The sequence below is a fragment of the Mesoplodon mirus genome, assembly GCF_964341445.2.
Source record: "Mesoplodon mirus genome assembly, chromosome: 6".
Lineage (NCBI taxonomy): Eukaryota > Metazoa > Chordata > Mammalia > Artiodactyla > Ziphiidae > Mesoplodon > Mesoplodon mirus.
In genome coordinates, this window is record NC_138982.1 from 110969173 (window position 1) to 111041261 (window position 72089).

Consider the following 72089-nt stretch of genomic DNA (forward strand, 5'->3'; position numbering starts at 1 on the left):
AGATCAGTTATTCAAAAACATAACAATAAAAAGGATATTTGCCTAACAATAGAATATTAAGTAAAGGAGATGGGAACTAACAGAACTGCAAAGATAAATAGATCCACTATCATAGTTGGAGGCTTTAACTCTCCTCTACCAGAAGTGGACAAATATACAACAGGAGAAATTCAGCAAGGACATATTTGACTTCAACACCACCATCAATCAACTGGAGATAATTGACATTTATAGACTACTTCATCCAATACAGCAGCATACAAATTTTTCTGAAGCTCACATGAAACATTCACAAGGATGGATCACAATTATGGGCTATAAAACTCACCTTAACAAGCTGAAAATAACAGAAATCACCTGATGTTTGCTCTCAGACCACAGTGAAATTAAACTAAATCAAAGATGGAAAGTTAAATGGAAAATTCCAACATACATGCAGAGTAAATGACATACATCTAAACAATATATAGATCAAAGAAGATATCTCAAGAGAAATAAAAAATATTTTGAACTAAGTTAAAATAAAAATACAATTTATCAAAATATGTGAAATTAATGAAAAGCACTGATTACAGGGACATTTATAGCATTAAATGCATAAGTTAGAAAGGAAGACAGATCTAAAATCATTGTTTCCATATTAGGAAATAGGAAGAACAAGAGCAAATTAAATCCAAGTAAGTAGAAGAAAATAAATAAGAATTAGAACAGAAATCAATCAAATTGAAACTAGCAAATCAATATAGAAAGTAAAACAAAAAGTTTGTCCTTTAAGAGATTATGTCATTTAAAAGAGTGACAGAGGAATGGATAAAAAAGGTGTGGTACATATATGCAATAGAATATTACTCAGCCATCAAAAGGAATGAAATAATGCCATTTGCAGTAACATGGATGTACCTAGAGATTATCATACTAAGTAAAATAAGTCAGGCAGAGGAAGACAAATATCATATGATATCACTTATATGTGGAATCTAAAAAGGTGATGCAAATGAACTGATTTACAAAACATACTCACAGACTTCAAAAACAACTTCATGGTTACCAAAGGGGAAAGTTGGGGGGGGAGGGATAAATTAGGAGTTTGGGATTAACATATACACACTACTATATATAAAACAGATAATCAGCAAGGGCCTACTGTATAGCACAGGGAACTCTACTCAATATTCTGTAATAAGCTACAGGAGAAAATAATCTGAAAAAGAATGGATATATGTATATGTATAACTGAATCATTTTACTGTACACCTGAAACTAACACAACATTATAAATCATCCACACCTCAATATAAAATAAAAATAAAGATCAATAAAATTATGTCTCTAGACAGGCTAACTAAGAAGAAGAGAGAGAGCACCCATGATAATAATATCAGAAAGGAAAGAGGGGAAACCACTGCGGATCCTATGGACATAAAAACAATAATCACGGAACATTATGAACTAATCTAAGCCCACAAATTTAATAACCTAGATGAAATGGCTCAATTCCTTGAAAGACACAATTTGCCAAAGTCCACACAGCAACAATTAGACAACTAAATAGGACTGTATCTATTTAAAATTTAATCAATAATTAATTACCTTCCAAAAGCAAACAACAGCCTCAGGTGGGTAAACTAGGGAATTCTACCAAACATTTAAGGAGGAAATTATACAAATTGTCTACAATCTCTTTCAGAAGATAGAAACAGAGGGTTACTTCCTAATTGATTCTATGAGGACATCACTACACTAATGGAACCAGACAAAGATATTAAAAGGAAACAAAACAAACTACAGACCAGCATCTCTCATGAACACAGATACAAAAAAACTCTCAACAAAATAATAACAAATCAAATCCAACAATATACAAAACAATTATATACCATAAACACCTGGGATTTAGTCCAGGTATGCAAGGCTTGTTCAGTATTCAAAAATCAATGTAATTCATCACAACAGGCTAAAGGGGAAAAAATCATGTTCATATTAATTGATACAAAAAAGCATTTGACATTTGACAAAATTCAACACTCATTCATGATAAAAATTATCAGCAATGTAGGAATAAAGGGGAACTTTCTCAATTTAATGTAGAATATCTACAAAAATCCTAGTGTTAACATCATAATTAATGATGAAAAACTTGAAGTTTTCCCACTAAAATCAGTTACAAAATGAAGATGTTCCTTCACACCATTCTTTCTCAACATCATACTGGAAGTTCTGGGTAATGCAATTAGACAAGGAAAGGAAATAATAGATAAACAGATGAGAAGAAATAAATAAAATTGTCTTATTTAAAAATGACATGATCATCTATGTAGAAAGTCCAATAGAATAGACCAAAAATCTCCTTGAGCTACAAGCAATTATAGTAAGGTTGCAGGATATGAAATTAATATGTAAAAGTCAATTGCTTTACTGTAAAGCAATCAGCAAGTGGAATTTGATATTAAAGAATAAACAATACCATTTACATTAGCATGCCCTCCAAATGAAAAACTTATATATAAATCTAATAAAATATGTGTAGGATAAATATGAAAAAAGCTACAAAAGTCTGATGAACAAGGACAAAAATCTAAATAATGTCCCGTGTTTATGGACAGGAAATCTCAATACTGTAAAGATGTCATTTCTTCCAAAATTGATGTATAGTTTCAATGTAATCTCAATCAAAATTCCAGCAAGTTATTTTGGTATATCCACAAACTCAATTCTAAAGTTTATACAGAGAGACAAAAGACCCAGTATAACTGGAAAAATATTGAAGGGAAGAACAAAGTAGGAGGAGTGATACTACCTGACTTCAAGACTTACTATAAAGCTACAGTAATCAAAATAGTGTGATACTGAAAGAATAGACAAAAGTAATGGGACAGAATAGAAAACCTGGAAAAACCCATATAAATGAAATTCACTAATCTTTGACGAAGCAAAGGCAATGCAGTGGAGCAAGGATAGTCTCTTCAACAAATGGTGCTAGAACAATTAAGCATCCACAAGCTAAAATATAAATCTAGACACAAATCTTATAAGTAAAATGGATCACAGATCTAAATGTAAAATGCAAAACTAGTAAACTCCTAAAAGACAATAAGAGAGAAAAACTAGACAACTTTGGGAATGGTGATGACTTTTTTAGATATAATACCAAAAGAATGGTCCATGAAATAAATGACAATGTGGACTTCACTAAAATTAGAAATTTATGCTCTGCAAAATACAATGTCAAGAGAACAAGACAAATCAGACTAAGAGAAAATGTTGAAAAAGACACGTGATAAAGGACTGTTAATTCAAAATACACAAAAATATTTTTATCTCAACAATAAAGACATACAATTGAGTAAAACTGGGCCTAAGACCTTAACAGATACCTCACTGAAGAGGATATACAAATGTCACATAAGCATATGAAAAGATGCTCCACATCATATGTCATCAGAGAAAGGCAAATGAAAACAACAATGCGATACCACTATACACCTCTTAGAATAACCCAAATCTAGAACACTGACAATACTAAATGCTGGTAAGATGTAGAGCAACAGAAACCCCTACACATTACTGTCATGAAAGCAAAATGGTGTAGCAACTTTAGAAGACAGTCTGCTGGTTACTTAGAAAATTAAACATAATATTATCATAGAATCCAGCAGTGACATTTTTGGTTATTACCCAAAGGAATTGAAAAACTTATGTTTACACAGAAACATGTACCTGGACATGTATATCAGCTTTATTCATAATGTTAAAAGTTGGAAGCAACAAAGATGTCCTTCAGTAGGTAAATAGATAAATAAACTATAGTACATTCAAACAATATAATATTATTCACTAAAAATAAATGAGCAATCAAACCATGAGTAGACATGTAGGAACCTTAAATCCATAATGCTTAGTGAAAGAAGCTAGTCTGAAAAGAATACATGCTTTATAATTCCAACTATAGAACATTCTGGAAAAGGCAAAACTGTGGAGACAGTTACAAAATCAGTAGTTGCCAGGGCTTAGGGGGTAAGGAATGAATAGACAGAAGCAGAGGATGTTTAGAGCAGTAAAGATACAATATATGACACCATAATGATAGATACACATCATAGATTTATTCAAACCCATAGAACCATAAAATGTACAACACAAACAGTGAACCATAAATGTAAACTATGGACTTCAGGTAATTTTGTTGTGTCAATGTAGGTTCATCAGTGGTAAAAAATGTACCACCTCATGGTAGTTTGTTTATAATAGGGGAGGCTATCAATGTGTGGGACAGGGAATATATGGGAAATCACTATATGTAATTTTCTCTCAATTTTGCTTAAAAAAATACATAAGATATTTTTTAGAAAACAGTGTTAATTAAACAAACAACATTAAATCAATAATTACCACTGATCTAAGGATGGCCACAATTTTAAAAATTGGCTCCTAAATCACTGTTCTTTTAGAAAAGCTAAGTTATGAAAATGCTTCATATGTTACAGTTTTTATCAATTAGTTTGAATACTTGTATTCCATTAGAAATATACAAGGAACTTAAAATGGTAAAGTGAGATTTCTCTAGTTCCCCTTTCACAATGTAGCATTTCTATTCCACACATTTCTTTATCATGCATTTCTGGGGAGGTAGGAGGATGTGGTTCTTGAAAGGAAGATAAAGATAAGAAGGTCTGTTATTTAAACTTAACTCAAAATATAACGCCAGCTTTTGAAGGCCTTAGAATCCTACTGTATCATGGAAATGACATTTTTAACAATTTATTGCTTTTCTGAGACTAAGTCTCTTTCTTTCCATTCTGGGAGAAATGGGTCTCAAGTTCTTTTCAGAAAGCAAGGTTGAAATGTTACTCTTAGATGCTTTCTTGTCAACTCCCACAATGTTCACTTGCAGTTCTTAGAAATGCAAGGTCGTCTAAGATGTATAAGGGCAAAAGAGAAGAAATTTTACTCCCACATCTTCCAACTCCCTAGCTCTTTTGTACATTTAAAGGCCTTGCAACATTTACTGACAGCTTTGTTGCCTGATCTCCACAAGAGCATATTCACTTTGGGGATATTTGGGAGGTCTAAAACCCGTCTCTGATTTTCACAGGTGCTGTAATGGAAACATGAATTCATTACCATTGTAGAAACTTGCTTCTTCCTTATTCCTTCCAGAAAGGCTTGCAAGGGTTAAACGTACATGCAACTGATTAGTCAATAGAGAAAGATATGATTTATCCATAAGAAAACAGGCCTGTATTTCTTCTGCTAGACTGGTCATGGCTGTATACTTCAATCTATTGCTTTTATTCTCATACTGTCCCTTTATCTCTGAGCCCCACTCCAACGGCATTTGAAAATATGTATAGGCATTTTTGTTAGTCATGAAAATTAAAGAGAATTATTGTTTTAATAAGTAAACAGTTGGTTCACCAGAATGTCAGTAGTCTTCCTAGTGAGAAACATTACTGAGATGGGTTTTTAGGGGTTTGTGTTTTTCAGAGGACACATAAGTACAATTGATGACCACACGATAGAAAATAAATTTCATAAAATCTCCATTTCCTTCTCATCTTCCATAAAATTTCTATGTATAAATGTCAATCGATATTCATTAATCTTCATATAATTTACTCTGGGATACTGTAAAGTTTATAGAAAAAAATGAAATAAAGTAAGTTTTTTTTTAGTTTTCTTGAGATATAATAGACATACAGCACTTTATAAAGATAAAGTGTACAGCATAATGACTTGAAACGTATATGTTATAAAATGATTATAACAATGTTTAGTTAACAGCTATCCACTCATATAGTTAAGAAAAATGTTTTCCTTATGATGAGAATTTTAGGATTTATTCTTTCAGCAAATTTCAAATATACAGAAGAATTAACTATAGTCATGATGTTGTACATTATATCCCCAGTATTTATTTATCTTATAACTGGTATTTTGTACCTTTTTATTCCTTCCTTCAGTTCCACCAACCTCCACTCTCACACCTCTGGTAATCACAAATATAATTTCTTTTTCTATGAGTTTGGGTTTTTCTTTTTTTTTTTTTTTTTTTAGATTACACATATAAGTGAGATTATGTAGTATATGTCTTTATCTGTATGACTTACTTCACTTAGGACAATGCCTTTTCTTTTCTTTGAATGTTTTTCCAGAAATGGAATTGCTGGATCACATGATAGTTCTACTTTTAAAGTTTTGAGAATCTTCTATATTATTTTCCATAGTGATTGTACCAATTATAATCCTACCAACAGTGCACAAGTGTTCCCTTTTCTCCATATCACTGTCAGCATGTCTTATCTCTTGACTTTTTGATGATGGCCGTTCAAAGAGGCATGAAGTGATGTCTCGTGGGTTTGATTTGCATTTCCCTCATGATTAGTGATTAACTTCTTTGCATGTACCTGCTGGCCATTTGTGTACCTTTCTTTAAAAAACTGTCAATTTAGCTCCTTTGCCTATTTTTTAATTGGATTGTTTTTGTTGCTATATTTTCTTTATATTTTGTATATTAACCCCTTATCAGATATATGGTTTGAAAATATTTTTCCATTCTATAGGTTGCATTTTTACTTTATTTATTTTTTTCTGTGCAGACGTTTTTTAGTTTGATATAGTACCACTTGTTTATTTTTTATTTTGTTGCTTGTGCTTTAAGTGTCATATCCAAAAAATCATTGCCAAGGCCCATGTCAAGGAGTAATTTTTCTGTTTTCTTCTAACAGTTTTATGGTTTCCGGTTTTACATTTAAGTCCTTAATTTATTTCAAGTTAATTTTTGTGAGTGGTGTACGATAGTGGTCTTGTTTTATTCTTTTACATGTGAATATCCAATTTTCCCAGCACCATGAATTAAAGATACTGTCTTTCCTATATTGATTATTCTTGGCTCCTTTGTCAACAATTAGTTCACCATATATGCTTGGGTTTATTTCTCAGCTCTCAGTTCTGTCCAGTTGGTTTATCTGTCTGCTTTTATGCCAATATTGCACAGTTTTTATTACTGTAGCTTGATATAACTATCATATAGATTTAAATGAGGAAGTGCGATGTCTAATGAGTTATTTTCTCTCGGGATTTCTTCAGCGATTCAAGGTCTTTTGTGATCGCATATAAATTTTAGAATGTTTTGTACTTCTATACAAAATGCCATTTCTATCTTGATAGGGAGTGCACTGAATCTATAGATGGCTTTTGGTAGCATTGACATTTTAACCATATTAATTCTTCCAATCTATGAACACTGGATACTTTTCCATTTTTACTTGTGTTTACTTTGTTTTTTTCATCAACTTCTGATAGTTTTCACAGTAAAGATTTTTAGCCTCCTTGGTTAAATTTATTCCTAAATATTTTTGATTTTGATATTGATATTTATTTTTAATATATTCTTAATATTGCAAGTGGCATAATTTTTATTTACAAGTAACTCATTGTTGGTGTATAGAAACACTACTGGTTTTTGTATGTTAATTTTGTGTCATTCAACTTTACTGAATTTGTTGATTGGATCTAACAGTTTTTTGGTGGAGTCTTTAGTATTTTCTATGTATAAATTAATGTCATATGCAAATAGAGACAATTTTACTTCTTCCTTTCGAATTCTGATGCCTTTTTAAAAGTTATTTTATTCTTAATTTTTTGGCCTCGCTGCTCTAGCTAGAACTTCCAGTAAGTGGTAAGAGTGGACACCATTTTCTTGTTCCTGATCTTAGAGGATAAGCTTCCAACATTTCACCATTGAGTATGATGTTAGCTGTGGGCTTGTCATATATGACCTTTATTTTATTGAAGTGCATTCCTTCTATGCCTTAATTTGTTCAGAGCTTTTATCATAAACAGATGTTGAGTTTTGTCAGATGCTTTTTCAGCATCTATTGATCTCATCATATGATTTTTTCTTTCATATTATTAATGTGATGTATCACTTTGATTGATTTGTGTATGTTGAAGGATCCTTGTGGCCCAGGGATAAATTCCACTTGATAATGGTGAATGATCTTTCTAATGTTTTGCTAAATTTGGTTTGCTAGTACTTTATTAAGAATTTTTGCATCTATATTCATTGCGGACAGCAACCTGGAGTTTTCTTTTCTGGTATTGTTCTTTTCTGACTTTGGCATCAGGGTAATGCTAGCTTTGTAAAATGAGTTTGGGAATGTTCCCTCCTCTTCAATTTTTTTGAAGAATTTGGGAAGTATTGGCCTTAATTATCCTTTAAAAGTTTCACTGGTAAAATTCACCAGTGAAGTCATCTGGTCTGGGGCTTTTCTTCATTGGGAGATTTTTGATTACTGATTCAATCTACTTATTAGTAATTAGTGTTTTCAAATTTTCTGTTTCTTTCTGAGTCGATCTTGGTAGGTTATATGTTTCTAAGACTTTTTCCTTTACTTCTAAGTTGTCAAGTTTTTTGGCATTTAGTTGTTCTTAGCAGTCAGTTATGAATCTTAGTATTTATGTGGTATGAATAGAAATGTCTTCTTTTACTTTTATAATCTGAATTAGATCCTCTCTCTTTTTTTCTTGGTTAGTCTAGGTAACAGTTTGTCAATTTTGTTTACTTTTTCAAAGAACCAATTCAGTTTGGTTACCATTTCTATTGTTTTCTTATTCTCTATTTTATTTATCTCTGCTTAAATCTTTATTTCCTTCCTTCTGATATATTTGGGCTAAGTTTATTGGTTTTCTAGGTTTTTAAGGCATAGGATTAGGGTGTTTATTTGGAATTATTGTCATTTCTTAATATATGATTTCCTGCTTAGAACTGCTTTTGTTGAATTTCATAAGTTTTGGTATGTTGTGTTTCCATTTTTGTTCATCCCAAGATACTTTTTTATTCCCCCTTTAATTTCTTCTTTGATCTATTGGCTTTTCAGGAGACTGTTGTTTAATTTCTATATATTCATGAATTTTCCAATTTTCCTCCTGTTATTGATTTCTAGTTTCATACAGTTGTGGTCAGAAGAGATACTTGGTATGTTTCAATCTTCTTGAATTTGCTAAGTCTTGTTTTGTGGCCTAATATATTGTCTATCCTAGAAAATGGTCCCAGTGTGATTGAGAAGAATATGTATTCTGCTACTGACAGATAGAATGTTCTATATATGTCTGTAGTTCAATTTGGTCTATAGCATTTTTCAAACAGATGTTCCTTTATTGATTCTCTGTCTGGGATTCTCTATCTCAACATTTATTGTTGAGAATGGGTTATTGAAGTCCCCAACTATTATTTAATTACTGTTATTTTCTCCTTTAGCTCTATCAATTTTTTTTCTTTATGTATTTAGGTGCTCTGATGTGAGGCACATAAATATATGCAAAATTAGGGTTTTATAATCTTAAGATGTTTTATATAAGCCTCATGGTAATCACAAGAGAAAACCCTATTATTATAACATCCTATTTTAAGCTGATAATAACTTAACAAATAAAATTCCTAAATTTTACACTTTTCATGTCTCCTTCCCTTCACATTGTAGGTTATTATATTACAGTTTTCATATTTTTTATATTATGTAACTAATAACAGATGATCATAGTTATTGTTATTTTTACAATGTTTGTTTTTTATCTTATAAACTAGAGTTGTAAGTGAATTATTCCTCACCATTACCATATTATGGAATCTAACTTTGACTATATATTTACTTTTACCAGCAAGTTTTACACTATTTTCTTATGTTTTTATGATTGTTAATTATAGTCCTTTCTTACTTCTACTCAAAGAACTCTATCATTTCTTGTAAGGCAAGTCTAGTGGTGATGAACTTCCTCAGCTTTTGTTTGTTCAAAAAAGTCTTTATCCCTCCTTCATTTCTGAAAGGCAGCTTTGCTGGGTATAGAATTTTTGCTTGGCAATTCTTTCTTTTAATATTTAATATAGCATGACTTTCTACACTGGCCTGAACAGTTTCTATTGAGAAATCCACCAATAGTTTTATGGGGGTTCTCACATATAATTTCTCTCTTTTGTTGTTTTAAAAATTATTTTTTTTGTCTTTGCCTTTTGACAATTTAATTATAATGTATCTCAGTGTAGCCCTATTTAGGATCAAATTATTTGGTGGTCTTTGGGCCTCATGAATCTGGATGTCTATTTTTTTCCCCACATTTTGTAATTTTTCAGCCAGTATTAACTTAAATATACTTTCTGTCCCTTTCTCTTTCATTTTTCCATTTTGGAATTTCTATAACATGAATACTATTTCTTTTAATTGCATACCATAAGTCCTGTAGGCTTTCTTCACTCTTTTTCATTCTTTTTGCTTTTTTCTCCTCTGACTGGGTAATTTCAAATGTCCTATCTTTCAGATCACTGATTCTTCTTCATGGTCAAGAATGCTTTTGAAGCTCTCTATTGAATTCTTCAATTCATTGTATTTTTTAACTCTAGGATTTCTGTTCATTTGTTTGGGATTTTTTTCTTTGGATGGTTTCTCTTTCTTTGTTGAACTTATTTTGTTCATGCATTGCTTTCCTAATTTTGTTGAATATTTGTCTGTATGTTCATGTATTTCACTAAATTTCTTTAAGAGGATTGTTCTGAATTCTTTGTCAGACATTTCATAGATGTTGTTTTCTTTAGTATCAGTTCATGGTGTCATATTTACATGATTTTTCATGATCCTTGATTCCTTCCATTCGTATCTTGGCATTTGGGTATGCAGTTTCCTCTTCTCCAGACTTCACAGGTTTGCTTTCACAGAGAGAGTTCTCCACCAGTCAGCTCAGTTTGGGTTTCTGTTATGTGTCTGCTGGTAATGTCCTTGGGCAGGTGGAGCCTGTTATCAGGGTATATTTTAGGGTGAGGCAACTGCCCAAGCCCTCAGGTTGGGCGGGTGCCACTGGAGACTCTTGGATGGGACTTCTGGCTTGGTTCCCTGTCTAAATAAGACTGTAAAATGGTCTCCACAATTGCCTGGATGCTCTGGTCAGGCTTTTTACTAGCCAATCAGGACTGGATACTCTACTCAGCAGTAGGCGAGACTAAGAAGTATCTTCCCTTCCATGGCAGGGCAGCAAGATATGGCTCAGAGCTTGTTTGGGGACTTGAAACAGCTCATTGTTTGGGGACTTGAATCAGGCAAGAGTATGTACCAAATTCCCTGGCAAGGTGAGGCCACCAGTTTTGCTCTGCACATAGGGAAAACTGTGGACTGTGCTCTCTGTTTAATTGCCATGGTAAGGTCTGCTGTTGGATGGGCTATGCAGCTTCTTGTGTACTCTGGTTAGGTTCCCAAATTAGGTGGGCTAAAGGCTGTATTCAGTAATAAAGAGGGCTATGAATTAGTTTGCCTGCCCACCAGGCCCAGCATTAGAAGCAGCTCCAGGGCCAGTAAGGCTCTTTGTTTGTGGTCTTGGCTCAAGCTGACCCATACCCCATGTTCCCTGGCTGACAGAGTTACTGACTTTCAGAGAGGAGTGTTTCTCTTCTCTGGAAAGGATTTTGTGACTTAATAGCTCTTCCTCCTCACCTCTCTGCTGGAGCTTGCTGGGATATGCAGTCTCCAGGCATTCCTACCATCCTCTCTGGCCAGACAGGCCAGAAGTTACATGCACAAGTGGATAGGGCTATGAGTCAGCTCCCCTATCTGTAACATGGGAATGCCCCATCCAGGCACCTCCAAAATTTCCTCCCAAATGCTTTCTGGTCAGTAGGGGCTGAGAGCTACATTCAGCAACATATGGAGCTTTGAATTAACTTCCCTTCCCAGTCATTGCAAGGGAAACTTCCATGCCAAGTATTGGCTTTGCTCTGGAAATGATCAACTCTGCTTACCGTTCTGTCAGCTTGAACATTGCTGAGTTATGTAGTTTCCAGGTATTCTTGCCAACCCTTCTGGTCAGGCGGGACCCAGAACCATGTTTAGTATTGGATGGGGTTATGGCTCAGCTCCCCTGCCTGGGCAGTGGGAACAGACAGGGCTCCAGCATCAGTGTATCTTCTTGTTTGAGGACCCAAATCAGGCAAACCTGTACTCTGCCAATTTCCCTGGTTAGACTGTGCCATTTAACTTGGTTCTGCAGATGATCAAAGCCTCTGGTTTGGACTACTGCTTTTTCTCTGAAGGCAGTAACTTGGTCTGCTAGGGTCTGAATGAGGGATATTATAAGCCCTTCTCCTTCTCTCCATCACAACCAGATTCTCAGTGGTCAAGGATCATAGATTCCCTGTAATACTCATGGGGTGAAACCAGAGTTGGGAACCAGACAAAGTGACCCACAATGCTGAGGGTCTGGATGGCCCCTATAGACTCTGTTTCCCCAGTGAAGGAACCAAAGGTTCAGGGAAGACCTCTCTGCATGATGGTGTGTCAACCAAGGAGAGGGGTAATGTGGTCATCAGGTAGCTGCTCTTCTTACCCCTCTAATGCAATCTGTCTTGTTCTCTGTGATGTAGGGGTGCTTCAGCCTCATCCCCATGTTATAACATTCTTTCAGTGGTGTTTTGTCCATGAATAGTTTTCAGTTATTCTTCTCATGATGGGGATCAAATCAGTAATGACCTATGTTGCCATGTTGGTGACATCCTTTTTGTAGGAGTTAAATAAATCTCAACACTTAGGACATACCTAAAGAGACAGTATTAACCAAATATGTTAACCTATTAAAAAAAAGTATGTGTGTATATATATATGTGTGTGTGTGTGTGTGTGTGTGTATGTATATATTTGTATGTATACCTATTTGTATATATATATATGATTACCTTTATAGGAATATTGAAGTATACTAATCTCAATGTTATGGACTATCTTAAATATAAAAATGTTTTCTCAATGACACTACTACTGTGAACATTTCTAATACAATAATTTGCTAAAAATAAATTGCTTTGGTTAAATATTATAAAATAGTAAAATATGAATAGTAGTATAGAGTTGTTAGAAAAGTATAAACTGGAAAAACATGTTTTTTGGCTTATTTCCAGTAACTCGGTCATTATTTGTTTGTTATAAATAATAGTGAAGGAATTACTATCACTATAAATGGTGGTGTAAGAATTTTTAGCAGATTTTTAAATGCATCTCAAGATTACTTATTATCTTTACTTGTTTTTAAAAGTACTTATGGCTTTTTTTTTTTTGGTATCTGTTCCATTTCTACTCCAAGTAATGTACTGCATACAATTCTGATAATAATGCTATTAGCTGCTATAATAATATACCCCAAACTGCGTAGCTTAAACAATACTTTATTTTCTCATAGATTTGGAAACTAGGAGTCCAAGATCAAGTTTTGGAAACTGGTGGCAGAGTGGGGTTTCTCTAAGGCCTCTTTCCTTGGCTTTCAGACTGTTATCCTCTTCTTCCTCTTCAGATGCTATTTCCTCTGTACATACATACCTCTGGTGTATCTTCCTCTTCTAGGAACATTAGTCATATTGAATCAGTGCATCACTATAATGATTTCATTTTAACTTAATAACCTCTTTAAAGATCTTATCTTTAAGAATGGTTACATTCTGAGGTAGTTGGGTTGTGGTTTCAACGTATGAATTTTGTAGGGACACACTTCAGCCCATAACATTCCACCCTTTGGAACTCAATGTCCTTCTCACATGCAAAGTCTATTTCCCCCAACCCAACAGGTCTTAACACATTTCAACAGTAACTCTAAGTCCAAATTAACATCTAAATATTATCTAAATCAATTGTGGGTAGAACTCAGGTGTGATTCGTCCTGAAGCAAAATTCCTCTGTAGCTGCGAACCTGTAAAACTAGACAAGTTATAGGCTTCCAAAATATTGCTGTGGAACAGGAACAGGACAGACATTCCCATCCAAAAAAGGAGAAATTAGAAAGAAGAAAGGGGCTGTGGACAGGACAAATTTCATTAGATTGTAAAGCTTGAGGATAATCCTCTTTGGCTGGATGCTCTGTGAGCTCTACATGGTTCTTGCTCCCACTTCCCTCCCACTTGAGTGGTAGCATTATCCAAGCATCCCTGGATGGCAATCTCACTCTTAAGGCCCCCAACAATGGCAACCTGGTCTCCTGAAAAACAAGAAGTCCTCATGCTCTGAAACTAAAGAGGCAGTCTTGAGCCCAGAACTGTGATGGGAGTGGCAGCCCCTGAACAGCTTTTTAGGGCCTTTTTTCTTTTTCTTGAAGGATGATGTGTTTACAGAAGGATAGCTCTATTGACTTGTAAAATTTCAGAAATCACGTCCTTCATTTTGTCCCATCTCTATCCCCTTTATTCCAAGCTGGCAATATTTCTGCTGGTATAATCCTATCTTTATTCCTGGCTTCAGCTGAGATAGCTGATTAAATCTGTGGATGATCTCTCTATGGAGTAATAATTCAGCCATACCCTCTGTTCTCTCTAGAGCATACTTTTTCCTTTTTTGCTGTAAAAATAAGCTGAGACTTTTCCAAATGTTCATTTATGGTTTATTTGCTTAATAATTCCCTCAAGTTATGTCTCTCATCTTGTATTTTACTATAAGTGGTAAGGGGAAATCTGGCCATGCCTTCAACATGTTGCTTAAAAGTCTCCTCTCCTAAATATTCAAGGTAGTCATTCACAAGCCTTCCACAAGCAAAACACTAGAACACAATTCTGCCCAGCTCTTTGGCACTTTATAACAGGGATTATCTTTTCTCCTGTTTATAATAATGTGTTCCTCATTTCTGTCTGAGACCAGAAACACGTTTAACATTCCTATTTCTATCAATATTCAGTTCATTATGACATATGTATTCTCTAAGATGATAGATACTTTCTCTACAATTCTCATCTTTTCTTTCTAAACCCTCACCAGACTTATCTTTACCATCCATATTTCTACAAACACTCCCTTCAAGACAATCTAAAATTTTCTAGTATGTGTCTCAAAGCTCTTCCAGCCTCTACTCATCACCCAGTTCCAAAGTCACTTCTACATTTGGGGGTATTTGTTGTAGCAGCACCTCAGGTCATGGTACCAAAATGTGTATTTGTTAGCTTAAGCTTTTATAACAAAATACCAGAGACTGGTTTGTTTAAGCCAACAAATTTGTTAAAATTCTCGCAGTTCTGAAAGTTAAAAGTGCAAGGTCAAGGCCCAGCAGGGTTGGTTTATATAGAATTCTCCTCAGTCTGCAGACATTGCTTTCTAGCTCTGTCCTCCCATAGGTGCATAAGGGTGGAGGGGATGAGGGGGGGAGAGAGAGAGGGTGGGGTGGGAGAGAGAGGGGGTGGGGTGAGAGAAAGTGTGTGCATAAACACTCCTCTGGTATCTCTTCTAAGATATACTAACCCTATCTAATTAGAGACCCACCATTACAGCCTCATTTAACCTTAATTAACTCATTAAAGACCAATTTTTAAATAGAATCACTTTGGGGTTAGAGCCTTCAATATATGAATTTTGGAAGGAAAACAATTTGGTCCATAACAATCAGATAAACAGCACTTGGCATATAGTTATTGCAGATGCTGAATAGGTCTTATGAATAAACACAGTGGCATTCTGTTATTAAAAGAGAATCATGAGTCAGAAATAATTATTGCTAGAAAATTACCAGTTGCTTTTCCCATAAATTACTTTGAAATTTGACTATTATGGAGAAAAGATAATTGTATTAGTTTGCTATGGCTGCCACCACAAAATGCTACAGACTGGGTGGCTTAAACAGCAGAAATTTATTTTTTCTCAATTCTGGTAGCTAGACGTCCAAAATCAAGATACTGGCAGGTTTGGTTTCTTCTGAGGCCACTCTACTTGGTTTGGTGATGATTGCCTTTTTACTGTGTCCTCACATGGATTTTCCTCTGTGCCTGAAAATCCCTGGTGTCTCTCTATGAGTCCAAATTTCCTTTTCTTATAAAGATACCACTCACATTTTATTAGAATCCACCCATATGAACTCAGTTAACATTAATTATTCATTTAAAGGCCTTATCTCAAAATATAGTCACATTATTATGAGCCAAACGTTAGGGCTTCAACATATGAATTTTGGGGAAACAATTCAGCCCATAACTATCATTATATTTTACTGTACTGTGTTGAAAAGAAATGTTACAAATTTTAAGAAAACTATGCTATCTGCCTACTTTAAACTATATAGATTTTTAGGCAAAATATCTAGTCTTGAAAAATTTGCTGTCAGAGATTTATATGTACTTAAAAATCTCTTAGCAAGGGGAGATAAATTTATAAATAAGTTCTCATTTTTGAGGTAAATTAGCCAATGATAAAAATGCTAATCATTGAAGAAAGTGGTGTTGGCATGAACAGCAAGGACAAAAACTAGGTAAGAACAATGTATTTTCCATTCTGTATGGGGAAGTTGAAGAGATGCCATTATTATTGCTCTTAATTTCAGAGATGAAAAACAGAAAGGACAGCTGAAGAAGATTTAGTGATCAGTACATCTCTCCAGATACCAACTTAGGTGGTAGTCATGTGTTTAACAATTCACTGAATGTTAGTCTTTAGTTATTGGCTAAATTAGTAGAAACTAACTTATCAGGAGCAAGACTTTGTTTTAAATTTCAACATCTTTAATGGTAAAAGGCAATGATTTTTTTAAATTAATTAATGGATTCCAATGGTCTACAGCAGTGCCTGGCAAAAGGCACTTGATAAATATCATTTGCATAAATATTGCCATTGCTTCATTCATTCAGAGAAATGTTCTTACAGTCAAAGCCTCCCCAAGCATAAACTTTATTCTAAGTTTAAGGTCCCACTTTGGTGTAGTTGGGAACACATGAAAAATAAGTAATATAAGAAATACATTAAAAGGCGAGAAGTGCAGGTTAAGAGAGATAAGGAATGATCAATGTGGAAGGGAGAAGGAAACGGATTATAGTATAAAATTTTGTAGTCAGTAGAGGTCATTCTAAGAAGATGTCTGAGCAAGGACTTGAATCAGGATAAGGAGATAACAAGAAGAAAGTTTAGAGAAAAAATCCCTAAAATGAGAATGTATCCAGCTTCCTGAATATCCTCAAGTCCATCAACCAGGAATAAGATGGTACATATACACATGGAGTAAGATCTTGACCTCAGGATGTATCAACATTATACTGGACCAAAGATTGAGACCATGACTCCCTGAAGACCTCCAAACTACTAGCGTTTAATGAGCAAAGATTTAAGCAGCAAACTCAGCCATCATAACTTGTGTTTTAACAGAGTTGCAAAGGTAGGCAGAAAAGTAGAAAAGCTTTAGAGTGTAGAAAAGTGAAGATTTCACATAAGCCCTGATTAGAGGTTGTTGGTATGGGAAAGCTGTAGTCAGTCAGACTAGAAGCAGGGCATCCTATGTGATTGGTTATGGGTGCATGTTTGGTTTTCTCTGGTAGACATAAAATTAAAATTGCAGAAGTTGTTGCTTGTTAATCAAATGCTAACCATTTGGAGCCAATTATTACAGGGCTTATTGTTTGGCTTCCTAAATTGTTACTTGAGATAGTAGTCTGAATTCTTATAAGTCTAACATATAGCAGGTGGCTTCCTGGGCTATTTACCATAGATAAGAGGGTTGGTTTCCTGAAGAAGTTGTTACAGGTTGTGAATAAGAATTCTACTTTTATATAGAATCTGTCAATTGTCTGTCTGTCTCAGTAAAAACTAAAACCTATGCCTTCCAATACCCTCATATTTAAACCTTTGTCACACTATCTGCCTTGAATCTACTGGAATTAGGATCAATTTACCTTTTATGAATGATTATGGTAGCCATACCAAGAACAAAAAAGGCCCAAGTCAACTCTCATCTTATAGACTATAAAGACTTGTATTATACTTTCCTCATTCTTTCCCCTTCTCTCACTTTCCCCCCCTGCTCTATAATACTCTGGAATCTGTGATCCATTATCAGCAAAATCCCACATATATTTAATTTTATCCATATATTTCTTCCATCTTTACTTTCTTGTTCTAATGAGAACACTAATTCCCCTCAAGCCTTCTCCAGTGGCAACTCCAAGTAGCTCTTTTCAGGCCACTTTTTTCTCCCTCTTGAGATAACACAGACAGACACAGAGAAAGACACACACACACACATAATTAGTTTGAATCTAATATAAGATTATATTACTAACTCTTGTTGTTACATTCATCCATCCACCCTTGCATATTTCCCCATTGTTTTCATCATTTTTAACTCCTCGATCAATCTACTCTCCCGAATACTACTACTGTCTTGGGTGCCTTGATAGTATAATATTCATGTGTATAATCCTTCCAAAGTCCAGCCTCTCAGTACTTTGAATTTGTTTCTTCTAAAGTTCTTATACTTCAGCCTTTCTCAGTCATTTACTTCCAGATACGTAACTCAGAAATTGTCAGTACTAATCACAGCAACTCCTTGATAATTGCAACTTTATACATCCAACTCCCTGACCACCACCATCTATCATTCCAGCTCATTCTTTCTCATATTAACTCCCTGAAAATCTTTTTACTTTCCTGACCATCAATCCATTTATCTTTCCACAATTTCAATGTCTCTCACCTCCTAAATGTCTGCAGTCATCTAGTTTAAATTTCATGGTCAGTAATTATAAACACTCCCTTGCTTTTACACTTAACTTCCTTGCCTTTCTCTCATGTCATTATACTGGGTTGGCAAAGCAGAATTTTGGCTGAATCTAAGTTTTCATCTAATCTGTACCTGCTCTTAACACTATAGACTGAAAAGCTGTCAGATTACTTTATTTTCCAATTAGAACATATATGTTGCATATGTCTCTTATGTGTCCTTTTATTTGATTTAGATTTTATCCCCCCAAACTTGCAAATTTTCTACCAGTTTCTCTTCTTTCCAATCTGTTATCTGTTATTAATGAGTTATCTGTATGCTGCTCAAGCCATATTTGGAAAAATATGAGATTTCAGGAAATCAATTTATCAATGACAGTCACTGCTTTTCCACTACTTTTTGTGATGGTGGGGAAGATATTTAATCTGTGTCCATAAAATGAGTATAACAGTAGTTTATGTTATTTATATATATATATATATGTATATATATACATATATATGTATAGTATATGTAAAATATATATTTATATATACTATAATATGTTAACAACTGTTAGATTTTACTACTAATTCTACAACTCTGACCATTCTTGTAATTATTATTTTTTGTCATTGCCATCCTTATTAACAGAAGGATAGAAGGATCTAGACTATTCAAAAAAAATTTGAGATGGTTTGTGTTTTAGTTTGATAGAGCTGATGTAACAGAATACCACAGACTGAGTGACTTAAACAACAGAAATTTATTTTCTCACAATTCTAAAGGTCAGAAGTCCAAGATCAAGGTATTGGCAGGTTTGGTTTCTTCTGAGGCATCTCTCTTTGATTTGTAGATTGCAGTCTTCTCGCTGTGTCCTCACATGGTCCTTCCTTTCTGCACTTGCATCACTGAAGTGCCTTTGTGTGTCCAAAATTCCTTTACTTATAAAGATGCCATCATATTGGGCCCACCTTAACAGCCTCATAGTAACTTAATCACCTTTTTAAAGTCTATCTCCAAACACAGTAGTATTCTGCAGTTCTGGGGGTTAGGGCCTCAACATATGAATTTCCAACTCAGCCATAACAGTTTGTATCATGCATCTCCTCAGAGCATTGTCTTCTTTAAAAATCAAAGTAAAGTGCATACTTACTACCTTAAGCCTGATTCTTCGTAAGCAGGACTGTCCTTTGTAAAAAATAGCCTCGTTCAAGAACACCTGAGACAGATCCTTGTCCTCTGCCCAATCAAATTCTGAAAACCTATTTGCCTACCTTACTTCTGTACACTCTAAAATGCATCATTCCTATTCTTTGTTTTTAAAGATGTCCCCTACCTTATTCTCTGGATCAGAATGTCTCTGGATCTAGGGTAATTATGCAAGGTCCCCACTGGGTCCTTTTCTGATTATCACCACACCCTTCTTGTGTTAATATATTTATTCAAATTTTCCCATCACTGTGGTAATTCTCAATATACTTTGTGCTCTGCAGTAACATGAAATTTGGTATCAACTTGCTCTCCTCTAACATCATGAAATCGAGGATGATAACCTCCCAGTGAGACTTTTTAGAATAATATATAAAATTAGAGAATGCTAATCTTTGTTTCCCCAAAAAGCAATGACTGCTTTCATTAAAATTGTGACAACTAATTTTTAGAGCCTGTAAAGTATTCAAAGGAAATATGATTCATATATACAACCCAAAATAAAATGACTGGACATATCCCAAACTTAATATTTCAGATATTTCTTGATAACAAATTATTTTTGAAGCAATCTGTCAAATATATACATGCTCCTGACCTCCAAATTTTCCTCTTCTTTAGAATTACATAGCCTGATATTCCCCCTATTCAGAGGAGACACTGACCTACTTTCTAAGGCTTTGTCACATTGTTATTGATTTTATTTGGTCTCCAATGCTGTTCTTATTACCTGTTCAGTTTCTCCCACCTCAGTGTCTTCCCCTTAAACAACCCACACATTGCTCTTTCCTATGCTAAATAAATAAATAAAAAGAAAGAAAACAGGAAAAGAAAATCCTTCCTTTGAAACTATCTTATCCACAATGTCATGTCCTAGTTTTTTCCTTTCATGATGAAACTTATTGACTGAAAGAGTTAATGTCAATGTCTCTATTTCTACCTCATTCTCCAATGCATTAAAAACTGGTCCCTATCCCTATGACTACATAGAAAGAGCTTTTGCTACAATGACTAATGAATTCCTCGTCAATAAATTCAGTCCCTGGGTTTTGTTCTCATCCTACTTAATCCTACTACAGTATTTGGAACTGTTAAAAACACTCTTCTTTAAATCTTTTCTTTCTCTTTAGAGAATTTAATATCTATGATTCTTTTTTTTCCCTTGACTGTACTTTTTTTAACTTTTAATATGGATTATGTGTTTCTACCTCCTGAAAACATTATATTTCCCATGGGTATGTTCTGATATTTAGGTATTTTTTACTATGCATCCTTCCAACTAGGTAATCTCATTTATTGCATAGAATTTATCATCAGTAGAAAGTCTCAATGTAAGTTCAAGCAGGGCATAGTCTTGCTACTTTTACTCAGTTGTATACTCCCAGTAACTATTTTGAGCCTACTAAATGGAATATTTTATTTAATGAATAATATGTTGCTGCAAAAGGCATTATTTTGTTATTTTTTATGGTTGAGTAATATTGCACTGTATATATGTACCACATCTTCTTCATACATTCCTCTGTTGATGGGGATTTAGGTAGCTTCCATGTCCTGGTTATTGTAAATTGTGCTGCAATAAATATAGTGCTGCATGTAGCTTTTCAAATTATGGTTTTCTCCAGGTATATGCCCAGGAATGGTATTGCTGTGTTATATGGTAGTTCTATTTTTAGTTTTCTAAGGAACCTCCATACTGTTCTCCATAGTAGCTGTACCAGTTTACACTCCCACCAACACCGTAGGAGGATTCCCTTTTCTCCACACCCTCTCCAGAATTTATTGTTTGTAGATTTTTTTGATGATGGCTATTCTGACCAGTGTGAGGTGATACCTCATTGTAGTTTTGATTTGCATTTCTCTAATAAATTAGTAATGTTGAGGATCTTTTCATGTGTTTTTGTCCATCTGTATGACTTGTTTGGAGAACTACCTATTTAGATCTTCTGCCCATTTTTTGATTGGGTTATTTATTTTTTGGTTTTTTTTTTTTTGATATTGAACTGTATGAGTTGTTTGTATATTTTGGAGATTAACCCCTCGGTTGCTTCATTTGCAAATATTTTCTCCCATTCTTCAGCTTATCTTTTTGTTTTGTTTATGGTTTCCTTTGTTGTGCAAAAGGCTTTAAGTTTAATTAGGTCCCATTTGTTTATTTTTGTTTTTATTTTCATTACTTTAGGAGGTGGATCAAAAAAGATATTGCTGTGATTTATGTCAAAGAATGTTCTGACTGTGTTTTCCTCTAAGAGTTTTATAGTGTCCAGCCTTACATGTAGGTCTTTAATCTAAACATTTTGAGTTTATTTTTGTGTATGTTGTTAGGGAGTGTTCTAATTTCATTCTTTTACAAAACTGTTGCAATGTAAGATACTGATGAAAGAAATCAAAGATGACACTAACAGATGGAGAGATATACCATGTTCCTGCATTGGAAGAATCAGTATTGTGAAAATGACTCTACTACCCAAAGCAATCTACAGATTCAATGCAATCTCTATCAAACTACCAATGGGATTTTTCAAAGAACTAGAACAAAAAATTTTACAATTTGTATGGAGATAGAAAAGACCCTGAATAGTCAAAATAATCTTGAGAAAGAAAAATGGAGATGGAGGAATCAGGATCCCTGTCTTCAGACTACACTACAAAGCTACAGTAATCAAAACAGTATGGTACTGGCACAAAAACAGAAATATAGATCAGTGGAACACGATAGAAAACCCAGAGATAAACCCACGCACCAGTGGTCACCTAATCTATGACAAAAGATGCAAGAATATACAATGAAGAAAAGACAGTCTCTTCAGTAAGTGGTGCTGGGAAAACTGGACAGTTATTATCATTATTGAAACATAGTTTTTCCCATCATTGTCTAGTGGTAGTTTCTTCAAATTGGCTTCAAAGACCTTTCAACATGAACTGTATAGTCTTTCTGGATATCTTTCATGAAAAGAAGTATTTTGTCTAGGCTCATCTTTAACATTACTTACCCCAATTCTGGAATCAGCCATTTCTCCAAAAGCCCTTTGTTGTAAATGGTATTACACGACCACAACCAGATACTTGGGTCTTATGGTTCCATTGTTTTGTCATGTTCAATGGATACTGTTGGGAGGATAAAAGTGTGTGTGTGTGTTTGTGTTTGAATTGGAATTATCATATATGTGTATGTATGTATTGTATTCAATGGTTTTATATTGATAATTGTAATCAAATTCAAGAATACATGCTTACTTAAGTTTCTTTACTACATATATTTCCTCTTTCTTCCATACTGAAAATTATGGTGGTCAAGGACATTCAATGTGATAGAATTTTTTTAAAAAATACCAAATTACTCATTTACTCTGTCCTAAGGCACCCACATAAAAGTCTCAGAATAATAATAGTAACACTATATCCAATATGATTTCTTAAAATAATGAAAAGAACTGTGCATATGCACTAACCATTCTCTCACTATTATTTTTATGACTGAACTTTTTCTATATTGTCACAGTATGTAGCCATTACAACCCATAATCTGCCTCTGTCCCTCTTATTCCATATTTTATCTTAATTATATGGGTAAGAATATATTTAATGTCCCCAAATACTTGATACCTATGTCTCTCTAGCCATGTTTATTGTCTGAAGCTCACTCCAAAGACAGTTATTGAAACAATGTTCCCCACAACCTAACTTGTTGGTTAGTTTGTCTGTACTCTTTATTTATCCTTATGCTCAGATTTGCTAGGTACAAATGCTTGTTTCACACTTTCTGTATAGGTATATACAGAATATGTACACATTTTATTCATCTCTTTTCTCTTTCCTGATTAATTTGAGCCCACCTGTGACAGTTTCTCATCATCGTGGGGCAATGTCCAAGAAGGGAACCCAGGCATGTAAAGTTTGAGAGTTAATAAGGATAGAATGCTCCAGCCCTCAGTCCTTTTTACCACATGTCTCTTGAAGTCATCTAGTATTGGCCCTTTCTCATGTTTAGCTGTTGTTTTCAAATTTACCTGCTATGTTCTTTTCAGTGAATATCCTTTATTTATACTGGTGTTTTCCTGCTCATAAATCCATCAGAGTTTATCTTACATTTCTTCTCACAAAAATATTAACCCAATGCAGATTTTATGAACAGTGGTGACTTATTCTCATCTTTTTGAATTTTTGGATAGTGTATGTACTTTGCCACCTAGTTTATTGGAAATGTGTTCATACATTTCTGATTTTTCTATCTAGTTGCTCTGTCTAAAAAATTATACTGCCATAACCATCATCTTACCATAACTCTCATCAGTGGAATTACATTTGATTCTGAGCCTGCACTTTAACTGTATCGAGTCAGCTTTTGGCATCTGAGGGCAAATTTGGAAACTCAAAAAAGTATTTGAAGTTACTTGGGTATTCAAGTCATATTCAAATTTTAAAGCACCACATTTAAAATTTAGTTCCCATATAATGCATTTAATATTATCTCAAAAATCTTCACATTTTAATTAGTAAACCAATAATTTTATTTAAAGAGAAATAATTGTTTACATATGGAATTTTATTAATGCTGCTTCTAGGTGAAACATACAGACTAAATAATCCTTAAATAGATCTATTTTCAATCTTAGTCAATAAAATTTTTTAAACAGTTGGAACCATGTATACAGAATTTTAATATTAATACATTTCTTGTTAATACTATAGATATCCAACTGAACAATCCTATATACAAATAATCTACCCATACAAATAATTAACAACTCATAAGTTTCATGGGGAGATTTAAAATTCAAATAAATCTAATTAATTTATATGTAGAAACATTATAAAAATTTTCAGATGTGCTTCAATCTTAAATTATCAGACATATTTCTACATAAAACCCAAGTTTAGAATTAAACTATATTTCTTCAACTATAATCAAAATATGTATTTCTCTTTCATATATTTAATATGCTAACTTCCCTTCAAAATCATAATCATTTTAATATTAAACATATTCTTGGGATGAATTGGGAGATTGGGATTGATATATACACACTAATATGTATAAAATAGATAACTAATAAACTGCTGTATAGAAAATAAATAAAATAAAATTCAAAAAAATATTAATAATAAAAAACATATTCCTAATTTTAAAACAAAATTATAAATATTAACAGACTTAATTTGCTTTATTTCATCTATTCTAATAATATGTCATTATAGGGTCAGAAATATAGGTGTCTATTAAGTGAAGGATCAAAATTTGGTGTCTTAAAAGAGTTTCATTATTGAGTCAACAATTCATGACCACAAAACCTCAGGTAGGTTGGGGATGTGTATTGATAAGAATTTTTTATTATAATTATCAGAATTTGAGCTAGTGTATATAACCTGCATGATCCATTCTGATTGAAAATATTGAACAATTTTTGCAGTCATTACAGCAAAATCTCATTACTTTACAGACTGTTAAAGAAGTTAGTTACACAACTGGGTCTTCTACATTCTGGTTATAACTGTAGTTAGCCTTTCTTATTTAAGTCACAAGAAACCTTTTTGTCCATCTAGGTTTCAGCTATTTTACTTAGAACTTTATTAGAATCATTATTTGTTTCAATAATCTTAAAAGTATTTTCTCATTGATTTTCCTTTCTCAGCTTCAGTTTGGCATAATTTGCATAAAGTAAAATGCCATATTTAAAATGTATAATTTAATGAGTTGATAAAAACATGCATATATATACATACACCCATACATCTGGGGAACTAGAGTCATCATCCAGACATAAAATGTTTCCATCAAGCACAGAATCTCTTAATGAGACATTGCAGTCAATTTTTTCCTCTAGGCCAGAGCCAGGTGACAACTGCTCAGCTCTCTGTCCTTATATATGTTTGAATTTTTAATTATTTTATATAATCTTATCATACAGTATGTTCTTTTGTATCTGCTTGACTGAGCATGTTTCCGAAGGCTATCCATCTCATAGAATATGCCATTAGTTCATTTTTCTTCACAACTGTGTAATGTCCCGCTGTATACATACAACACAATGTGATTATCTATTTAACTGTTCATAGACAATTCAATTATTTGCTATATGGGGCTATTATTTTTGTCTTTTTTTTAAATTAAATTAAATTTATTTATTTTATACAGCAGGTTCTTATTAGTAAACTATTTTACACATATTAGTATATATATATCAATCCCAATCTCCCAATTCATCCCACCACCAGACCCCCCCCCCCCGCCACATTATCCCTTTGTGGCCATACATGTCTTCTCCACATCTGTGTCTCTATTTCTGCCTTGTCTCTATTTCTGCCTTGAAAACTGGTTCATCTGTACGATTTTTCTAGATTCCACATATATGTGTTAATATACAATATTTATTTTTCTCTTTCTGAATTACTTTACTCTGTGTGACAGTCTCTAGGTCCATCCACGTCTCTACAAATGACTAAATTTCATTACTTTATATGGCTCAGTAATATTCCATTTTATGTTAGTACCACATCTTCTTTATCCATTTGTTGGTCGATAAGCATTTAAGTTGCTTCAATGACTTGGCTATTGTAAATAGTGCTACAGTGAATATTGGGGTGCATGTGTCTTTTTGAATTATGGTTTTCTCTGGGTATATGCCCAGTAGTGGGATTGCTGGGGTCATATGGTAATTATTATTATTATTATTATTTTTGCGGTACGTGGGCCTCTCACTGTTGTGGCCTCTCCCATTGAGGAGCACAGGCTCCGGACACGCAGGCCCAGTGGCCATGGTTCACAGGCCCAGCCACTCCACAGCATGTGGGATCTTCCCAGACCAGGACACGAACCCTCGTCCCCTGCATCGGCAGGTGGACTCTCAACCACTGCACCACCAGGGAAGCCCTCATATGGTAATTTTATTTTTAGTTTTTTAAGGAACCTCCATACTATTTTCCAAGGTGGCTGTATCAATTTACATTCCCACCAACAGTGCAAAAGAGTTCCCTTTTCTCCACACTCTCTCCAGCATATGTTGTTTGTAGAGTTTCTGATGATGCCCATTCTAACTGGTGTGAGGTGATACCTCATTGTAGTTTTGATTTGTATTTCTCTAATAATTGGTGATGTTGAGCAGCTTTTCATCTGCTTCTTGGCCACCTGTATGTCTTCTTTGGAGAAATGTCTTTTAGGTCTTCTGCCAATTTTTTGATTGGGTTGTTTGTATTTTTAATATTGAGCTGCATCAGCTGTTTATATATTTTGGAGATTAATCCTTTGTCTGTTGATTCGTTTGCAAATATTTTCTCCCATTCTGAGGATTCTCTTTTCATCTTTTTTATAGTTTCCTTTGTTGTGCAAAAACTTTTAAGTTTCATTAGGTCCCATTTGTTCTTTCTTTGTTTTTTTTTTCCATTACTCTAAAAAGTGGGTCAAAAAAGATCTTGCCATGATTTATGTCAAAGACTGTTCTTCCTATGTTTTCCTCTAAGAGTTTTATGGTGGCTGGCCTTACCTTTAGGTCTTTAATCCATTTTGAATTTATTTTTTCTGTATGGTGATAGGGAGTGTTCTAATTTCATTCTTTTACATGTAGCTGTCCATTTTCCCCACCACCACTTATTGAACAGACTGTTTATCTCCACGGTATATCCTTGCCTCCTTTGTCATAAATTATTTGACATAGGTGCATGTGTTTATTTCTGAGCTCTCTATCCTGTTCCACTTATCTATATTTCAATATTCTGTTTTTGTGCCAGTACCATATTGTCTTGATTACTGTAGCATTGTAGTATAGTCTGAAGTCAGAGGGTTTGATTCTTCCAGCACTGTTTTTTTCCCTCAATATTGCTTTGGCAATCAGGGGTCTTCTGTGTATCCATACACATTTTAAGATTTTTTTGTTCCAGTACTGTAAAAAATGCCATTAGTAGTTTGATACAGATTGCATTGAATCTATAGATTGCTTTGGGTAAAATACTCATTTTCAAAATTTTGATTCTTCCAATCCAAGAACATGGCATATCTCTCCATCTGTTTGTGTCATCTTTGATTTCTTTCATCAGTGTCTTATAGTTTTCTGAGTACAGGTGTTTTTTTACCTCCTTGGGTAGGTTTATTCCTAGGTATTTTATTCTTTTGTTGCAATGGTGAATGGGATTGTTTCCTTAATTTCTCTTTCTGATATTTTGTTGATAGTGTATAGGAATGTAAGAGATTTCTGTGCATTAATTTAGTATCCTGCAACTTTACCAAATTCATTGATTAGGTCTAGTAGTTTTCTGGTGGCATCTTTAGGATTCTCTATGTATAGTATGATGTCATCTGCAAACAGTGACAGTTTTACTTCTTCTTTCCAATTTGGATTCCTTTTATTTCTTTTTCTTCTCTGACCACTGTGGCTAAGACTTCCAAAACTATGTTGAACAATAGTGGTGAGAGTGGACATCCTTGTCTTGTGCAAGATTTTAGAGGAAATGTTTTCAGTTTTTCACCATTGAGAATGACGTTTGCTGTGGGTTTGTCATATATAGCCTTTAATGTGTTGAGGTAGGTTCCCTCTATACCCACTTTCTGGATAGTTTTTATCATAAATCAGTGTTGAATTTTGTCAAAAGCTTTTTCTGCATCAATTAAGAGGATCATATGTTTTTTTTATTATTCAACTTGTTAATTTGGTGTATCACAATGACTGGTTTGTGTATATTGAAGAATCCTTGCATCCCTGGGATAAATCCCACTTGATCATGGTGTTTGACCCTCTTAATGTACTCTTGGATTCTGTTTGCTAGTATTTTGTTGAGGATTTTTGCATGTATGTTCATCAGTGATATTGGTCTGTAATTTTCTTTTTATGTGGTAACTTTGTCTGGTTTTGGTATCAGTGTGATGGTGGCCTTGTAGAATGGGTTTGGCTGTGTTTCTTCCTCTGCAAATTTTTGGAAAAGTTTGAGAAAGATGAGTATTAGCTCTTCTCTAAATGTTTGATAGAATTCACCTGTGAAGCCATCTGGTCCTGGACTTTTGTTTGTTGGAAGATTTTTAATCACAGTTTCAATTTCAGTGCTTGTGATTGGTCTGTTCATATTTTCTATTTATTCCTGGTTCAGTCTTGGAAGGTTATACCTTTCTAAGAATTTGTCCATTTCTTCCATGTTGTCCATTTTATTGGCAAAGTGTTGCTTATAGTAGTCTCTTATGATGTTTTGTATTTCTGTGGTGTCCATTGTAACTTCTACTTTCTCATTTCTATTTTTATAGATTTGAGTCTTCTCCCTATTTTTCTTGATGAGTCTGGCTAAAATATTATCAATCTTGTTTATCTTCTCAAAGAACTACCTTTTAGTTTTATTGATCTTTGCTATTGTTTTGTTTCTATTTCATTTATTTCTGCTCTGATTTTTATGATTTCTTTCCTTCTACTAACTTTGGTTTTGTTTGCCCTCATTTCTCTTGTTCCTTTAGGTGTAATGTTAGATTGTTTATTTGATATTTTTCATGTTTCTTGAGGTAGGAATGCATTGTTATAAACTTCCCTCTTAGAACTGCTTTTGCTGCATGCCATAGGTTTTGGATCATCATCTTTTTTTATTTGTCTTCTGGTATTTTTTGTTTTCCTCTTTAATTTCTTCAGTGATATCTTGTTTATTTAGTAATACATTGTTTAGCCTCCATGCATTTGTGTTTTTTACTCTTTTTCCATGTATTTGATTTCTAATCTCATAGTGTTGTGGTTGGAAAAGATGCTTGATATGATTTCAAGTATCTTAAATTTACCGAGGTTCAATTTATGACCCAAGATGTAATGTATCCTGGAGAATGTTCTGTGTGCACTTGACAAGAAAATGTAATCTGCAGTTTTTTTCGATAGAAGGTCCTATAAATATCAATTAAATCTACCTGCTCTATTGTGTCATTTCAAGCTTGTGTTTCCTTGTTAATTTTCTGTCTGGATGATCTGTCCATTGGTGTATGTGAGGTGTTAAAAGTTCCCGACTATTATTGTGTTACTGTCGATTTCCTCTTTTATAGCTGTTAGTATTTCTTTTATGTATTGATGTGCCCCTATGTTGGGTGCATATATATTTATAATTGTTATATCTTCTTCTTGGATTGATCCCTTGATCATTATGTAGTGTCTTTCCTTGTTTCTTGTAACATTCTTTATTTTAAATTCTATTTTATCTGATATGAATATTGCTACTCCAGCTTTCTTTTGATTTCCATTTGCATGGAAAATATTTTTCCATCCCCTCACTTTCAGTCTATATGTGTCTCTAGGTCTGAAATGGGTCTCTTGTAGACAGTATATATATGGATCTTGTATTTTATCCATTCAGCAAGCCTATGTCTTTTGGTTGGAACATTTAATCCATTCACATTTAAGGTAATTATCAATATTTATATTCCTAGTAATATTTTCTGAATTGTTTTGGGTTTGTTTTTGTAGGTCCTTTTCTTCTCTAAGGAGAAGTGTTTCTCACTTAGAGAAGTTCCTTTAGCATTTGTTGTAGAGCTGGTTTGGTGGTGCTGAATTCTCTTAGCTTTTGCTTGTCTGTAAAGGTTTTGATTACTCAGTCGAATCTGAATGAGATCCTTGTTGGTTAGAGTAATCTTGGTTGTAGTTTCTTCCCTTTCATCACTTTAAATATATCATGCCACTCCCTTTTGGCTTGTAGAGTTTCTGCTGGAAAAGCAGCTGTTAACCTTATCGGAGTTCCCTTGTATATTATTTGTCATTTTTCCCTTGTTGCTTTAATAATTTTTCTTTGTCTTTAATTTTTGTCAATTTGATTACTATGTGTCTTGGCATGTTTCTTCTTTGATTTATCTTGCCTGGGACTCTCTGTGCTTCCTGGACTTGGGTGACTATTTCCTTTCCTATGTTAGGGAAGTTTTCAACTATAATCTCTTAAGATATTTTCTCGGGTTCTTTCTCTCTCTCTTCTCCTTCTGGGACCCCTATAATGTGAATGTTTGTGTGTTTAATGTTGACCCAGAGGTCTGTTATGCTGTCTTCATATCTTTTCATTCTTTTGTCTTTACTCTGTTCTGCAGCAGTGAATTCCACCATTCTGTCTTCTAGGGCACTTATCCATTATTCTGCCTCAGTTATTCTGCTATTGATTCCATCTAGTGTATTTTTTCATTTCAGTTATTTTACTGTTCATCTCTGTTTGTTTGTTCTTTAATTCTTCTAGGTGTTTGTTCTTTAATTCTTCTATGTGTTTTTTAAACATTTCTTTCATCTTTTTGAACTTTGCTTCCATTCTTTCTCTGAGGTCCTGAATCATCTTCACTATCATTATTCTGAGTTGTTTTTTCTGGAGGGTTGCCTATATCCCCTTCATTTAATTGTTTTTCTGTGGTTTTATCTTGTTCCTTCATTTGGTACATAGTCCTCTGCCTTTTCATTTTGTCTTTCTGTGAATGTGATTTTCGTTCCACAGGCTGCAGGATTGTAGTTCTTCTTGCTTCTGCTGTCTGCCCTCTGGTTGTTGAGGCTATCTAAGAGGCTTGTGCAAACTTCCTCATGGGAGGGACTGGTGGTGGGTAGAGCTGGCTATTGCTCTGGTGGACAGAGCTCAGTAAAATTTTAATTCACCTGTCTGCTGATGTGTGGGCCTGAGTTCCTTCTCTGTTTTTTGTTTGGCCTGAGGTGACCCAACAGTGGAACCTACAGGCTCTTTGGTGAGTCTAATGGTGGACTCCAGGAGGGCTCTTGCCAAGGAGTACTTCCCAGAACTTCTGTTGCCAGTGTCATTTTTCCCATGGTGACCCACAGTGACCCCCTGCCTCTGCAGGGGTCCCTCTGACACTAGTAGGTAGGTCTGGTTCTGTCTCCTTTGGGGTCACTGTTCCTTCTCCCTGCATCATGATGCACACACTATTCTGTGTGCCCTCTAAGATTGGAGTCTCTCTTTCTCCCAGTCCTGTCAAAGTCTTGCAATCCAATTCTACTAGCCTTCAAAGTCTGATATTCTGGGAATTCTTCCTCCTGTTACCAGACCCCCAGGTTGAGAAGCCTGACATGGGGCTCAGAACCTTCACTCCAGTGGGTGGACTTCTGTGGTATAACTGTTTTCCAGTTTGTGAGCCACCCACCCAGTGGTTATAGCATTTGATTTTATTGAGATTGCACCCCTCCTACCATCTCATTTTGGCTTCTCCTTTGTCTTTGTATGTGGGGTATCTTTTCTGGTGAGTTCCAGTGTCTTCCTGTCGATGATTGCTCAGCAGTTAGTTGTGATTCTGGTGTTCTCGTAATAGGGAGTGAGTGCATGTCCTTCTATTCCGCCATCTTGAACCTGGGCTATTATAAATAAGGTTGTTATGAACATTCATGTACAAGTCCTTATGTTGATATATATCTTTTTCTTTTCCTTTGGGTAAGTACATAGGAGTGAATTGTTGGGTAAATACATGGGAGTGAACTGTTGTGTAGAAGGTACTATTTTGTTGCATAATAAATGTCTCTCATACATTATGACTAAGTGGTTACAACTTGTAAGTTGTGCTCATGATTTAGCTTCTTAGATGAATATCCAAGTATGTGTCATCATTGGGGCAATATATGTGCTGCTATGTAAGGGAGTGCTGAAAAAATGTGACTTCTGTTGGCTGGGTACTTTTGTTTGACTAGTGAAATATAAATATAAACTATAAAGTATTTAAATTTTTTTTTCATATTACCCTAGTGAAGCACAATAAAATACGGTTTGATAAAATAGTTACTAAATAGTGATATGCCTAAAATTAAACCTCTGTCATGAGTTAAAATACAGTCTGAATTACAGTGTATCTGAAAATTGAAACTTGCAGGTGTTTCCCTAAAGACAAAAATGACAGAAGAGTCAGTGGCCTGATAATTGCATCCCATGAAGATCAAAGATCTAAAAGATAAAAGGGATCCTCTCACAGAGCCTAACCTTGTCCTTCCGGACAATGATTGACAAAATCATTCTTCAACTCAGACATACATTGGGAAGATAATAAGGTCACCAGAGAAGACTGGGCATGGTTCCTGGATCTTGTATAAAGTGTTCTGAGAATAGAATTTTCTGGGAACACTTAATCCAAACACTTACCTAAACTGTAGTGGCTGATCATTTCACTAATAAAAGTATTCTGAATTGAATATAATTATTTTGAGATTTCTAGGTAAGTTATTTGTATATGAATAAGATCAAATATATTGCTAATTGTAATGTTTTGTTGTCTTGAGCCTTTATACTCTGATGAAGAAAATACCGTGTATCCCTAAGAAATGGATACAGGATGTTTACTTTAATAGTGTGAAAGGATAAGGAACTGAATAATATTAAGTGGTGAGAGGGTAAGTGTGTTTGTGTGAAAGGACCATGAACCAAATATTTAATGATGAGAAGTATGAAACAAAGCAAATAGTACTTTCATCAAATATTTTCAAATCTCCCCAATCACTTTAAGGATTGAACTTCTCTGACATTTGAAGTTATATGTGACATGTTGACTTCCTTTGTACAACACATCATGAGCATAAATGATATATATTATTTCTAGGTGGAAGTTAGAATAAGCATTTCATAATTTGCACCATTTAGAATGGAGACTGTAGATGGCTTTTACCTCCCATTGAAATACTGAGAAAAAGAAAATCACAGCAGGTCAGCCTTCTACCAACCAATTTAACATTAAATTATAGCAGTATGGTGTGAAATCCAGAAGCCCTCTGAGGCAACATTTAAAGATATCTTTGTCTCCTGGAGGGCATAGCATGCTAAAAAATTAGCACAGGATCTTATTATAAGAATAGTGAAATTCACACCCTGGCAAGTCTTTGGGAAAAGAAAAGTGTAGTACTCTATTAGAGAAGGAATGAAATTATGAAATACAGTGTGAAGATGTTTAAGTAGATGCTCCTAAAAACTTAAATAATCCAGATTGTCTGAACTATCTGGGCTGAAAGAGTTGTTTGCCTTTATCTGGTTATAGATAAGCAGATTCTCTTATAACCATGAAGAAGATGCCTTTAAAAATATTGCTTGCATTCCTCCAAACCTGTGCCAAACTTCTCTCATTCCTTTTATGCAGGCAGTCCATAAAATAGACCAGCAGCAACAAATTCACCTGGAAATAAATTGGAAATGCCAATACTTAGGTTGGTCCCAAAACTAGTAATGGGGGAAGTGTCATCTATATATATCTATATATCTATATATATACATATCTATATCTATATCTCTATCTATATATATATATATTTTTTTTTTCTGTATGCGGGCCTCTCACTGTTGTGGCCTCTCCTGTTGCAGAGCACAGGCCCCAGACGTGCAGGCTCAGTGGCCATGGCTCATGGGCCAAGCCACTCCATGGCATGTGGGATCCTCCCAGACCAGGGCATGAACCCACGTCCCCTGCATCAGCAGGCGGACTCTCAACCACTGCACAACCAGGGAAGCCCCATCGATCTATATTTTAACAAGCCTTCTAAGTCTTTCTGATGTATGACACAGTTTGAGAACCTCTGCTTTATTTTATTTTATTTTTTAAAAATTTTTATTGGAGTATAGTTGATTTACAGTGTTGTTTTAGTTTCAGGTGTAAAGTAAAGTTGAATCAGTTATACATATACACATATCCACTCTTTATTTATTTATTTATTTATTTACTTTTTATATTCTTTTCCCATATAGGCCATTATGGAGGATTAGGTAGAGTTCCCTGTGCTATACAGCAGGTTCTTATTAGTTATCTATTTTATACATAGTAGTGTGTATATGTCAATCCCAACATCCCATTTTATCCCCCCACCCACTTATCCCCTGGTAACCATAAGTTTGTTTTCTACATCCATGACTCTACATCTCTTTTGTAAATAAGTTCATTTGTACAGAACCTCTGTTTGAAATAGAGTAGTATTTTCCATGCTTTGAAGGAGAAGGCATTATTCCTTTAAGGATATTTAGGACCTTGCTAAAATGTCCTAGCAGAAAATGGGAGAAATGCCTGGGACTGAATCTTTATGGTGCTGAACTGGAGTTGAGACAGAAAATATAAAGCTGGATAGTGGATCTTTTTTTTTTTTAATATGAGGACTCTTTTATGATTTAGAAAGCCTGAAATGAGTCTTAATACTCTTCTGGAATAGTTCCTAAAAACTTGAAAAAAAAATGGCTTATAGTAACAGGGTGGAAATTTTGGACCTGCCTTGAAAAAAAGACTGAGGGAGGGTCTAAACATGCATATAGCAGAACATTTTTTACATAAAACCAGATAATCTACCACCTGACTATATTCCACAGGTAAGACCTATCAAAAAGAATCAGAGCTGGACAATAGTTAAAACATCAAAGACAGATTTTATTCAGTAATTATTGTAATAGGGAAAAGAGATTTCAGTATAGAACTGAGCTCAATTTCAAATACAGAAAAGATATTGGGGGATTTATAGCTAAGGAACAGGGTGATGGTGTCATTGGATGGAAAATTACTGAGAGGAGACACAAGGTAGGAGGATTTGTGCTAAACCAACTTAATAAGATTCTTGTTGAAAACAGGTCAAGTTGGTCATATATAAAGCATGAGGGCATGACTTAGTATGATTCTTTGCTAAGACTGGGCTGGGGAGGTCACAGACAGTACAGGGACCAAGGATGAGATCTAGTAGAGAAGAGAGCTCAGAGGAACTTGACTAAAGTTTGGTCAGGGAAAGTATTAGTCCAGAGAATCTCCTTTTACCTAAGTGATTAAGAATTCAAAGATGGCTGTCTCTTGCAGTTTAAGGTTGATGGAACTGGGAGTGCAAACATGAAGCTGGACCCCTTCTGTCAATGGAATGGCAGGGTTCTAGAATAAAATAGTCATGGTGTCACTGAACTCTTAGATACAAGGTAGAAATAATTATCATAATAGGCAGAAGGCTAGAAAAGCAATCAAGAAAGATCTGTAGTTTTTTTGTGTGTAGTGTTAGGGAATGTTCTAATTTCATTCTTTTACATGCAGCTGTCCAGTTTTCCCAGCATCGCTTATTGAAGAGGCTGTCTTTTCTCCATTGTATATTCTTGCCTCCTTTATCAAACATAAGGTGACCATATGTGTGTGGGTTTATCTCTGGGCTTTCTATCCTCTTCCATTGATCTATATTTATATTTTGTTCCAGTATCATACTGTCTTGATTACTGTAGCTCTGTAGTATAGTCTGAAGTCAGGGAGCCTGATTCCTCCAATTCAGTTTTTCTTTCTGAAGATTGCTTTGGCTGTTATGGGTCTTTTGTGTTTCCACATAAATTATGAAATTTTTGTTCTAGTTCTGTGAAAAATGCCATTGGTAGTTTGATAGGGATTGCATTAAATCTGTAGATTGCTTTGGGTAGTATAGTCATTTTCACAGTGTTAATTCTTCCAATCCAAGAACATGGTATATCTCTCCCTCTGTTTGTGTCATCTTTAATTTCTTTCCTCAGTGTCTTATACTTTTCTGCATAGAGGTCTTTTATCTCCTTAGGTAGGTTTATTCCTAGGTATTTTATTCTTTTTGTTGCAATGGTAAATGGGAGTGTTTCCTTAATTCCTCTTTCAGATTTTTCATCATTAGTGTAGTATAAGAATGCAAGAGATTTCTGTGCATTAATTTTGTATCCTGCTACTTTACCAAATTCATTGATTAGCTCTAGTAGTTTTCTGGTAACATCTTTAGGATTCCCTATGTACAGTATCATGTCATCGGCAAACAGTGATAATTTTACTTCTTTTCTGATTTGGAATCCTTTTATTTCTTTTTCTTTTCTAATGGCTATGGCTAAAACTTCCAAAACTATTTTGAATAATAGTGGTGAGAGCTTCCCTGGTGGCACAGTGGTTGAGAGTCCGCCTGCCAATGCAGGGGACGTGGGTTCTTGCCCTGGTCTGGGAAAATTCTGTGTGCCATGGAGCGGCTTGACCCATGAGCCATGGCTGCTGAGCCTTTGCATCCGGAGCCTGTGCTCCACAATGGGAGAGGCCACAGTGGTGAGAGGCTGCGTACCACAGGAAAAAAAAAAAAGTGGTGAGAGTGGGCAACCTTTTCTTGTTCCTGATCTTAGTGGAAATAGTTTCAGTTTTTCACAATTGAGAAGGATGTTGGTTGTGGGTTTGTCATATATGACCTTTATTATGTTGAGGTGGCCATCATCAAAAAGTCTACCACAATAAATGCTGGAGAGGGTGTGGAGAAAAGGGAACCCTCTTACACTGCTGGTGGGAATGTAAATTGATACAGCCACTATGGAGGTTCCCTAAAAAACTAAAAATAGAACTACCATACGACCATTAATCCCACTACTGGGCATATACCCTGAGAAAACCATAATTCAAAAAGTGTCATGTACCACAATGTTCATTGCAGCTCTATTTACAATAACCAGAACATGGCAGCAAACTAAGTGTCCATCGACAGATGAATGAATCAAGAAGATGTGACACATGTATACAATGAAATATAACTCAGCCATAAAAAGAAACGAAATTGAGTTATTTGTAGTGAAGTGGATGGACCTAGGGACTGTCATACGAGTGAAGTAAGTCAGAAAGAGAAAAACAAATACTGTATGCTAACCCATATATATGGAATCTAAAAATATATATAAAGTTCTGAAGAATCTAGGGGCAGGACAGGAATAAAGATACAGATGTAGAGAATGGACTTGAGGACACAGGGAAGGGGAAGGGTGAGCTAGGACGAAGTGAGAGAGTGTCATGGACATATATACATTACCAAATGTAAAATAGATAGTGGGAAGCAGCCACATAGCAAAGGGAGATCAGCTCGGTGCTTTGTGTCCACTTTGAAGGGCGGGGTAGGGAGCGTGAGAGGGAGATGCAAGAGGGAGTTTATAAGGGGATATATATTTATGTATAGCTGATTCACTTTGTTATACCGCAGAAACTGACACACCATTGTAAAGCAATTATACTCCAATAAAGATGTTAAAAAAATCTGAAGTGACGGTTAATATATCATGGTGTGCCAAGGGACAAAATAAATATTCAGACAATAAGAACGTTTCTTGACTTCTATAATTTTAAAAGATCAGAAGCCAGCACTCAAGAGTGATGTAAGTTACTACAAGGGAAAATAAGAACTCACTTAGCTTCCAAACTTGAGCCAGTCCTTAGCCATTGACTTTCACTGTGATATTATTGATCACAGAAATATGTCTTTAATCTTCATCAGAGATGAGCATCAGGAGCAGTCTTCATGCACTTAAATGAACAGCAGTATACACACTTTTGCCAGGACTTTATTATCTTCTGCTTTCTGTCATAATATAGCATGAAGGAATATTCATTTTCTGGAAATTCTGAAGAACCTCATGCTAGGTCACTATATTGATGACATCATGTTGAGCAGACCTTTAAAATAAGGAGTTGAATGTCCTGTAGCTGGATGCCATTAGACATATTGACATGAGAGGATGAGAGAAACATCTGACAGGTCTTTACTATGATTGTAAAATTTATAGCCACCATTCGTAATGCATTATGCTGGAATATTTTCCCTAAAGTAAAGGAAAAGGTATTGCACTTTGACCTATCACTATGAAAGAGGAAGTGCAATTTGTAATCCTTCTTCAGCTTGCTCAGGCTTTCTGCAGGCCAAGCAGCAATTATTAGAGAGTTAATCTTCCCAGAAGCAGCTCTCAACAAATGTCAGACATTGATTTAGTTGATAAATATCCCAGCTTCCTTGCCTTTTTGATAGAATTACTCAAAGCATATTTTATTCTATCTCCCCACACTTGTACAGTGGAATTAAGCTTTATTTTCCCACAGTGGTAACTTGCTTAATAATGTATTCCTTTAGGACTTTCCTCTCCTCCCCATCTCACATCTGCAACCTCCCATCAGTGTTGCTTGGGATTACATCCCAAATACATTGCTTGTACTCTAATGTTTGTCCCAGTGACTGATTCTGTGGAATCCTGTATTAGATAAACTTTAGTACAGAATTTTAGCCCTGATTATGGGAAAAATAGCTATATAGTGACACTAGAATTTTTAACATTTGCCTTTAGTAAAATTTATAAGGCAACTTTGCTAAAATTGTAATGATCAGTTGCTGACATCCTTTCTCCATCCCTACCCAAATACTATATTCAATTGAAATCTCCGTGCATCTTCTCTTATTTAATTTCTCTTAGATGTCCTGTTATTCCCTTTGGTACTTAATGTTTAGTCTCTGCATGATAATACACTTCTTGAAGACAAAGATGCTTTCATTATTATCTTTATATTTCTCCACTACTTAGCACAGTGTCTTCTACATTATGCAGCTCTGTAGATTGGTTACATTATAATAAATACATTGATTTTAATATTACTATACCAATAATGCTAACAAAAATATATTTAATATAATTTTCCCAAAAGACATTTCTTATTTTTGTGAACATGTAACAAGAAGACAGGAATTAATTTAAAAATCTCTCTATAATTGTCTCCATATCCTGTGCCTGGATAAATGATATTGCTTTAGACAAAAGTAAAGAAATTAAAAGTCACAGTTATATGAAAAGATGATGACTATAGCCAAACATTTGGGAAATTGAGAGTGTGACATTGTACTGAGCCATGGATATGACCAAAACTAGAGTGCTGGGAGTATGTTGGTGGCATACTTCGGATAAAAATCTAAAGGCAGGGTTATTATTGTCCAATAGTCAAATGGGGTTTGAACTAAAATTGCCTGATCTTATTATTTACTTGCTGGAGGCCATGAATAAGCCACTTAGCATTTCAAAGCTCAATTTCTTCATTTGCCTTGATGATAATAGTGATATCTATACTTGAGGGTATTTCAGGAATTAAATAAATTGTTTATTGGAAAGGAGAAATTTAGGTCAAGAGATGATTATTCTAATTTATAATTACATAATCACTTAAGATATTATTTCATGTTCTTTTCAAATTTATTCAGAATTTACTATTATAGTCTCTTAACTCATTTTTTAATTATTATGCAAATATTCTTTTAATAGAAGTTGCTACCACTAAAAGAGAGTTTCCCCTATGTATTTCTGTCTTACTTATAATCCTGGTAGGTACATTTTTTTAATGAATGACCATTACATTAAATCTTAAATCATCATATTATTTACAATTCCATTACATCAATTTACACATTTTATTAATATAATAATAATTGGAAGGTAGTATTTTAAAAATAATTGTAATATCTAAATAAATATTATATACTATGCTGATCTGTTTTTTCCCAATGCCTTTATTCTCTTCCTAGTTATTATTTATACATTTCAAAAAACCTTCTTAATTGAGTAAAACTGCAAAGAAAAGTGCTTTTACAATATGTATGTAATGTCAAGAATAAATTAATGGTGTCTCTAGTAGTAAGATGACAAAATTTGCTTCTTAGAACCCAAAAGAGATGAAGGATACTTCTTAAATATAAGCTTTAAATTTGAGTTATCAGTTCTTTCTCATTCTATCTGAATGTTATATTTTAAAAATCAATTATAGTATAACATACATATTGAAAAATACATAGACGTTAAGAAAACTATCCTATAAACAACTTAATAAATTTATACATAGTCATAATTGCTAAAAATTAAGAACAATCAAATGTACATTTATACTAGAATAAATAAAATGTGTTATGTATATATGGACTCCTAAATAGCAGTAATATTGACCTACTTCCATGCTTAAAAACCCATATTATGATAGATAAAAGTATAATGATAAGTGGGAAAAAAATAACCACATCAAGTACTACATGATACATAATTTCATTTATATATGTAGTTCAAATTCAGGCAAAATTATTCTATATTTCATAAAAATTAGAATAGTTGTTAGCTTTACATGTGGATTATTGACTGTAAAGCAATATGAGAACTTCATATTATATGAATAGAACTATTCATAGATTAGTTCCATGGCTAATTAGATATTATGTTATTTAAATAGATGTCTTCCAATATGGGTGTCAGTACACATATTTGCAATGGTTAATGTTTACATAACTTAATTTTTATATCCAAAAATTCAAATAGATGTTTTTAAAAACATGGCAGAATCTTAAATTATTCAATTCCATTTGTAAACTTGGGCATATTTATACCTAGCTCTAGCTAATAATGCTATAAAATTACACTGTCGATTCTAAAATGGTATCAAAATATTTTAGTCATAACACATTTTATTGACAGAATTTTAGGTTACATGTCCTGGTAAAAATGGACAAATAACTCTGCTTAGAGGAGGAAAAAGCTCTCTTCTATTTTCTGAAATTCTATTTCTAAGATCATAGGGCTGTGATGATTCAGAGAAGTAAAGTTACTATCTTAGCTTTAAAGCCAACCAGGGAGATGGAAATAACATCATAATTCACAAGCAAATTCTTGTGAAATTCAGAGAAAGGTAGACTATATATAAGATTTTGTAGCACACAAATTTGTTTCAGTATTAAAAAGGCATGAAATATATTTTAGGTAGTTCAATCAATATGAACAATAACATGAGAGCAAACATTTTAATGATATTAATAGATGTTCTTAATTGAGCTTAGATACAGTTATAGATTTAAGTAATCCACATTATCAGACCTTCATATTTTCATTCAAAATATTCCTTCAGTCTAAAATTCTAATCCACAAATGCATGCTTGTACAAGATACTGTGTTCTGGCAGGTGATATGAAAATTAATATGAGTGTAAATCAAAATGTGATATCATATAATATAGCCAGCATTTCTAAGGAATAGCTAATGGATCTGCAATAAATAATGATGAAATACTTCATAATTTATTTGGAGCAAAAGTAAAATCAAAGAAAATTCCAAATTCATATACAAAATAAATTCCAGGTTAATTATATATAGAAAATATAATTATAGATATTATAGAAAAAAAACAGAAAATAATAATTTTATAATATATAAGTGAAAATTACCTTCCTAAGCATATAAAAATGAAGACTATCAAGAAAAAATGTACATATATGAAAACATAATAACTAATAAATTGTGTAAAATGAAACACCATGCAAAGGTGTAAAACAACTGAGTTATTAACAAATTTGATACATTAATAACAAGAAATGGAATTCCTGACTCATATGGTAGTTCTATTTTTTAGTTTTTTGAGACACTTCCATACTGTTTTCCTTAGTGACTGCACCAATTTACATCCCAACCAACAGTGTACCAGTGTTCCCTTTACATCCTTGCCAACATTTGTTATTTGTAGACTTTTTGATGATAGCCATTCTGAGAGGTGTGAGGTGATATCTCATTGTTGTTTTGATTTGTATTTCTCTAATAATTAGTGATACTGAGTATCTTTTCATGTGCCTGTTAGCCATTTTTATGTCTTTTTTGGAAAAATGTCTATTCAGGTCTTATGCCAATTTTTTGATTGGGTTGCTTGCTTTTTTCATATTGAGTTGTATGGGCTGCTTATATATATTTTTAGTCATATTATTTTCAAATATTTTCTCCTATTCAGTAGCAAAAGTTTTCAAATTTAATTTGGTCCCATTTGTTTATTTTTGCTTTTATTCCTTTTGCCTTAGGACACAGGTCCAAAAACAACCAACCAAACAAACAAACAAACAAAAACAAAACATTGCTGCAATTTATGTCCCAGTGTTCTGCCTATGTTCTCTTCTAGGATTTTTGTGGTTTCAGGTTCAGGTCTTTAATCCATTTTGAAGTTCTTTTTAAATTTATTTTTGTATATGGTGTGCGGAAATGTTCTAATCTCATTGTTTTACATGTAGCTGTCCAGTTTTCCAGCACCACTTATTGAAGAGACTGTCTTTTCTCCATTGTATATTCTTGCCTCATTGTCTTAGAGTAAACCTATGGTCTTACCTCATTGACCATAGGTTTATGAATTTATTTCTGGTCTCTCTATTCTGTTTCATTGATCATTGTGTCTTTTTTTGTGTGTGCCAGTACCACGCTCTTTTGAGTACTGCAGCTTTGTAGTACTCTATGATCCAGCAGTTACACTTTTGAGTATATATCTGGAAAAAATAAAAACACTAAACACACAGTGGGATATTATTCAGCTATAAAAACGAATGAAATTCTACCATTTGTATCAAAGTGGATCGACTTAGAAATATTATGCTAAGTGAAATAAGTCAGACAGAGAAAGATAAATACTGTACAATATCACTTCTATGTGGAATCCAAAAACTAAAACAAATGAATACATATAGCAAAATAGAAACAGACTCACAGATATTCAAATCAAGCTAGTAGCTACAAGTGGGAAAGTGAAAGGGGGAGGTATAAGATTGGGATGTGGGATTAAGAGATACAAACTACTTTGTATAAATTAGGTAAGCACAAGGATACATTGTACGGCATAGGGAGTCATAACCAATATTTTGTAAAACTTTTAATGGAGTATAATCTATAAAAATACTGAATCACTATGCTATACATCTGAAACAAATATAATATTGTAAATCAAATGTACTTCAATAAAAAATAATAAAAAAACAAGAAATGGATTACCATGTTACCATTCAATAAATAAAATAATCCCATGACAAATGGGAAAAGATATAAAGTAAAAAAATAAAAAATGACTACTAATGATATAAATTACATAGAGAATACAGTAGGAATTAAGGAGAAGGAAATTTCAACAAAAGTAGGTATTAATTTGTGAATAAACAAAAATTATCATTATGATAATATCTTCTGTTATAAGGACAGGTTTATATTTACAGTAATGGTCATTGTAGAAGTTTTTTGTTATATAGGAAACGGGAAACAATCTTCTATTTTAATAATTTGGGCATTATTAAATAAAAGAAAGGCCAGCATTACAGTGTTCTATGTAATACTATGCCCAATGACAAGTTGTGAGGGAAAAAAGTGTTAGTGAGAAAAAGAAAATGAGAATTTAAAGGGAGAAAGAAATTTCTGATACATTTTGTTAAATGCATTGTGAAAAATAGCAAGTCATAAATACAAAATATAGGCTATGATCCTATTTACATAAACGAAGCAACATATTTACTATGTGTGTGTGTAAGAGAGAGAGAGAGAGAGTGCATGTGCACATGCCTGTGTGTAAGATACTCAAAGTAGGTTACATACAAGTTGTAGGCATTTTTCTGGGGAGTAATTTGATTATGAGAATGTTTCTGATGTGGCCTTTTTCATGCTACTTACTAATAAACAGCTACAACTGTAAAATTTGTAGGAAAGAAGGAAGGAAAGAAATTGAGGGAGTGAGAAAAGGCAGAAAGAAGAAAGGCTATTGTGAAGTGATCTGGGTTTTTATGTCTCTACCTTATTTTCCCCTTGGAATAGACAGATAAAGATGAGACTATCCTGAGATTATGACTGCTATGGTACCACAACTTGATTCCTCTGGGTTCTTGTCAACGTTCCTAGGAGTTGAAACTGGGTGAGCTGACAAACTCAATAGTATTATAAACTCAGAGTCACATGAGTCAAATATCTTACTCAATATCAAGTTTTACTAATAATTTCATGAAGACAAGCAATTAAGAAACAGAGGAGACATGTCTGGGATAGTGAAGGCGGCTCCCAAAGTCTCTTGTTCTTAAACCAAACACAGGTCTCTGGACGAGAGTACTGTCATGGAATGTTTAGTTTATAAAATATCTCCATTTGTACATCAAATAGTAGCATAGGGAATAATTTTATAGGGATTTTATAGGGATTTTATAGGGAATAATATCTCATAAATCAATATTTTCTAGGTTTGTTTGAAATAACCAATGTTAAACCAGTACTAAAAGCATTACATAGAAAAGCATACTTTCTTGTACATATTATTGGTCTACTTTTCAGAAGTTCTAGTGATCATGTTTATAAAAAATGAGATCAAACCTCTCCTAGTCCTCTCTCTGAAGCCACAGTATTGAGAAATAAATAGGTCACAGTTCAGCTGCTTTAACTTCTTTTCCCTCACTGGGTATGGGGCATGATCCAAACAAGATCCATGTCCTGGGAATAGAAAGATAAGATTATCTCTTTTCCTGAAATTTTAGCAATATTTCATAGGAAAGTAGTATTCATGGGCCATATGATATACTGTGGCACAGTAATTTAAATACTTTGAAATTTCAAAATCTAATAAATGATTGTCCTATTATTTCAGAATGTTGCAAATGCATGCATTATCATTGGTCCATGTCAAATATTATTAGTCTATTAATATAAGTGTGTCAAAATGGACAGAAATATAGGTTCTATCAATTATTATGCCTCTTCTTTGTGTTATCACAAAACTAAGTCAAAAAAGAGTGCTTCTGTTCTTGGATGCTAGGAGAGCGTTCATGTTAATTTAAATACAATTTCAATCTTTAGGTGTTTATAAAAATCATATTTGAATACAGTTCATGATAGGAATTTATATTTACATCTTCAGTGTGACACAGATAAGATTTTTTAATGCATGAAACAGTAATAATTCACAACTCATGTCCTAAAAATAATTCTAATACAAATATGCAAATAACACAGAGGACATAATTTAAAAGATAACCCTGTGGAAAATCATAATTTACTTGAACAAGATCAAATTAATCTTTTATAATCACATAAAATTCAGTGGGATAAATAAAAGAACAAATAATTAATTCAGTACCAGAGCTTACATGATGTTAGAAATGAATGCAATAAATGAAAACACTCTATGAACAGCAGTCAAATAACAAGAAAGATATTTTAAACTATAGTAGAATCAAACTCACCTATTTCTTTGTCAACTTTCTCAAAATTGGGTCCTGGTCTAATAAATATGAAGTCACTTTTTGAGCAGTGTACATAGTATTCGTAAACATATTATTAGAGTTAAAAAAACAAACTTTAAATGCAGTAATATTTTTCTGAGTGCTACTTTAAAATTATTAATAACAAAGACAGCATGAAAATTCAAGGTTATAGAACAAAATACAGTATAATGGAAAACACTGATAAATCTGAATATAGAATTGTCTTTTCAAACTAGGCTAAGAAGGGCCTAGTTCAAAGGAAGAATAAAAATCTAGTAGTTTTTCTTTTAAATTCACCAATTCTTACAGTGTTTACTGAGCACCTATTATGGGTCATGATATATTCTAGGTACTAGGGTATAGTGAGAAATGAGACAAAGAATGTTTCTACTCTTTCAATGTAAATTCCATTAGGGGATATGGAAAAAAAAAACTCTCAAAAATAAAAAAAATCACTAAAAATGTTTATGCAGAGATGAAACAGAGAATGATAGATGGTGATTTTAGGACTATTTTGAATAAGGAGAGGAGAAAGCCATTCTGAGATGGTACCTTAAGTTGAGATTTGAATGCCATGAAGCTGGCAACAAAAAAAATTCCAACCAGATGGGATACAAAAGCCCTGAGTAGATAACACGATTAACATGTTCAAGGTGCTAAAATGAAACTAATATGGTAGGAGCAAGGGAGGCTATTTTAAAGGGACAGAAGATGAGCTCAGAAAAGTCATCAGGTTCTTCATAATCTAGGAAGAGAATAATATTTCACTATATTCTTCAAGTGCATGAATCATAAATATTTGTGAGGTAGTGATAGATTTTTTAAAGAAAATTCAAAATTATTAATGTATTTGTTTTTCCTGATTTATTTGTCCCTTCTCACTCTTCTTTCTCTTTTAGGTGTAGGACTATATATCTTGCTATATAGATGTGATGTGCGTTTTTCGACTGGAAGGCTTATATTGTGTTATTTATGTTTAAGATATAATAATTGTATATAGTGAGAAGCAAAAGTTTATAAAACACAATTAAAATGACATTGAGTGCCTACCTACCAGTCAGGATAAGGAAATACATTTTCTAGAGTATTTAAATTGTATCCATTTTCTATTACACCTAACAAATTAGCACACATTCAGCAGCTTAAGACTTAAAAAAAAAAAAACAATTTTTTATCTTTCAGTTTTTGAAGGTCAGAAGTTGGGGCAGAGCTTATCTTGGTTTGCTACTGAGGGTTACAGAAGGCTCTGAAGAAGAGATTTATCGGGTTGTGTTTTCACCTAGACTGTTGACTGGAGAAGGATACCCTTCCAAGCTCCCTAAGATTATTGACAGAATTCATTTCCCTATAGTTGTAGGCACGAGTACAGGTTTTCTTGCTGGATTTCAGATGGAGGGATTTCTCAGTCTTTGAGGACTAACACACAGCACTTTGCCATATGACCTTCTCATGACATAGAAGCTTACTCCCTCAAGACAGAAAGAATCCCTTGAATTCTGTTTTCTAAGATAGTCTTATATAACAATAATGCTAGAAACATCCCATCACCATTGTCTTAAAATATAACCTAATCAAGGGAGAAATGTCTCATTTGCCTCTGCCATAAAAATAGCTTAATCAAAGAGGGACATCCATTACTGTCACTATATTCTATTGATTAGAAGCAAGTCACAGATCACACTCACACTTATGGATTATAACGAATATAATACCAGGGTGCTATCATGGGACCATCTTAGAAATCTGCCTAGCATACATATTTGATACTCCCAACAATTATATGTAATAGGCTCTAATATTTGCAAGGTATTGGGATTCAAAGTCTCTATGAGTACTCCCTATATAAACTATAATACACATGTTATAGGTTATCTAAAGACAAATGTCCTTATTAGTTAGACAAATAAAAGTACTCAAAAACGAAATCAAACAATTATAAAGTAAATTAAAAAAAACAGAAACAAAACAAAAGCTGAATGCAAACTAAAATAAGCATAGAAAACATAAAGCAAACACTAAAACAATAAAAAAATTAAAAACAAACCATAACAAAACAAGGAAAAAACACAAAACACCAAAAAGTGAAGTAAAAATAGAAAAAAAAACAGAAAGAAAAATATATTTAAAGTTTTTTAATTAAAAAAACACTAAAAATTAGAAAATAATAGAAAAACAGAAGAAAACAAAACATAAAAAAGTAATAGTAATAATAATATTTTACTGGAGTGTCAACTGTCGGTGTCCTTGCCCCCACAGTGAGTCACAGCCAACCTCCACCTCCCCAGCAGGCCCTCCAATACCTCTAGGTAGGTCTCTGGACCAGCTGTGGGCACTGTGGAGGCAGCTCAGATTCTGAACTGGCCCAACTCTCATGTACTTGTCCCCATAGATGAGTCTCAATTGTGGGAACACTTGTTGTCCATTGAGATATTCCACTTATGCAGGGTTTACCAAGCCAGTCACAGGGATATAATCTGCAGCTTTTGCAGCTTCACAGAAAGATTTTAATTCTTCTTCCTTAGTTGTCTGCCCCTGGGGCTCTGCTGTGGTTTTAGCCCCACCTCTGCATGTAATCCACCCACAGGGATCTACTCCCAAGGCTGTCTTGTAGCACTCAGATCTTCCCCAGTGAGGACAGGGTACAGAGGGGGCATGGCGGCCAGGGTCATGGTAGCTCCGGTGGTTACAGGTGCATTGTGTGGGGGTTGACAGCTATGAGAAATCCAGTATTGCTGGTAAGGAGGTGTGGGGGGAAGCCAGTGGCCACAGGCATGAGAGATCCAGCCCTAGTGGGAGTCTTTCCTAGAGTCTGGCAGCTGTTGTTAGAGGATCAGCCCTGGCAGTGACCTTTCCTAGTGCCCAGCAGCAGGCATAAGAAGGCCAGACCCAGTAGGGGCTTTTCCTAGTGCCTAGTGACAAGTGCATGTGTGCCAGCCTTGGCTTGGACCTTTCCTAGTGCCCGGCAGCAGGCACAAGAAGACCAGCCCTGGTAGGGGCTTTTCCTAGTGTCTGGCAGCAGATGCACGAGAGCCAGCCTTGGTGGGGCCCTTTCCTAGTGCCTAGAGGGGCAGGGACTGGCATGTGGAGAGATAGAGGCTGCAGTGGTGGCTCCACCCCTGTGCATCACTGAACAGTAGCACCTTGTTTCTGTGGCAGTCTGGGTTTCCTCCATAAGCATTCCTGGTTGTGGATTACCTCCCTCTCATTCCCTCAGGCTGTCTCCACACAGCCAACTGCAGTGTTCTCCCCAGGTTTGCTATACAATCCCCACGTTCCAGCTCCCTGGCTTTGTGCACACCAGTTGACACACGTCCCAGTCTGGGATGAACAGGGCCATGGCACAGACCATCTGTGTAGGTCATACTCTTTCCTGTCTGCCCCAGACCGGGTGTTTCACCCTCATCCAACAGCCTCAGATGCTCCCCTTCTGTCCCAAGTGATTTCCCCATTGGTGAAAAGGCTTCCCCAGTTGCAGGAACTTCGCCTCTTCCTCAGCTCCCCCCACAGGGGCACAGGTCCTGGCTCGCTTCCTCTCCTCTTCTTTTTCCCTTGTTCTTTCTTTCATCTTACCTGGTTACATGGGGTTCTTTCCTGTCCTTTCTGGTGTCCAAGGTCTTCTGCTAGTGTTCAGCTGGTGCTCTGAGAAGTGTTCCATCAGTAGATACATTCTTGATGCATTTGTGAAGAGAGATAAGCTCCATGTTCTCCTACTCCTCCACCATCTTGAAAACACTCTGCCTTTTGTCTTTTTTATTAAGCATTTTATATCATTCCATTTTCTTTCCTCTCTTGGCATATCAGTTTCAGTTATATTTCTGTTTTTTGTTTTGTTTTGTTTTTACTTTTTAAATAGTTGTCCTACACTTGCATTAGACATTTACAACTACTTCAACTCCACTTTTAAATAACACTCTACCTCTTCAAGGGACGTGTGAGTACTTAAAAATAACAAAATAATCTTACACCTCGACCCTTGTATCATTGCTGTCATTCATTTTACTTACATACTTGTATACATAAGTAGGTATATATATATATATATATATATATATATATATGTATGTGTGTGTGTGTGTATGTATACACACACATAATATATATGCATAATTGAATTCATTGTTGCTAATATTATATTGAAGAAACTGTTATCAGTTAAATTAAGGATAAGAGAATGAAAGTTTTATTTTACTTTTTATTCTTTCCTCTATGCTCTTTAGTGTTTCAAATGTGAGCTTCTAACCCAAATTATTTTATTCTTCCAAAAGAAAAGTTATTTAACATTTTTTTCAAGGCAGGTCTACTGGCAACAAATTCTCTCAAATTTTGTGTGTTTGAGAGTATATTTTATTTCTTTTTTAACCTTTGAAGGATAATTTTGCAAATTACAGAATTCTATGTTGATTTTTTTTTGTCTCAGCACTTTAAATATTTCCTTCCACTCTCTTTTTATTTGCATAGTTTCCAAGGAGAAGTTGGACATAATTCTTATATTTGCTCCCCTATAGGTAAGGTACTATTTTCCTCTGGCTTCTTTCAGGATTGTATCTTTATTTTTAATTTTTGTAGTTTGAAAATGATATGCCTACATGTCATTTCCTTGGTGTTCTCTGAGCTGCCCAATCTGTTGTTTGGTTTCTGGCCTTAATTTGAGAAAATTCTAATTTTTGCTTCAACTATTTCTTTCTTTTCTTTCTCTTTTACTTCTCCTGATTTATATTCCTATATACATATATTACACCTTTTGTAGCTGTCCCACTGTCCTCAAATATTCTGCTCTCACTTTTTTTTCAGTCTTTATTCTCTTTGCTTTTCAATTTTGTAGAATTCTATTGAGATATTCTCAGTTTCAGAGATTCTTTCCTCAGCCATGTCCAGTCTACTAATAAGATCATCAAAGGCATTCTTCATTTTTCTTACAGTATTTTTGACCACTAACATTTCTTTCTGGTTCTTTAATAAGATTTTTGTCTCTGTTTACATTGCTCATCTCTTGTTGCATGCTGTCTACTTTATCCATTAGAATCCTTCACTTATTAATCACAGTTGTTTTGAAATCTTGGTCTGATTATTCCAGCATCCCTGTTATTTCTGTTTCTGATACTTTCTCTGTCTCCTTAAACTGTGTTTTTGCCTTTTTATGCCTTGTAATTATTTTTCAATATCCAGATATAATGTACCAGGTAAATGCAACTTGTGTAAATAGAGGCCTTTAGTAATGTGGTGGTAAGGTGTGGAGTAGGGGAAGTGGTCTATAGTTTTATGATTGGGTCTCAAACTTTTAATTAACCTATGACTCTGGAAGGTGAACTTCACAATGTTTCTCAGTTTTTTTTCTCCCTCTTAGGTGTGATAGAATGGCTAGAGTTGACTGGAGTTAAGTATTTCCTTTCTCTTAATTGGAAGGCTAGAGCTGAATCAAGTTGGGTATTTCTCTTTCCCCAGGTCATTTATGCTCTGATAATACCTTGGCAAGTTTGACTCTGGTTAATTATTCCTGAGGAAATACCTCATGAAGAACAGAGCACTATGGTGTATTTTAAATATGTTTTAAATTGGTCTCTTTTCTTCTGCTCCCTTCAGAAGCACAAGGTTTTGTTTTTTGTTTGTTTTTTTGTGGTATGTAGGCCTCTCACTGTTGTGGCCTCTCCCATTGCAGAGCACAGGCTTCAGACATGCAGGCTCAGTGGCCATGGCTTATGGGCCCAGCCACTCAGCAGCATGTGGGATCTTCCCGGACTGGGGCACGAACCCGTGTCCCCTGCATCGGCAGGCAGACTCTCAACTACTGCACCACCAGGGAAGCCCCACAAGTTTTTTGTTTGTTTGTTTTGCTTTGTTTTATCTTTTCCCCTCTAATATTTACTGTGGTAACCTGGTGGAGTTCATTATGGTAAAACTTACAAAAGTGTGGGGACCCCTTTATGACTAGGACCCCCTAAGGATTTTAACTCTCAAAATTGTCCATATTGAGTCTCCAACAATTCATCAATTATAGATCCTATTTTCCTACTCCAATACCAGTTACTACGGATGTTTGCAGTTGTAAGTCTCTTTTCCATTAAGCTGTGACTCCCTATGTTCACCTGTCTATGTCTTCAAACATGGGAGTAGTGGTTTGCCTTGTATTCTCATCTCTCATGCATCCAAGAGTTGTTGATTTTTCTGTATGTTCAGATTTTGAATTGCTATTAAGACAAGGAGAACACCATGCTTGCAAATAATAAGTGGAAGTATAATATATATTTTTTCTAAAGTAACAAGACTCTTGTGGTGTAAAATTATGTGTATCAGTAAGTAAGTGGCTATAAAGGAGATCATAGATTTGCTACATCTCTATGACTGCAGGGATAGTCAGTTTCTCTCAGATGTGAGAAGCATGTCTGTGATGATCTCTGTAGTTTAGTGTAGATTTGAAAGAGCTACTGAAGAGAATAGGAGAGATGTCTGAACCTGGGTAAACAAGGGACCACAGTGCATTCCTGAGAACACAACCGTTTTTGCCTAATTAGAATTTATGATGGTAACAATCTATAGTTGTCCCTCAGTATCCATGGGACGTTGTTTCTAGGACCCTCTGTGGATAGCAGAATCCACAGATGCTTATATCCCTTATATAAAATGGCATAGATTTTCATGTAACCTATGTACAGCCTCTTGTATACTTTTAATCATCTCTAGAACACTTACAATACTTAATGCAGTGTAAATGTATGTAAATAGTTGCTGGTATGAAGGAAATTTGAGTTTTGCTTTTTGAAATTTAATGGAATTTTTTTCAAATATATTTGATCTCTGATTGGTTGAATCCATGGATGTAGAATCCACAGATGGAGAGGGCTGAATGTACAATGTTTTATGACTTTCAATAGCATCCAGAGTTTAGAAGCTTTCAGTGTGAACCGCTTGAGGAAGCAATTTTGTATGATCAGTATTGACCATCAGTATGTGAATATGGTGGAAAAGCAAGGAAATAAGCATATCCACAAAGATAAAATGGAGTAATTTGTCTTTCTTTCATCATTTTTAATGTAGCTAATAAGTAAAGAAATTCACCAGTATAGGAAATGGTGAAAAGATCAAATATCATCTACTAGTATACATTCTAGAAGTGGGTATAGTTTGTGTGATCATGCAATGTATTGTCAAAACTAAGTCATTTTTAAGGATGTAAATGGGAAGTATTGGTAATTTTAAGAGTGTAAAGGAGAGATATTAAAAATAATTTCAAGACAAGAGTTATAAACTTGGACACTCCTGACCAAATATCAATGCATGGCCATCCTAGTAAAGGCAGAAATCTTTCCAGAAGGGTATTGGATGCATCATTAACATGGACCTAACATGGTCATAATAACAAGATATGGAGTGAAAAAATGTGTGAATAAGACATAATATGAAATCAACGGAGACAGCAAATGCACAGTGTAAAAGATATAATTCACCTAAAACAATGAAATGACAAGAACATGGTGTATCTTTCCATCTGTTTGTGTTACCTACAATTTCTCATTAGTGTTACTGATGGAAGAAATTGAAGACTACACAAACAGATGGAAACTTCTAATCATGGATTAGAAGAATTAGTATTGTTAAAATGACCATATTACCCAGGGCAATCTACAGATTCACTGGAATCTCTATCAAAATACGAAGGACGGGGCTTCCCTGGTGGTGCAGTGGTTGAGAATCTGCCTGCTAATGCAGGGGACACGGGTTCGAGCCCTGGTCTGGGAGGATCCCACATGCCGCGGAGCAACTAGGCCCGTGAGCCACGACTACTGAGCCTGCGCGTCTGGAGCCTGTGCTCCGCAACAAGAGGCCGCGATAGTGAGAGGCCCGCGCACCGTGATGAAGAGTGGCCCCCGCTTGCCACAACTAGAGAAAGCCCTCGCACAGAAACGAAGACGCAACACAGCAAAAATAAATAAATTAATTAATAAAAACTCCTACCCCCAACATCTTCAAAAAAAAAAAAATACGAAGGACATTTTTCACAGAAATAGAACAGATAGTCCTAAAATTTGTATAGAAGCATAAAAGCCCCTGGATATCCAAAGAATCTTGAAAAAGAAGAACAGAGCTGGAGGAATCATGTTTCTTGACTTCAGACAATACTGAAAAGCTACAGCAATCAAAAACAGACATACAGATTAAAGGAACAGAATAGAGAGTCCAGAAATAAACCCATACATTTAGGGTCAATTAATCTATGACAAAAGCAAAAATCTACAATAGAGAAGACAGTCTTTTCAGTAATTGGCACTGGGAAAACTGGACAGCTACATGTAAAAGAATGTGATTAGAACATTTCCTCATACTATAAACAAAACAAATCAACTCAAAATGGATTAAAGACCTACAGGTAAGACCAGAAACCATAACACTCCTAAAGAAAAACATAGGGGGAGCACTCTTTGACATAAGTTGTAGTAATATTTTTTGGGTCTGTCTCTTAAGCAAAGAAAATTAAAGCAAAACTAAACAATTGAGACCTAGGTAAACTTAAAAGCTTTTGCATAGCAAAGAAAACCATTGACAAAATGAAAAGACAACCTGCTGAATGGGAGAAGATATTTTCAAATGATATGAAAGAGAAGGTGTTCATTCCCAAAATATATAAATAGCTCATAAAACTCAAAGGCAAAAAAAAAAAAACCCATAAAGCTCAATTAAAAAATGGGCAGAAGACTTGAATAGATATTTTTTCCAAAGAAGACATACAGATGACTAAACAGCATATGAAAATATACCCACCATTGTTAATCCTCAGAGAAATGCAAATCAAAACCACAATGAGATATCACCACACACCTGTCAGAATGGTCATCATCAAAAAGAACACAAATAACCAACATGGGCTAGAATGTAGAAAAAAGGGAACTCTCATAGACTCTTGACGGGAATGTAAATTGGTGTAGCCAATATACAAAACAGAATGGAGTTTCCTCAAAAAGCTAAAAACAGAACTACCATATGACCCAGCAATTCCACTCCTGACCATATATCTGAAAACAAAACAAAACAAAACAAAACACTAATTTGAAAAGATACATGCACCTCAGTATTCGTTGCAACATTGCTTACAATCACAAGGATTTGGATGCAACCTAAGTGCCCATCAACAGATGAATGTATAAAGAAGTTGTTGTATATATGTAGAATGGAATACTAAGTCATAAAAAAGAATGAAATTTTACCATTTGTAACAACATGGATAGACTTGGAGGGTATTATGCTAAGTTAAATAAGTCAGAGAAAGACAAATACTGTATGACATCACTTATTGTGGAATTGAAAAATTAAAACCAACTAGTGAATATAAACAAAAAGAAACAGACTAACAGATATAGAGAACAAACTACTGGTTACTGGGAGGATAGGGGAGGGTCAAGATAAGGGTAGATGATCAAGAAGTACAAACTACTATGTATAAAATAAGCAAGCTACAAGGATATATTGTACAACACAGGGAATATAGCCAAAATTTTATACTATTTTATAATATCTATAAATAGAATATAACCTTTAAAATTGTAAATCACGATGTCACAGACCTGAAACTTATATAATATTGTACATCAACTATACCTCAATACAAAAAAGAAATAATTAGAAAAAAACAATTAGAATTGCTGTTAAGCATAAAATCTAGTTTTTGAAAGAAGGCACAGTGATAGTAGGAACTAAGAAACATAAAGAAATTATGAACGGTCAAAAGGGATCTTCTACACACCAAGTTTTAGGAGCATGGTAAGCATCATCATCCACAATGGGATATTTTTATGGAAGAATTTGAAATTATAAAATTTTCAATTCAAATATATTTTGCACTCATATTAAATTGACTGTGACAATATATACGAAATGCACTCTCATCCACAGTGCACATGGAATTCATTCCATGAATTCTATGTTTAGATTCAATGGATTAATGACTTGAATCAAACAACAAATTAGAGGGCTTTTTGGGTTTTTTTTTTTTGCCTGAGGATGAACAAACGTCTTTCACAATCTAACTAATTATGAGAAGTAAACAAATTTGATGAATCATATGAAATTTTTAAAAGAAGTCAAAACTGTGAGTGGTTATTCAAATCCTTCTTATCACAAAATATCAGACAACATGAAATAACATGAATAAATGAAAATAGAGAAGCAATGAAAATAATTAGAAATAAAGGAAATGGCACTCTTCTTGATAATAGAAAAAAAAACTTCCACATAATTTTCACACACCATATAACATACCAAAGAGAGGCAAATTACAGGGAAATGTTTCACACAGACATAAAAATCCCAAATGAAATGAAATTAGGAAATGAAATCCAGCAATTCATTAAATGATCAATATATATAACAAAGTTTCTTCCTCCTATGGAAAAATGATATGTGTTTAATATTTGCAAATCAGGCAATGTAATTGCCACATTAAAAAAATAAAAAGGAAAAAACATAATATAATCTCAAAGTATGCAAAAAAAGCTTTTGATAAAATTAGGTATGATAAAATATTTAACCACCTACAAATATTAAGAAACTTCCTTAATCTGGTTAAGAATAACTACCTTAAAATCATTTGTAAAGAGGAGATATTGAAAACATTTTCCTTAAGATTAGGTATGAAATAAGAATGTATGCTCTACTTGCTCCTATTCAACTATGTAGTAGAGGATTTCTGTAATATAATGAGGAAGAAAAAAACAATAAAATATTTAAAAACTAGAAAGGTGACACAATTATAAAACAAAGTGTAAAAGAAATTTATAGATAAATATGTAACTAGGAAGTAAATTTAGCAATGTTGTAGTATACAAGCTCAATATAGAAAAACAATTATTTCAATACCTGACAATAAGAAATTAGAAAATGGCATTTCAAAAAGACTTCATTTACATTAGCATTACATAATATATAACTAGGAATAATCCCAATGAAATATTTACCTCTATATTTACACCTGGCAATAAAACATACAAAAATTACTGAAAAAAAATGTTTACATGTAATTGGAGGAATATACTATGTATATAATACTCTTTATTGCAAAGATGGTAATTCTCCCCAAACTGATATAGATTGGAAACAATACTAATAAAATTTCCAGGTATTTTTTTCTAACAAAAGTTGATAAGCATATACTAATATATATATATATATTATATATATATATATATAATATATATATATATATATTTATATAGAAATGCAGAAGTACAAGAAGAGTCAAGGACATCTTGAAGAAGATGATGTCTTAACACTGTAAAACATAAAGAAGACACTAGTCTGGTATTTGTATAAATTGACAATCAAAACTGAATAGGAAGTTTAAAAATTTACCTGCATCTGTGTTGTTATATGCATGCCACTGCAGTGCCCTGAAGAAATGAAGGATTTTTTCATAAAGATGCTTAATTACTTGAAAAGTAATATAAAAGTAAACTTAAACTCCTACCTCATAGCATACATAAAAATCAAGCCCAGGAACATCATATAGCTAAATTTGAAAAGTTAAAAGAAAAAAAAGAGGAGATTATCTATATGACTTGAGATAGAAAATGATTTCTTCAAAAGAGAAGAAGAGCACTAATAAAAAAGAAAATGATTGACACAATAAACTTCATTAAAAGCAAAATCTTTAGCTTCTCAAAACAAATCATGGGTTTGAAAGAAGACATTTATGAGAATGGAATTATTTCAGAATATATAAAGAATACATGATTCACTAAGTAAAAAAGCAAATCACTCATATAAAAATAGTCAAATGATTTGCCTGGGTCACACACAGACAGAGACACAGACACACACACAAACACACACACACACACACACACACACACATATACCTATTTACCGATTGGGCTAATTTTCTTATCCAAAGTTTAAAACACAAAAATATAAACTCAAAACTGTCAGAAGCATAACATTTGAAAATGAAAAGACTTGTATGTTTTTGGTTTAAGCACTTTAAAATTAATAATTAAAGTAAGCTTTTGCTAGGAAAAATGATTTTTTATTTTATTTTATTTTTTGGAAAACTGAATTTTAGAAATTTAATTTTGAGTAAAGATTCTTTTTCCAATTTATATATATCACTTAGGTGTGAGATCTAAAATTTAAATAATAATCTAAAAACTAATATTAATCTGATAATTAAAAAAAAATTGGAACTCAGAACCAGAGAATATAATGGTGGTTGCCAAGACTTGGGATGTGGGAGAAATGGGGAAAGAAAAGGTACAAACTTTCATTTAGAAATTGAGTATGTTCTAAGGATCTAATGTATAGCATGGTGATCACAGTTAACAATATTGTATACCTGAAATTTGCTAAGAGAGTAGATACTTAAGTGCTCTTAGCACATACACACACACAAAATCCCACGTTCTTATTATACAAACAAACAAACAAAAAACCCTGCACAGCTTAGAAAACAAGATGTTTAGATAATATTGTGAAAGGTTAGAAGTTCAAATCCTGGTATGTCTGTATTTTCTGGGTATTTAAATTTTTTACAGTGTCAAGTGAATAACAGCAGTCTCATCCCTTAATTATTTTTATCATCCAAAAATGTTGGCATTAAAGTAAATATTTAAATAAATTAATTTATGAAGCAATATAACTGAATATAAGTCTAAAAATCATCCCTGACATTTCACATGCAGGAAACTTACCACATAAACCAGGGCTTTCAGTTGATTTTTTATATCCCTGAGGTTGAGTTCACATAGTTCATTTATTATAAACTAGATTTTATTGCATTCTGGGAAAAAACAAGGTTTAGATTTATAAAATTTTGCTCCAGTGACCTTGGCCAAATCACTCTATGAGTAATTCATTACCAACATGTGCCATTGTTCTAATCACTGAGTTAAGAAAATGCCATTAAAAAATACCAGAATACCTGCAAAGACTTGCAAGAAACATCAAGTTCCTATTTTCTATGGAGTGAAAATACCTGTTTAAATATAGAAATTAAAATCATGTTAAAATTCAATATAAAAATTTTAGCACCACTAACCATAAGAACAATTGAATTAAAATTAAAAAAAATCAGAACTGCTAGAAGATTAGCTATTTTTAAATATCAAAGTTTCAGTTGACTTTTTCCATTCCTTTGCTGAGGGTCAAAATAACCCATCAATGACTGAATGGTTGGTGTTGTTCTAATTCAATTGATTTTTAGAGTATTTTATCATGTTATTTGATGACTATAACACAGGAGTATTTGCAGATATAAAAAGCGACTTTTTAATTCTTGAATAAATATTTTAGATTACATTACATAACACTCTTAAAAATAGCTATTTCATGAAGTTAGGACCTGAACCACATGGTTCAGGTGATACATAAAATTAAAACCGAGAAAGTAGGAAAAGTGACATAATTATTAGTATAAAATGAGCCTGTGAGTTAAAGAAGAACAGCATAGGTTTAAAAGCCTTAAAAACTGGCAGCATGTAGGTAGAATAGGCAGAATTTATCCTACAAAAAGTTGTTTTTGAACTAGCAGAGTGTTAAGTTGAAAACAACAGGTTTAAAACAGGATACACATTCTCTAATAATTTGCTGTAGTTTTTAGTCTTCACCAAACCATATTATGTGAGTTTTCCAGTTTCCTTAACTCAGTGGTTTGCAATCTTGATCATGCATTAGTAGCGTTGGAAATTCTTGTTAAACCACAGATTGTTGGGTCCCATACCCACACTTTATCATTAAATACATGAGGATGGGGAAGGAGGAGGGCATTTGTTGGGATAAGGCAGTCAGACAAGTTAATGTTCTAAAAAGTTCTCAGGTGATACTGAGTCAACTCACCCCAAGACTCAACTTTGAGAGCCACTGACCTTACTAGGGCTGGAAGGTGTTTTGGTTTGCAGTCTTTTCTTTTACTTTTAGCATCTTTATTGGAGTATAATTGCTTTACAACGTTGTGTTAGTTTCTGCTGTATAACAAGGTGAATCAGCTATAGTATACATATATCTGCATATCCCCTCCCTTTTGCTTCTCCCTCCCACCCTCCCTATACCACCCCTCTAGGTGTCACAAAGCACCCAGCTGATTTCCCTGCTCTATGCAGCTGCTTCCCACTAGTTATCTATTTTACATTTGGTAGTGTATATATGTCCATGCCACTCTCTCACTTTGTCGTCTCAGCTTACCCTTTCCCCTCCCCGTGTCCTCAAGTCCATTCTCTACGGCTGCATCTTTTTTCCTGTCCTGTCCCTAGGGCAAATTAATCAACTCAGTTGCAGGAAGTGACAGAAGACTAACACATCTCCAGAAGAAAAGACCAAACAACATAACTTACTTAGGTCTTTTAAAATTCTATGTTTCTGTGTAATGAAAAATCATTCTATTTACCCAGTTTGAAGCCTATCATTGTCCATTTAAAGCCAAGGCTAGGACTTAAAGCTTAAATACACACACATACTTTCAGAACAGTATAAAAATCATACCTAAAATTTAAAAATAACTCACATATTGCCAGAAAATAAATGAAGGGAACAAAATGTTCCAAACTTACTTTTTTTACGTCTGACTGATCATCTGATTATACCTTTGAAACATTCCATATCTGAAACATATCTATTTTCATCTCACATGATTATTTAGAAGATTATTTTGACAGCACACAAATTAGACACATTGCAAAAAAAAGTTCAAAATTTCTTAGAATTTCAAATTGCTGGATATCTGAAGCTCATTATATTTATACTTTTTTAAGCTTATCTTTTTGTTGGAGAGATTGGGGGTATCTCAACAATATAAACTATTGTATTTTTCTGACAGAGCATAGATGATTAAGCATTTAGTAGTAATTTTAAAATTATTGCTCATTTCATATGCTTTTTTTACATGCAATTTGTTGACTATGGTGACAAAAAAAAAAAAAAAAAAAAAAAAACATCATGAAGAAGCCAAGGTTGAAAACCCAGTTTTTCAGCACATGAAATAGATGTGTCTAGGCATGTTTGGGAGGTTCACTGACAGGCAGGTATATTGTGGGCACCATAAGAGAGAAATCACTCAGGCAAACTTTTCTTAGTAATAAAATCTTATTTGGAGGGAAATGTGATTTTAGTGAAAATATTTTTCACTCAGATTTGTTCCATGGATTAGCCCCATGTAATGATACTCAAATTCTATAGCAGCAGTTCTTAACTAGTAGTTCTCATTTTTGACACTCAGGAAATATTTGGCAATGTTTGGAGATATCTTTGTTTGCTATAAATGATGAGGATAATGTCTACACCCAGAGAGTAGTAGTCAGGGCTGCTGTTAAACATCTATAATGCAAAGGAAGCTCCCCCACCCCAGTAAGAGTTACGCCTAAAATATCAATAGTACCAACTTCAGGAAATCCTATTCTGGAGGGATGGGGTTTCAAAGACAAATAAATAGAGGTTTTTATGTGAAAGAATCTATCTAACTATACTTCGTTAACTCTCTAAGAGCCTTAAATGCAAATAGAGATGGAAACATTTCCTTCCTTATTCATGTATTACAAATTTCAAAGGGCACACAAGGCATTTCTGGCTTCTTGAAACCTCAAGAAAGATACTTGATGGTAAAGTCTGTCATGTCAGAGGTCTTCTTGATTATAAGTCTTCCTTGGGTAGTAGGTGTAACCAGTTGGGGTGGACCAAATTGGTATATGTGACAGATAAACTAAGAGGGGAAAGGAAGAATAGCAGCAGAAATGGCAGCTTTGACTTTTAGAGACACAATCCTTAGCACCAATTTCAACATTCCCAAGCAGGAAGATACTATAAAATAATAAATTTTAAAAGTTTTGAATTGAATGTATATATCAAGAAAGTAAGGGAGCCCTACTGAAACCAGAAGAAGGTGGTTAGATTTGCCAGTGAGTTAGAACAGGATATGAAGAAAGTGGTTGACAACACCAAAAATAAAGTTATCTTTTTGTTAACAGTCACAATAACATACCAGTGAACAAAAGCTTACTATTTGGAAATTATCTTTCTATTTTAACAGAGATAAGACTGTCATTTAGAGGTAATTTTTTTTTTTTTTGTAACCAGACTACACTAAAACTAGATGACCATATATTTAACATTTGAAAGTTATTTTTGCTGTTTCTTACTAAAGAGGCAGTTTGCACCTTCTGAAAACTGTTCCTGATGAGGTTTATGTACAGACTGTGAGAAGGTAATCATTGTCCAGAGTGTGTAAAAGGCATGTCCCTAACACTTTCACTTTCTTTTCTTGTAAGGATGGTGTTGATTCAATGCCTGTGAAAAATTATCATGCTGGGGAGGGAGGAGAGTACACCAACTGCTTTTACACTTTGTCCTTGATCCTATGAAGACTTGAAGTTTTGTTAACTAATTGTAGAAACGGTTCTATCTGTGCAGTTATCTCTTTGGTGACAGTGACAATCGCAGCCTGGAGGAAGATGTGGTACAAAGACAACAGTCCATTTTATCATAGAATAATACTGAATGATACAATGAGACTAAAATCTTGCCTTGCTGAAAGCATGGGGTTTAAAATATCAAACTGTGCATCAGGTCACACAAAGGTTCAGACTCTTCTTTGATGCCTGTATTTCAAGAAGGAGATTCAGTTGAAAAGAGAGCATGACTAAATTACCTGCAAGTTGTGCTTTCTCACTAAGGGGCGGTTTCAAGAAGGCATCCTCAGAGATAGTAGAAGCCACCAATGGCCTCATCTCTTCTACCTGAAGAAATTAGAAGCATGCAGCATCAAAATAACATCAATAAATAGATAATTTAAATTTTTGATAAATCATAGTTGCTTAATCTTATAAAACTACTTTCTCCCGAATAAAGTCAGAATCAGCATTCTCATGATAGATCAGGCTCCTGGATTGAGGAAAGAAAAACACATGGAAATAATTGGAAGTGTCTCTACTCACTGGCAATAGCAGCTCATGAAGAAAGGGCCATGGACTTTATAAAATGTTTGCCTCATAATCACCTGGGAACCAAAACAAAAGTTAATTTTTCATTAGGTCTGGGTGGGGTCCTAATAGAAGACAGTCACAGTTATGTCTTTTTTTCATGATGTGGAGAGATTTAGAATATGCAAACTTTTTTTCCAAATTAGCCTTTGTCTATCTATGGTATTTCCAGAAGATTTCTAGGATCACCAATAAGTACCAACCCATAAAATGTTAACCTTGAATTACACAATGGATAGCATCTAGGTAATCTGTTATTATGTCCCTCACAATCAGTGATTTAAGTTATCTATTTTTTTTAAAGATAGTGACTTTGTAACCATCTTTTCCTAATTGATAACTCCCTCAGCTTGAAGCAGAACATTTGATTATGTCTCTTATTTGCAGTTTTCATTGAAAAACTGAGAAATCAACGTGCAAGTCTGAAGTAGAATTACTCTACCTAAAGCTGCTTGGCCAGTTTGTTAGATTTTGTCCACTTTACATGCTAGGAATAAAATATAGTCTCTAACAAACTGGCCAAGTAGCTTTAGTGGTATAGTAATTCTCAGAAGTTTTTTCCTTGAAACACAGTCAATGGAGAAGTAACCAGATGTTAATATTAAAAGTCATAATTTTATTCTCTTGCATGCTCAGGTTCTTGTTAACAATGAGACTCCAGACTGTCACTATATATTAGACTGTTCAACTCTGACTTCAAATCTTGTCTCATATTCTTTATTCTATAATAAGCAAAGAAAAAAATAATAATTATATAGCCTTTTTTTGAGCTAAATATCTCCTAAATATATTTTCTAATCACCTAGTAGACACTAGGCTCTTTAAGGAAAGTGATTGTACGTTTGTACCTTCATTACCGAGAATGAATTCTTGCATATAGTAGTGACATAGTAGTTACTTCTAAGACAAAATGGACTGATTTTATCACTAAACTTTTTGACATATTGCACTACACAACTTGTTCATATTTTCATACTGACTTTATCTCTCATAAAATTGCTTCAAATCTAAAAATGCCTTAGAAAATAATTTTTAAATGTTCAATGTCCTTGTAATTGGTTAATCTATACTATTATCCTACAAATTCCACACCTTATGGTATGCAACTATCTTCTTAAAATGTATCTCCCTTTCAGTGTGAAAATCTGAAATAATTATTTCCTTTCTCTATTTTCTTCTACTGATTCTATTTTATTATTCTGCATCTTATCAATATCAATATAATACAAGGGTTCCTATAAAATGATTTGTGTTTTCAGGTCAATTGCATTGGATAAATCTGTATTATCTAGTTCAAAATATGAAACATGTCTAGTTATATCTATCAGTTACCTTTGGCTTACAACAAAACACTCTGAAAAATACAGGCTCTTAAAAATCATTCATTTATCTCGAGATTCTGTGGGTTGAGTTATTGATACTTCATGTTTGAACTGGCTCAGCCTAACTTGCTTGAACTTGCTGATGTGACTGAAACAATCTATTATGTCAGCAGATAGCTAAATAATGTAGGATGGATTTAATCACTTATCTGGAAGTTGGCAGGCTGTTGTTGAATGACATAACAGATGAAATTGAGCTACATGTCTCTTATCATACAGCAGAGTAGTTAAAAATTCTTCATATAGCAGTTATATGATATCAAAAACAGCAAAAGGGTGCAAGCCCATATGTATAAATATTTTTAAAAATTCACTGGCTTGACTTTTCTTGTATTCCATTGACCAAAGAAGTCTGAAGACATATTGTATGTGTCATTGTGGCAGGAAACTATCAAGGTATATACACATAAAAAAGGAGTATTATTACTTATACTCTAATAAAAAGGAGAACATATTAATGTGAGCAATCTACAGTAATTTTCTTCCAGTTGATTTATTTCCTCTCCACCATAAAAATACATATATTAACTTCCAAATGTCTCATTCAATCATGAAATCAGATAATGAGTTCAGAATCTCATGCTTTAAAATTGTATGCAGAGATGGTTTCTCAGATGAGTCTCTCATTGATTTATAATGCAACCAACATACAATGATTAAGTAAGGACAGAGTAACAGTCATATAAACATTCACATTTGAAAATGGCAAAATGGTAGGTACATGGCAATCACTGTCCCATAGCAATGTGGCAACCAAAAAGTTCTCCCAAATCTGAAGTTATCAAATATTTCTTGATTTGGCCTGTATTCTGCCCTAAAGTAGCGTCTGGTCCATTGTTATCTGTGGATATCTGCCCTATGATCTAACTTTTTTTTCTATAGAAAATGTCATGTGTGTAGCTTAGTGTCTTTCTTAACCTCCTTCCTGTTCATAGCATGGTAGGGGCTGAAAGACCCTTTTTAAAAAAAGGTTTGCATTTGAACCTTTTTAGTCCAAGTTGGCATCACTTTCACCAGTACAACTTTCTTAAAGGTCCTGTGGATTTCCCCTAAACAAGACTGGTGTTCCATTGCTTTCCTCAATCATCACACTCATAATTGGGGCAGGTATCTATAAACTTTGGAAATTTCAGGCTGTTGTGAGACAATGTTCTTAAGATTCTTAGAAGCCTTTTTGTCTAGTTGAGGGAGTGTACTATGCATCAATTTAAGTTACTCAGTACTCTTAATCATTGGTTCTTGCCTGCATCTTAAATTTTCTTTTGACCTTGAGGCTACCTCTTGGTCTAAAAATCTTTTGAAACTTGAGAGCCTGGAATTGATAACAAGTGTTATTTTCTAAATCAGAAAGTTTTGGATCATTTATATTCTCTCTAAATTATTTCTCAAACTCTAATATTTGAGTTTAGTTAATATCTTTCTTGTATATTACTATTGATAGTTTAAAAAAGCCAATGATACTTCTAAATTTTTACCTGGTAATAATCTTCTACTGTTCACTAGAATATTATATGCATTTTTTTTATGTTCCAAGTCATCACAGAAAACATTTTTCAATTATTTCACTATTACAAATGTAAGTTGTCATTTTCCAAGCTTTTCTAACAGTTTCTGCATTGCATTACCAGACTGAGCTTGTTGCCTAATATCAAATTCAACCCACATAATTTAAGTTTTGGTTATGGCAGCAGCCCATTTCTGCATTAGTTCATCTGTTTATGCAGCAGTTATCTATTATCACATAACAAGCCATCCCAAAATTTAGTGTCTTAACACAAAAATATATATACTTTTCTCACAATTCTGTGGGTGAGCTACCATATTATTTATTTTAGTTAATTGGGGGTACACATGCAATTAAAAACTTAAGAGAAGGTTCAAGTAGAAACAATGTTATACAATGAATTTGAAAAGCCATCAAGTTATGGTTTAATCATTTCAATATTTTTTATTTATTTATTTTTTAATTAGTTTCTGCTTTATAACAAAGTGAATCAGTCATACATATACATCTGTTCCCACATCCCTTCCCTCATGCATCTCCCTCCCTCCCACCCTCCCCATCCCACCCCTCCAGGCGGTCACAAAGCACCGAGCTGATCTCCCTGTGCTCTGCGGCTGCTTCCCACTATCTATCTACCTTACGTTTGGTAGTGTATATATGTATGTCCATGCCATTTCAATATTTTTAAAGTTCATCAGATTACTTGTAAATGAGTATAATGGAAATTTGGGAATAATCCATAGAAATATAGGCAGGCAGAAAGTTGGCACCAGACAAGTCTTTCAGCTAACATAAAGACCCCAAGCCTAGGTTTTGAGATTAAATAGAAGACTATTTTCTAGAAGATAATTATAAGAGAAATAGCAGAAAAATAGGTTGGTCCTAATTTAGGCTATGAATTTATCAATAACTCAAGCATATGATTAAAAGAGATATGTTTAAAACTGACAACCAAGGGTAATTTATAATTAGCTCTAGTATTTTTAGTTTAAAAGAACATCAGGCTTAGAGACCAGGTCCAGGACTTGACAGATCTGGGGACTGGAGTCAGATAGCATCAACCTTAGGAAGAGGTTTAGATTCCATAAACCAAAACCAACATGGCAGTTCATGTTAGATGAAGTAAGTCAGAGAGTTGGTTGTCATCTATACATTCAGGCTGTAATTGTCATGTTGTAATTTTTGACTAGGAGCATCAAGAATGGCCACCCATAGCTGCTTTATTTAATTTATTTTTTAAAATTGATGTATAGTTGATTTATAATATTTCAGGTGTACAGAAAAGTGAATCAATTTATATATTTATATTTATATTTGTTATTGTTTTTCACATTCTTTTCCATTATAGGTTATTACACAATATTGAATGTAATCCTCTGTGCTATACAGTAGGTCCTTGTTGTTTATTTTATATATAGTAGTGCATATCTGTTAATCCCCAATTCCTAATTTATCCCAACACCATTTTCCCTTTAGTAATCATGTTCATTTTCTATATCTGTGAGTCTATTTCTGTTTTGTAAGTAAATTCATTTGTATCATTTTTAAAGATTCCACATAAAAGTGATATCATATGATATTTGTCTTTCTCAGTCTGACTTAATCTATGACAAAGGAGGCAAAAATATGTAAGGGAGAAAATACAGTCGCTTCAATAAGTGGTACTGGGTACTGGACAACTACATGTAAAAGAATGAAGTTAAAACATTCTGTAATGCCATATACAAAAATAAACTCAAAATGGATTAAAGACCTAAATATAAGACCAGATACTATAAAATTCCTAGAGGAAAATATAGGCCGAACACTATTTGACATATATCACAACAATATTGTTTTTGGTATCTGTCTCCTAGACTAATGAAAACAAAAGCAAAAATAAACAAATGAGACCTATTTAAACTTAAAAGCTTTTGCACATCGAAGGAAAACATAAACAAAACAAAAGGACAAACTATGGAGTCTGAGAAAATATTTGCAAATGATGTGACCTGTGACCCGCAAGGAATTAATTTCCAAAATATACAAACAGCTTATACAGCTCAATAACAACAACCCAAAACACACACACACACACAAAATCAGACAGAAGTCCTAAGTAGACATTTCTTCTAAGAAGACATACAGATGACCAACAGGCACATGAAAAGACACTCAACATCTTTAATTATTAGAGAAATGCAAATAAAAGATACAGTGAGGTACTACATCACACAGGTCAGAATGGCCATCATCAAAATGTCTACAAATAATAAGTGCTGGAGAGGGTGTGGAGAAAAGGGAACCCTCCTACACTGTTGGTGGGAATGTCACTGTTGGTGCAGTGACTATGGAAAACAGTATGGAGGTTCCTTAAAAAGCTGAAAATAAACATGATCCAGCAATCCCACTCCTGGGCATATATCTGGAAAATATGCAAACTCTAATTCAAAAAGATACATGCACTCCAGTGTTCATAGCAGCACTGGAAGCAAGATATGGAAGCAACCTAAATGTCCATCAACAGATGAATGGATGAAGATGTGGTACATACATACAATGGAGTATCACTCAGACATAAAAAGGAATGAAATAATGCCATTTGCAGCAACATGGATGCAACTAGAGATTATCATACTAAGTGAAGTAAGTCAGACAATAATCTTGATTTCTGATGAAAGGTTTTCTGCTTTCTCTCTACTTGAAAATATTAAGGCCATAAGTCTAAATATGTCCTTTTCTTTTACTCCTGCATCTCTGTATAATATTTGTTTCATCAAGTCTTTTTCCAATTCTCCTTGACTTCTTGAATTCTTTCAGCTATGCACTCTGTTTTGTTTCTCTTCTGAGCTAGGGATTTTTTTGTCCACATCTGGAGATATTTTTTTATAAATTTTAAAAAAATTCTCACTCATAAATGCCCGTGGATTCTTGTAATTACTCAATAATCCATAACTTCAAGACAAAGGCTACCTACATTTATGGAATGAAAAGTTTATTTACTTGACTAAATTAGTCATTTTACATTTCCTAAAAAAATGAGTAAAATGATTCACATTTATGTATCTCTCCTTACCATCCATAACATCATGAAAACTGCAGAAGCATGCCTGTAAAGGTTTGAGAACATCTTATGGTTATTTTCAGCCATGTAGCACTTTTATCAGATACTGCTAAGTTCTATTTCCTCCTTTAAGACTCATCAAATCTGATCAAATCTCATCCTCACCCCGTTTGTTTTTATCAACATGAAATATTGATAAATCCAGTGGGGGTACAGGTTGAACTTGAAAAGGATGGGACACATCTGTGATATTTTCTTCTGAGATATATTGACAAACCATGTCTATGTTATTTCTTCCTAGACTCAGGCAACATGAGTTACTTAAGAAAGAAAGAGTAATATTTACCACTGCAGTCTGAGAAGAGTATTCTTTTGAATACAAACAACTGACACTTTCTACACCCCTAGGGATTCATTCTTACCACAAAACTGTTGTTTAAAGGAAAAAAATGAGTGCCAAGCTTCCTGAGATATTGGTGCTCGCCATATAATGACCAGAGAAATTTTGAAAGTCCCTGTGGATCCACGTTAAAGTGATGTCCATTAATCTATGTCCAAATGACTCTCCATTCTTCTCTTAGTTTCTCAGCAATTCTAAAGAAGAAAAAACTCCAGGCATTAAGAAATCAATATTCACAGCTCCAAGTTTCTACTTCTCATGGGAGGACATCAACAGAGAGAATTATTAAAACCAACATTAAGTTAGCAACACTAATATCCTATACCTATTCCTTTCCTGTATCTGATACATGGCATGTTAAATATCTTTTTTTTCTTCAAAGATTACCAGAAGCTTGAAAGCAGACCATGTGCCTTATGTATACTTTTATCCTCAGAGCTGATATTCAGTAGATTCTTGTTAATTATTTCATAGAATAAATAGCTGTATAAATGAATGAATGTTTGAAAGAACAATTGAATAGATATATTACTCCAGCATCATAAAAACACTGCTTTAAAAAAATCTGTAATATTATTAGAACAAAAGGATTACAGTGGCTTTAACTTTACTGTTTTGATTGTTTTTTTAAAAAAACAAAATCATGATTAAGCAGAATTAGAAAAAAAAAATCCTTGTTTAAAAGAGATAAACGTCTTAAGCTATTTGATATTTTGTCTAAATAACTGAGAAACTTCTAGGACTCTCCCACAATGTGTCAGTATATGATGTAGATCATTGATTTGTAAATGTACCTTAAAATTTTATATTTCCTTAATTAATGGAAGTGAAATATGTTCATAATTAATTGGAAAGTCATGCCAGATAATTGGTAGCATGGAAAAAATATCATTGAAAAATAACTTTATTTGAGAATGAGTTAGTGGGCCATTCTATGTAAGTAGAAAGATTTCTATAGAACATAGAAAGGCACATTGTGATCAGCCACCAGAGTTTATCTAAAACAAGTGTATTATTTACCTGTTAGTAATAAAAAGCCTAATATAATAGTATCTTAATCAACATAGAAACATCTTTCTTCCTCAAGCAAATTGAATATGACAGCAGTCTAAAGCTTTTATAAAGGAAGCCAGTTTACTAGTATCTACCTCATCTGCCATACTTAGCATGTTAATTTACTCCAGATTCAGTTGTGATAAAAGAAAACTGAAGAACACACCCATTCCTATTAAAGATACTTCTTGGAAAAGACAGCTGATAGATATTCTTTCATTCCATTGGCTAGATCTTAGTCACATGACTACAACTATTTCCAAGTAAGTCTTGGAAATACAGTGTTTATTCAAAATGGCCATGTATCCAAATAATTCAAGGATTCTGTTTCTAAGAAAGAAGTGAAGAAAATACTATGGGGGAAAACTAGTGGTTTCAGCTACAAAATTAATTAAATGTAAAATGTCTGTTTTTGATTTAACACAGCATTTTGACAGTACTAGGTCTCAGTTTCCTTGTGTGTAGGAAGATGAAATCATATACATAGTTGTGGTTAAACTTCATTGTCAACCTGGCTCTCCACTGTACTCAAATAGTTGGTCAAATATTATTCCAGATATTTCTGTGAAGTATTGTTTAGATGAGATTAAGATTTAAATCTGTGGATGCTGGGTAGAACAGATTATACTTCATAATGTGAATGGACCTCATTAATTAGTTGAAGTACTTAATAGAAAAAGACTGACCTCCTCTGAAGAAAAGAGAATTCTGCTAGCATACTTCCTTCCAACTCAGGCTGTTGCATCAACTCTTCCCTAGGTCCCCAGCCTGCTAGCCTACACTGCAGATTCTGGACTTTCCGAACTCCACAACAGCATAAACCAGTTTCTTAAACTCCCTCCCTCCCTCTCTGTCTCTGTCTGTCTTTCTATCTCTCTCTCCCTGCTCCCCAGCCTTCCAGCAAAGGCTAATAGAGTAGTTAAAAGTCCAGCTGGTGCTTTAAGGCAAGAATGCAAACCAACAACAATGGGTGTTACCTACCAAGCGGTTGCTCTATTTGCAAAGTAGAGAAATTAAAATTTAGTAAAGTTGCTAAATTGTTGCACCACCATTAGACTTTCACAGGTATATGTAGGGTGCTTTTATTCATTGTTAAGGCAAATGAAAATTGTACCACAATATCAAAATTTGCTCTTTTATTCATCAAACCTGCTCCTTTGATTTAAAAAAAAATGAAATAGAAACATTAATGGATATACATATGTGCTGGAACCCTGTAATGGAAAAGAAGGCAACAATGTGAATTGAGACAAATTTTGGCATAACTGATTTCACATACTTTATAAAAACATTCAGAAGAAGCAATTAAAATTATGTCAAATGACTTTAAAGTATTTACATAATGATTGAGTGCCAAAAAGTTTAATTTCTACAATAACACATTTCTGATAGCATGTGGTTACAAATGTGTATATTTTATAATTTTCTATATGTATATGATGATATATAAATATGAAACATAGCCTTATGTCTATTATTGAGTGTATGTGTGGTTTAGGATAATATTTTTGGAGAATAAGAAAAGGAAAGGAAAAAAAATAAAAGAAACTTCTCAGAAACCTCCTAGATATATCTATGATGTCATATATGTGAAACTTCTATGTGTGTGTGTGTGTGTGCTTAGGTGATAAATAAATTAAGAAAATTGTTAATATTGTTAAACTGTGTATACTACCCAAAGCAATCTACAGATTTAACAAAATTCCTATCGATATATCCATGACATTTTTCACAGAACTAGAGCAAATAATCTTAAATTGATATGGAACCACAAAAGACCCAGAATTGCCAAAGCAATCTTGAAAAAAGAAGAACAAAGCTGGAGGTATCAAGTTCCCTAACTTAAGACTATACTACAAAGCTATAGTAATCAAAACAATATAGTACTGGCACAAAAACAGACTCATAGATGGAGGGAACTGAATAGAGAGTCCAGAAATAAACCCATGCACCTATGGTCAGTTAATTTACTACAAAGGAGGCAAGAATATACAATGGAGAGGGACTTCCCTGGTGCAGTGGTTAAGAATCCACCTGCCAATGCAGGGGACACGGGTTTGAGACCTGGTCTAGGAAGATCCCACATGCTACAGGGCAACTAAACCTGTGTACCACAACTACTGAGCCCATGTGTTACAACTACTGAAGCCCACGTGCCTAGAGCCCATGTTCCATGGCAAGAGAAGCCACCATAATGAGAAGCCCGTGCACTGTAACAAAAAGTAACCCCCACTTGCCACAACTAGAGAAAGCCTGTGCACAACAACGAAGACCCAATGCAGACAAAAATAAATAAAGAAAAGAAAAGAATATATAATGAAGAAAAGACAGTCTCTTCAATAAGTAGTACTGGATAAACTGAACAGATA